Below are 72,089 nucleotides of genomic sequence, written 5' to 3' on the forward strand. Positions count from 1 at the left end.
AAAGCTCCCTCTGCACTGTCCCATCAAACACCCCCAGGGCAGGTACAGCATGGGATAGATACAGAGTAAAGTCCCCTCTGCACTGTCGCATCAAACACTCCCAGGGCAGGTACAGTGCATGGTTAGATACAGAGTAAAGCTCCCTCTACACTGTCCCATCAAATACTCCCAGGACAGGTACAGCATGGGTTAGATACAGCATTAAGCTCCCTCTAGACTGTCCCATCAAACACACCCAGGGCAGGTACAGCACGGGATTAGGTATAGAGTAAAGCTGCCTCTACACTGTCCCATCAAACACTCCCAGAGCAGATACAGCATGGGTTATGTACAGAATAAAGCTCCCTCTACACTGTCCCCATCAAACACTCCCAGGGCAGGTACAGCACAGTTTAGATACAGAGTAAAACTCCCTCTACACTGTCACATGAATTACTCCCAGGGCCGGTACAGCACGGGTTAGATACAGAGCAAAGCTCCCTTTACACTTTCCCAGCAAACACTCCCAGGGCAGGTACAGCACGGGTTAGATACAGAGTAAATCTCCCTCTACACTGTCCCATCAAACACTCCCAGGGCAGATACAGCATGGGTTAGATACAGAGTAAAATCCCTCTACACTGTCCCCATCAAACACTCCCGGGGCAGGTACAGCAAGGGTTAGATACAGAGTAAAACTCCCTCTACACTGTCCCCACCAAACACTCCCAGGGCAGGTACAGCCCGAGTTAGATACAGAGTAAAACCCTTTCTACACTGTCCCATCAAACACTCCCAGGGCAGGTACAGCCCGAGTTAGATACAGAGTAAAGCTCCCTCTGCACTGTCCCATCAAACACCCCCAGGGCAGGTACAGCGTGGGATAGATACAGAGTAAAGTCCCCTCTACACTGTCCCATCAAACAATCTCAGGGCAGGTACTGCACGGGGTTAGCTACAGTGTAAAGCTCCCTCTGCACTGTCCCATCAAACACTCCCAGGGCAGGTACAGCACGGGTTAGATACACAGTAAAGCTCCCTCTACACTGTCCCATCAAACACTCCCAGGGCAGGTACTGCATGGGATAGATACAGAGTAAAGCCCCCTCTACACTGTCTCATCAAACACTCCCAGGGCAGGGACAGCACAGGTTAGATACAGATTAAAGCTCCCTCTACACTGTCCCATCAAACACTCCCAGAGCAGATACAGCATGGGTTATGTACAGAATAAAGCTCCCTCTACACTGTGCCCATCAAACACTCCCAGGGCAGGTACAGCACAGTTTAGATACAGAGTAAAACTCCCTCTACACTGTCACATGAATTACTCCCAGGGCCGGTACAGCACGGGTTAGATACAGAGCAAAGCTCCCTTTACACTTTCCCAGCAAACACTCCCAGGGCAGGTACAGCACGGGTTAGATACAGAGTAAATCTCCCTCTACACTGTCCCATCAAACACTCCCAGGGCAGATACAGCATGGGTTAGATACAGAGTAAAATCCCTCTACACTGTCCCCATCAAACACTCCCAGGGCAGGTACAGCAAGGGTTAGATACAGAGTAAAACTCCCTCTACACTGTCCCCACCAAACACTCCCAGGGCAGGTACAGCCCGAGTTAGATACAGAGTAAAACCCTTTCTACACTGTCCCATCAAACACTCCCAGGGCAGGTACAGCCTGAGTTAGATACAGAGTAAAGCTCCCTCTGCACTGTCCCATCAAACACCCCCAGGGCAGGTACAGCATGGGATAGATACAGAGTAACGTCCCCTCTACACTGTCCCATCAAACAATCTCAGGGCAGGTACTGCACGGGGTTAGCTACAGTGTAAAGCTCCCTCTGCACTGTCCCATCAAACACTCCCAGGGCAGGTACTGCATGGGATAGATACAGAGTAAAGCCCCCTCTACACTGTCTCATCAAACACTCCCAGGGCAGGGACGGCACAGGTTAGATACAGATTAAAGCTCCCTCTACACTGTCCCATCAAACACACCCAGAGCAGGTACAGCACGGTGTTAGATACAGAGTAAATCTCCCTCTACACTGTCCCATCAAACACTCCCAGGGCAGGTGCAGCACAGGGATAGATACAGAGTAAAGCTCCCTCTACACTGTCCCATCAAACACTCCCAGGGCAGGTACAGCACGGGTTAGATACAGAGTAAAGCCCCCTCTACACTGTCCCATCAAACACTCCCAGGGCAGGTGCAGCACAGGGTTAGATACAGAGTAAAGCTCCCTCTGCACTTTCCCACCAAACACTCCCAGGGCAGATAAAGCATGGGTTAGATACAGAGTAAAGCTCCCTCTACATTTAAGGAGTTATTTTACAACTTTCAAAAAAATATATATTCCACTGAGGAAAAAAGGGTGTAAACGAAATGACAGCCATCCGTGGCTAAGTAAAGTAATTAAGGATAGTATCCGACTAAAAACAAGGGCATTTAAGGTAGCCAAATCTAGTGGGAAGATAGAAGATTGGGAAGTCTTCAAAAGACAGCAAAAAATAACAGAGATTGATTAAGAAAGGGAAGATAGATTATGAAAGTAAATGAGCAAAAAATATAAAAACAGATAGCAAGAATTTCTATAGTTATATTAAAAGAAAAATGGGTGGCTAAAGTGAATGTTGGTCCCTTAGAGGATGAGACCGGGAAATTAATGGTGGGAAATATGGAGGTGGCAAAAACGCTGAACAAATATTTTGTTTCAGTCTTTACGGTAGAGGACACTAAGAATATCCCAACAGTGGACAAACAGGGAGCTCTGGGGGGGAGGAGCTAAATACGATTAAAATCACTAAGGAATTGGTACTTGGTAAAATAATGGGACTCAAGGCGGGTAAATCCCCTGGACCTGATGGCTTACATCCTAGGTGTTATGTTCATTAATAAATAGACATTCTTATTATGAACACAGCTAGCTTTTGCTAGCTACTTTTATTGAGCACAGGTGGACTTGTACATCATCTTGTAGAGGCTTCCATCTTGACTGCTGCCTTGTGGGTAGCCTAGCCTCATGGGTAATGTAGTCTTAATATATATACAGCTGGGTAGTGTAGTCTTATACATACAGCTATATACAGCTCTACACAGCTCTACGGCTCCACCTAGTGTCCACTATAGAATGACATGCTATTGATCGTTACATCCCCCTTTCTTTGAGGTTTAACAAAATCAATATCAATCAACTTTCAAGAAAACAATAAAGATAATATCAGTAACACTTTTGTTAGTGCTCTATAAACATAAACATTTTCAAAACAGTCAACACATTTGTGGTGTATGTGCTTTTAAGAGCCCCCTGTGTATTGTAATGCCGGTAATGGCCACTCGGGCTATATAAGCCTGTATATTGTCTTGTATCTGTTAGTTCACCTCCAGACTTTGTCCAGTAAACACCTGTAAAGCAACTCCTGCATTCCGTGTCTTCATTAACACACGGATACAACAGTGGCGACGAATTGGAAACGGACTTACATAGATACATAGATACATAGAAGATAGGAGCAGGAGTAGGCCATTCGGCCCTTCGTGCCTGCTCCGCCATTCGATGAGATCATGGCTGATCCTTTAATTCAGTATCCCGTCCCCGCCTTCTCTCCGTAACCCTTAACCCCTTTTGCCCGTAGAAATAGATCTAATTCCCTCTTAAATATATTTAATGAGCTGGCGTACACTGCCCTCTGTGGCAATGAGTTCCACAGGTTCACCACTCTCTGAGTGAAGAAATTCCCCCTCATCTCTGTCCTAAATGGTTTAGCCCTTATCCTTAAATTATGTCCTCTAGTTCTGTTCTCACCCGCCAAGGGAAACATTCCTTCTGCATCCAGTCTGTCTAGACCTGTCAGAATTTTATACACTTCTATGAGGTCCCCTCTCAATCTTCTAAACTCCAGTGTGTACATCCCTAAACTACATAGTCTCTCCTCATAGGTCATTCCCGCCATTCCTGGTATCAGCCTGGTGAATCGCCGCTGCACCCCCTCCATGGCAAGAACATCCTTCCTCAGATGAGGCGACCAAAACTGTACACAGTACTCGAGGTGTGGTCTCACCAGTGCCCTGTACAGCTGCAGCAAGGTATCCCTGTTCCTGTATTCTAACCCTTTTGCTATGAAGGCCAGCATACCGTTTGCCTTCTTGACCGCCTGTTGCACCTGCATGCTCGCCTTCAGTGACTGGTGTACAAGAACACCCAGGTCTCTCTGTACTTCCCCCTCTCCCAATCTATTGCCATTTAAATAATCATTTGCCCTCCCGTTCCTGCACCCAAGGTGGATAACTTCGCACTTGTCCACATTATAGTGCATCTGCCATTTATCCGCCCAATCGCCCAGTCTGTCCAAATCGCTCTGGAGCTTCCTGGTCTCTTCCTCTGAGCCCACCCCCCCTCCTAGTTTAGTGTCGTCTGCAAATTTGGAAATGCTGCATCCGACTCCCTGATCCAGGTCATTAATGTAAATTGTGAACAGCTGGGGGCCCAGGACAGATCCCTGTGGTACCCCACTTGTTACTGCCTGCCATTCAGAAAATGAGCCGTTTATTCCAACTCTCTGTTTTCTATCTGACAGCCAGTTCCCTATCCACGCCAAAACTTTCCCCTTTATCCCATGAGCCTCAATTTTCCATGCTAATCTTTTATGTGGGACCTTATCGAAGGCCTTTTGGAAGTCCAGGTACACCACATCTACTGGCTCTCCCCCATCTATTCTACCAGTTACTCCCTCAAAAAATTCCAATAGATTAGTCAAGCACGATTTACCCTTTGTAAATCCATGTTGACTCTGTCCTATCCTGTCCCCATTTGCTAAGTGCTCCGCTATTTCATCCTTAATGATGGACTCCAGCATTTTGCCCACAACTGATGTAAGGCTTACAGGTCTGTAATTACCTGCTTTTTCCCTACCCCCCTTTTTGAATAGTGGGGTAACGTTAGCTACCCTCCAATCCATCGGCACTGTTCCCGAGTCTAATGAATTCTGAAAAATCATCCTTAGTGCATCCGCTATCTCTAGGGCCACCTCCTTCAGTACCCTAGGATGCATGTTATCAGGCCCTGGGGATTTGTCCACCTTCAATCCCTTTAGCTTCCTTAACACCATATCCTTAGAGATATTGATTTGCGTCAGTTCCTCCTTTGCCAATGTCCCTATTTTTCCCGATATCCCAGGGAGGTTTTTTGTGTCTTCCTTCGTAAAGACTGACCCAAAGTATTCATTTAGTTGATCTGCCATTTCCTTATTTCCCATTATATATTCCCCCGTATCTGACTGCAATGGACCAACTTTGGTTTTCACCAGTCTTTTCCTTTTGATATACTTATAAAAGCTTTTGGAGTTAGTTTTTATATTTTCCGCCAGCTTGTTTTCGTAAGCTATTTTGCCCCTCTTGATTATGCCCTTTGCCCTCCTTTGCTCTATCTTAAACTGTTCCCAATCTTCCGCTCTGGCGCTTTTTTTGGCTATTTTATACGCCCTATCTTTGGATTTTATGCTGTCTCTAATTTCCCCTGTTATCCACGGTTGAGTCACCTTTTTAGATTTCCTTTTATGCCAGATTGGTATAAACAATTTTTGCAATTTTGTCATTCTATCTTTAAATGTTTGCCATTGTTTATCTACCTCCAGTCCTCCCAGGAACGTTGTCCAATCAGACCTACTCAGTTCCCGTCTCATGGCATCATAATTCCCCTTGTTTAAATTCAGGACCTTAGTCTCTGAGTCAATTTCTTCGCTCTCCATTTCGAGTGAGAAATCGATCATGTTATGATCGCTCTGACCCAAGGGTCCCCGTACAACAAGATTACTGATTAGTCCCTTCTCATTGCACAGTACCCAGTCCAATATAGCCTGTTCCCGAGTTGGTTCCTCGACATATTGATCCAGATAACCATCCCTCAAACACTCAAGACTTACCTGCAATTCGGCAGCAGCTCAAGGAGATTGATTCCTCAGACGAAGGAAGAAGAAAAAAAGGAAAAAAAAAACTGTGGTTTCACCAGCTAGCCAGGCTGGTGGCAGGTACTGCAATAAGCCTTCCTGGGCGGCGGGCTGGGGCTCGATCGGCTGGCTCTACAGCGGGGCCAAGCAGTGAAGGCGCAGGCAAACAAATACGAGGGGCGGAGCACTCGGGGGATGGCCGGCTCTGCAAAGCAGGTTGGCGTTCGGACAACGCAGAGGGCGGGGAAAGTCCCAGAGAGTCCGGCGGGAGCAAGTCTCCGACTATTATAAATATTTGTATAAATAAAAACCGTGGAGAACAGCATTGTCAGCAGCAACAGCGGCGGGAAAGCAAGTGAGGCACCATTTTTTTTTCAGCAAGGAAGAAAGGAAAGCGCGGGAGGCGCCATTTTTTCTAGGATGCCTAAGACTGGCAACATTACTACTTTCGATAGTGATGTAGAGGATTGGGCCACATATGTGGAAAGAGTGGAAGTATATTGCACAGCGAATGAAATAAAGGATGATAAAAAGGCATCGGTACTTCTAAATCTAATGGGCGCAAGGACATACAGGCTGTTACGAAACTTAATCACTCCAGCCAAACCGATGGACAAGAATTTTAAGGAGATTGTTGATACCCTACACTGCCAATTCGGGGCAGGACTGGCAGATTCTCTACGAGACAAATTCGTCTGCGGTCTCCTAAGTGAAGGAACACAAAAAAGGCTACTTTCTGAGAAAGATTTGACACTGGACAAGGCTTTCAGTGCAAGAGGAGCTGCAGAGATACAGCAAAAGCCACAGGACTTCGGCACCCATGAAATGACACGGGGTTTCGAGAGATGTTATCGCTGCGGCAGATCCACCCATGACCAGAGGGAATGCTGGTTCAAGGACAAAGCATGCAGGCAATGCGGAAAGATTGGACACATTACACGTGTATGCCGATCTGGAAACAAAAAATCCACTGACAGAAAAAAAATCGATAAGGAAAAGTACAGAAAGGTACAAATGATGACGGACAGTAGCTCCGAAGACCAGAAGTGCGATAGCGACTCCGGAAACAAGAGACTAAGCTCTCTCAAATTACATAATGTAATTGCCAAAGAAGATTACCAGACCATTTGGGTTACCCTCACGATAGCGGGGTGCCCAGTTAAAATGGAGCTAGATACAGGATCAGCTCTGACCGTCATAAGTAGACGGGATTACGAACGGCTATTTCCGCATATACCTTTGAAAGACACATCCATTATCTTGAAAACATATACGGGGCAGAAAGTATACCCCAAAGGGAAAATAAAGGTGCCTGTTGTATACAACGGCAAGGAAATACAGAAGTTGTATTTATACGTTCTGCAAGATGGTGGTCCACCGCTGTTGGGACGTGAATGGATCAGGAAGATACGTTTGGACTGGCACTCCATTCAGGCACTGACGGTGACCAGTAAGAAAAAAAATGATGATGACATCATACCTGAACGATTAAAAGACATCTTGGCCAACGCCAAAGAAGTGTTCCAACAGGAACTAGGAACCTTGAAAGGCATCACCGCCTCAATAAAGGTGGAAGATGCGGCAATTCCCAAGTTTTTTAAGGCAAGGCTGGTGCCATACGCAATTCGTCCAGCAGCCGAGGCAGAGCTGGAGAATTTGGAAAAGACAGGCGTGTTATCCAAGATAGATTGGAGCGAGTGGGCAACGCCCATCATCCCGGTCATGAAGAAAACATTAAATAATGATAAATCAGAAGAACAGAGAAAAATTCGCATCTGTGGGGACTTCAAGGTGATTGTAAACCCAGTCCTTCACACGGTACAGTATCCTCTTCCGAGGATAGAAGATATTTTTGCCTCACTATCCGGAGGGAAACGTTTCACAAAAATTGACTTGGCACAGGCATATCTACAGATGGAGGTTGAGGAGGCCTCTAAAATGTATCTCACAATAAACACACACAAAGGCCTGTACCAGTACAATCGACTGGTTTTCGGAATAGCATCAGCTCCAGCTATCTGGCAAAGAGCTATGGAACAAGTCCTGCAAGGGATTCCTGGGACTCAATGCTACCTAGACGACATCCTTGTAACAGGAGAAAACGACAACGAACACCTTGCCAATTTGGAGAAGGTGCTCACTAGGCTGAGAGAATGGGGCCTACGAGCAAACCACCCCAAGTGCGAATTTTTCCAGAAACAAATATCATATTGTGGCCACATAATTAATGAAGGGTTGCATAAGTCCCCTGAGAAAATTGAAGCGGTCATAAAAGCACCAGCACCTGAAAATGTCTCACAATTAAGGTCGTTCCTGGGATTGATAAATTACTACCATAAATTTTTACCGAACTTGTCAACTGTTCTGCACCCTCTTAACGAACTGTTACAAACAGGAGTAATTTGGGAATGGAGCGAGGACTGTAAACGTGCCTTCCATAAATGTAAAGGCTTGATCACGTCCAAGGAAGTTTTGGCTCATTACAACCCATCACTGCCAATCAGACTGGCGTGTGATGCATCCCCTTACGGCGTAGGAGCGGTATTATCACATAGATTCCCTGATGGCTCAGAACGGCCGATAGCTTTTGCGTCACGCTCATTGAACTCAGCTGAGCGTAACAATGCCCAGATCGACAGGGAAGCACTCAGCCTGGTATGGGGAGTGAAGAAATTCAACCATTACCTACACGGACAAAAATTTACCTTGTTGACTGACCATCAACCCCTCGCCTCCATATTCAACCCTAAAAAGGGTGTTCCCATTATGACAGCGCAAAGGCTACAGAGGTGGTCCCTTTTCCTAGGGGCACACCAATATGACATAGAATACAAAGGATCAAAACAGCATGGGAATGCTGACTGTTTATCGCGCCTACCGTTGCCAACGGTAGAAGAGGCACCTACAGTAGACCCAGTGGAGATGTTCCACTCAACCATAGTGGAATGTCTACCAGTAACAAATTCTGCCATTGAAAAGGAAATGAGAAATGACCCGACTCTCTCACGAGTCTACGATTTAACGGTGAAGGGATGGCCAGCACATGGCGAACCACTGTTGCCAGCATTCTCGCAAAGAAGAGAACAGCTGTCAGTGTGCTGAGGAACCTTGATGTGTGGATCCAGAGTGGTGATTCCACCCAAACTCCAGGATAAAGTGCTAAAGGAGCTTCACGAGGGGCATCTGAGTGGAGTGAAAATGAAGAACCTAGCCAGAGCGTTTGTGTAGTGGCCAGGTATCGATGGAGACATCGAAGAAATGACCAAGAGCTGCCTAGGATGCCAGAAGGTCCAAAATGCCCCACCACAAGCCCCTCTACATCCATGGGAGTGGCCCTCATCTCCATGGCAAAGGGTACACATCGACTTTGCTGGTCCATTTATGGACTCAATGTTCTTAATCGCGGTTGATGCACACTCCAAGTGGCCGGAGGTAATAAAGATGTCCTCCACCACCACGGAAAAAACCATCACAGTATTAAGGACCATATTTGCCAGGAATGAGTTGCCTGAACAGATCTGTTCTGATAATGGACCGCAATTTGTGTCCGAAGAATTCAGGAAGTTCTTAAAAAACAGTGGGGTTAAGCTCTACACGTCCGCCCCATACCATCCCGCCACCAATGGATTGGCTGAAAGGTTTGTCCAGACCTTCAAGAAGGCCATAAAGGCCATGGGTAATGCAGACATAAAACTTCAGCATAAGGTAGATAACTTCTTGTTTGCATACAGGAATGCAACACATGTGGTTACAAACCAAACTCCCGCCATGATGTTCTTCAATAGAAGCCTAAGATGCCGGCTGAATTTGGTCAAGCCAAACATCAGAAGGGACGTGGAGAACCGTCAATTTCAAGGCATGAATGAAAGGCCAACTAGAACCTTCCAGATAGGTCAACAAGTTTTGGCCCGGGACTACCGTACCGAGAAATGGCAGCCTGGAACTATTTGCACACGACTAGGACCGCTGATGTATACCGTGGACATTGGAGAAAGCATAATAAGGCGCCATGCTGACCAAATCATAGAGTCATCCGAAAAGGGACAACCTGCACCACAACTCTATACGCCTAATGATGAAGTAGAGATACCCATAGTATCTACCTCCGATCCGGTGATACTGGAACCAGATGAACCCGACACTGGCATTCAAGCCGAATCAGCCTTGCCAAAAGAACCTACTACACCACCAGAAACTACTACACCACCGAGGCGTTATCCGGACCGAGTCAGGAAGCCTCCAGAGAGACTGACTTATAATTGTTTAACTGCAGCAATGTGTAGATTATTGTTCTTGTAACATGTTAATTAATGATTACTTAAAATATTATGTACTGGTTGTCTCAAAGGGGAGGAATTGTGGTGTATGTGCCTTTAAGAGCCCCCTGTGTACTGTAATGCCGGTAATGGCCACTCGGGCTATATAAGCCTGTATATTGTTTTGTATCTGTTAGTTCACCTCCAGACTTTGCCCAGTAAACACCTGTGAAACCAACTCCTGCATTCCGTGTCTTCATTAACACACGGATACAACAACATTTTCAAAGCTTTACATTGTACTCAAAGATTAAGTCTATCAGGCTTTTTTACTTCACATGTGGGTCTTCTCAACACGGGTAAGTCTGATGTGTCTTCATGAGATTGTTCTGGCGGTGAATGACAAGATGCAGTTGCGGCATTGTCATCAATCTGCTCTTGTATAGATCGAGGTCTCCTTGCGATCTTTGCTTGGAGAGGGTTTCAGTGTTTCCTTCACTCTTCATGCCATAACTCTCAATGTGGTCAATGCACTCTCGAAAAACTGCTGGCAGCTGGATCCCATCATACAGCATAGTCCTCTCAGCAGCCTCGGCTAATGGAACACCAAAGATTGGCCTGAGGGAAGAAGGAGTATCCACCGGAACTGCTTCCTGCTTTGGTGCAGACTTCTTTTTCTTTTTCTCTTTCCACTGCTTAACAACATCTGCTGCGGTTATATCTTTGGACTTTTTCTCCTTGTGTTTTTCTTCTTTGTGTTTTTCTTCCTTTGGCTTCTCTTTGACCTTGAAGTCTTTTTCTTTCTTCTTGGAGAAACTAGGCTTTTTGAAGACATGGATACCCTTTGGCCTTTTCATCCTTGATGGGCTCTCTGCTTCATCACCTGAGTCATCTGGTCTGCTTATGGCACAGTTTATACGGTAGGCTCTCTTGACCAGTTCTAAGTCTTCACAAGCTTTGTCACCTAGTATCGAATCAAGTCTTTCAGCCACAACAGAAAACATGAGATGATGCACTTTGTCTTTGACTGTCACTTTAAGTCTGCATACACCTAAGCTATCTATTTTCTGTCCATTATAGCTCTTCAGTAGTACTGACTTTTTCTGTATTTTGGGCTTTTCTTTCATATTTTTTATGTCACTCATACTGATTAAGTTTGCTTTTGCCCCAGTGTCCAGTTTCAATGTAACTAATGCTCCATTTATCTGCAGTGGGATCATCCATTTGTCCACTTTTACTGCATTGACTTTATGTTCAGCATTGTCCATTTCTGAGGGCTGCACATTTTCTGTATCTTTTTTGATATCGTCACATGACACCATTCCTACAAAAATGTCTCACTTAAATCAGTGTCCTCAGTCACATTAACTTGTTGCCCTTTCGTTGTTTTTACTTTCGAAAAGCATTGTTTGGCAAAGTGATTCTTTCCATTACACTTTGTGCACATTTTTCCAAATGCTGGGCATTGTCTTAACTGGTGTTTGTAACCACAGCGTTTACAATTAAAAATTTCATCCTCCGATTGCTTTTCATTTCTGTTCTGCCCATGTTTCTTCCCCTTATAGGACACAGCACCGACAGCAGCATTATCACTCATTACAATCGCATCATTATTGATTTCACTGAAAGTCTGCGCGTGCTTTCGAGCTAGCTCGCTGGCTTGGCATATTTTCACCGCATTTTCCAAATTTAGTTCGGTTTCTCTCAACAGACGTTCCCTGACTTTTTTATCATGAATACCAAACACAATCTGGTCACGAATCATGGATGCTTTGAGCTCAGAGAAATTACATGCCTGTGCTTTCAGTTTCAGATCAGTTATAAAGCTATCAAAAGTCTCATTTTGTTGCTGTGTCCGAGAACGGAAGATGTATCTTTCATACGTCTCATTCTTTTTGGGAGAGCAATATGCATCAAATTTTTTTAGCACATCTTCAATTTTTCTCTGTTCTCCGCTGGATTAAATACAAATGTATTAAATACCTCTATCGCCTGTGGGCCTGCAACCGTAAACAGCAACGCTATCTTCCTTGCGTCTGGCTTCGTACCGAATCCGATGGCTGCAATGTAGAGTTCGAATTGCTGTTTAAAAGTCTGCCAGTTGTAGTCGATTTTTTCTGTGAGATTCAAACGCTTTGGTGGCTTCAAATTCTCCATGTCGATTTTCACAATTTTCAGCAGATCTTCACCACCCTGGTACCATGTTATGTTCATTAATAAATAGACATTCTTATTATGAACACAGCTAGCTTTTGCTAGTTACTTTATTGAGCACATGTGGACTGGTACAGTATCTGTAGAGGCTTCCATCTTGACTGCTGCCTTGTGGGTAGCCTAGCCTCATGGGTAATGTAGTCTTAATGGCCCAGTAATTCCTGTCACAACGCGTGAGTAAGGACGGGGTACTCACGCGTGTGCCAGGAGGAATTGCTGGTTTTCAGCATGCACAGCGCATGCGCTGAAAACCGGCATTTCCTGTCCTCTGACCCAAGGGGTTAAGAGGCTGAACGCATGCGCGGTATTGGGCAGCGCGTGCGACTTGGATTTCCTGTATTTTTACAGATTTGCGCATGTGTAAAGGCCTCCGGTTTTTACGCATTGAAAAACCACACGTAAGTACTTAGTTTTACAGGTAAGTGGTCTTTTAGTACAATTTAGAATTTTTTTTTCCACAGATTTATTATTTTTAAAGAATCTACAGTAAGGTAAGTTTAGTTTTAGACCCTATTTTTTAAAAATGTATTTTTTTCAAAAATTTGATTAATTGTTTAAAATAGTTTTTTAAAGTTATTCATAGTTAATTTAATTATTGGGATGCTTTTTAAAATTTTATTTAAAGTTTAAGTAGTGTTTTGGGGTGCAGTACTTTTCATGAGTTTGACAGTCTTTACTATCAAACTTATGAATGAAGTTTCCCCTCCCCTGATTGGCTGAACAGTGCTCACCTGATCCCAGCCGGCACATTGCACTAACTACGCCGCTGGGTCAGGTTAGCACAGCGCGCCGAGATCAGAACCGGGCCACTGACAGGAAATCCACTGCGGGCCAGGTTTCAGATGTCGGCGCGCCGGGTAAGTGCACATCGGGGGCTTGCACGCGCGGCAAGCCCCCGACAGGAATTACTGGGCCAATATATATATACAGCTGGGTAGTGTCGTCTTAATACATACAGCTATATACAGCTCTACACAGCTCTACGACTCCACCTAGTGTCCACTATAGAATGACATGTTTTTGATCGTTACACTAGGGTCTTGAGGGAAGTGGCGGTAGGGATTGTGGATGCATTGGTAATAATTTTCCAAAACTCCCTGGACTCGGCAAAGGTCCCGGCAGATTGGAAAACTGCTAATGTAACACCCTTATTTAAAAAGGGCAGTAGACAGAAGGCTGGAAATTATAGACCAGTTAGCCTTACATCTGTGGTTGGTAAAATTTTGGAGTCGGTTATTAAGGAGACAGTAACGGGACACTTGGATAAACATAATTTAATAGGACAAAGTCAGCATGGTTTTATGAAGGGGAAGTCATGTTTGACAAATTTGCTTGAGTTCTTTGAGGACGTAACATACAGGGTGGATAAAGGTGAACCAGTGGACGTAGTGTATTTAGACTTCCAAAAGGCATTTGACAAGGTGCCACACAAAAGATTATTGCTCAAGATGAAAAATCACGGAATTGGGGGTAATATTCTGGCATGGATAGAGGATTGGCTATCTAACAGAAGGCAGAAAGTTGGGATAAATGGTTCATTCTCAGACTGGCAATCAGTAACTAGTGGTGTTTCGCTGGGGTCAGTGCTGGATCCCCAACTCTTTACAATCTATATTAACGATTTGGAGGAGGGGACCGAGTGTAACATATCAAAGTTTGCAGATGATACTAAGATGGGAGGGAAAGTAGTGAGTGAGGAGGACATAAAAAACCTGCAAAGGGACATAGACAGGCTAAGCAAGTGGGCAGAGATTTGGCAGATGGAATACAATACTGGAAAGTGTGAGGTTATGCACTTTGGCAGGAAAAATCATCGAGCAAGTTATTATCTTAATGGCAAGAAACTGGAAAGTACGGCAGTACAAAGGGATCTGGGGGTCCTGGTGCACGAAACTCAAAAAGTTAGTATGCAGGTGCAGCAGGTGATCAAGAAGGCCAATGGAATGTTGGCTTTTATTGCTAGGGGGATAGAATATAAAAATAGGGAGGTATTGCTGCAGTTATACAAGGTATTGGTGAGACCGCACCTGGAATACTGCATACAGTTTTGGTGTCCATATTTAAGAAAAGACATACTTGCTCTCGAGGCAGTACAAAGAAGGTTCACTCGGTTAATCCCGGGGATGAGGGGGTGGACATATGAGGAGAGGTTGAGTAGATTGGGATTCTACTCATTGGAGTTCAGAAGAATGAGAGGCGATCTTATTGAAACATATAAGATTGTGAAGGGGTTGGATCGGGTGGATGCGGTGAGGATGTTCCCAATAATGGGTGAAACTAGAACTAGGGGGCATAATCTTAGAATAAGGGGCTGCTCTTTCAAAACTGAGATGAGGAGAAACTTCTTCACTCAGAGGGTAGTAGGTCTGTGGAATTTGCTGCCCCAGAAAGCTGTGGAAGCTACAACATTAAATAAATTTAAAACAGAAATAGACAGTTTCCTAGAAGTAAAGGGAATTAGGGGTTACGGGGAGCGGGCAGGAAATCGGACATGAGTCTAGGTTCGGATCGGTCATGGCCCTGTGGGTGGCGGAGCGGGCCCAGGGGCCGTGTAGCCTGATCCTGCTCCAACTTCTTGTGTTCTAATTCTGTGTCAGATTTCAGGAGATGGTTCTATTCACAGGGATTAGTGGAGGCCTCGGGAACAGGCTGCCAGCTAGGTGTCCTTCAAGAGTAAATTGGGCCTGTTCCTGGCTGGGGTGGAGATCATCTTTTACAGACGGGAAGTACTGCAGGAAATACAGGGACAGAGTGATCTCCTGGACGAGATTCGATCGCCTAGATGGGTCGGAGAGGAATTTCCCAGATTTTTTCTTCCAAATTGGCCATTGGGTTTTTTATCTGGTTTTTCGCCTCTCCCGGGAGATCACATGGGTTCGGGTGGGATGGAGAGTGGAAGTAGATTTGAGGTTAGGTTCAGATCAGCCATGATCTTATTGAATGGCGGAGCAGGCTCGAGGGGCCGATTGGCCTACTCCTGCTCCTATATCTTATGTTCTTATGTACACTTTCCCCATCAAACACTCCCAGGACAGGTACGGCACGGGTATGAAATCACAGAAATCACAGAAACCCCACAGTGCAGATAGAGGACATTTCGGCCCATCGAGCCTGCACCGACACATATCCCACCCGATCCCCGTAACCCCTACACCAACACATATCCCACCCTATCCCTGTAACCCCACATATTTAATCCCCCTAACACTAAGGGTCAATTTATCATAGCCAATCAACCTAACCCGCACATCTTTGGACTGTGGGAGGAAACCGGAGCACCCGGAGGAAACCCACGCAAACACGGGGAGAATGTGCAAACTCCACACAGACAGTCGCCCGAGGCCGGATTCAAACCCGGGTCCCTAGTGCTGTGAGGCAACAGTGCTAACCACTATGCCACCGTGTCTGCCCGTGTATGATACAGAGTAAAGCTCCCACTACACTGTCCAACCAAACACTCCCAGGGCAGGTACAGCACAGGTTAGATACAGAGTAAATCTCCCTCTACACAGTCCCATCAAATACTCCCAGGACAGGTCCAGCATGGGTTAGATACAGAGTAAAGCTCCCTCTACACTGTCCCATCAAACACTCACAGGGCAGGTACAGCACGGGGTTAGATATAGAGTAAAGCTCCTTCTACACTGTCCCATTAAACCCTCCCAGAGCAGATACAGCATGGGTTAGGTACAGAGTAAAGCTCCCTCTACACTGTCCCCATCAAACACTCCCAGGGCAGGTACAGCACGGGGTTAGATACAGAGTTAAGCTCCCTCTACACTGTCCCATCAAACACTCCCAGGGCAGGTACAGCACGGGTTAGATACAGAGCAAAGCCTTTTCTACATTGTCCCATCAAACACTCCCAGGGCAGGTACAGCACGGGGTTAGATACAGAGTAAAGCTCCCTCTACACTGTCCCACCAAATACTCCCAGGGCAGGTACAGCACGGGTTAGATACAGAGCAAAGCCTTTTCTACATTGTCCCATCAAACACTCCCAGGGCAGGTACAGCACGGGGTTAGATACAGAGTAAAGCTCCCTCTACACTGTCCAATCAAACACTCCCAGGGCAGGTACAGCACAGGGTAGATACAGAGTAAAGCTCCCTCTCCACTGTCCCACCAACCACTCCCAGGACAGGTACAGCACGCGTTAGATACAGAGCAAAGCTCCCTCTACACTGTCCCATCAAACACTCCCAGGGCAGGTACAGCACGGGTTAGATACAGAGTAAAGCTCCCCCTACACTGTCTCATCAAACACTCCCAGGGCAGGTACAGCACGGGTTAGATACAGAGTAAAGCTCCCTCTACACTGTCCCATCAAACACTCCCAGGACAGGTACAGCACGGGTTAGATACAGAGTAAAGCTCCCTCTACACTGTCCCATCAAACACTCCCAGGGCAGGTACAGCATGGGTTAGATACAGAGTAATCCCCTTTCTAAACTGTCCCATCAAAAACTCTGAGGGCAGGTCCAGCACGGGTTCAGATACAGAGTAATTTCTCTCTACACTGTCCCATCAAACACTCCCAATGCAGGTAATGCACAGGTTAGATACAGAGTAAAGCTCCCTCTAAACTGTCCCAACAAACACTCCCAGGGCAGGCACAGCACAGGGTTAGATACAGAGTAAAGCTCCCTCTGCACTGTCCCATCAAACACTCCCAGGGCAGGTACAGCACGGGTTAGATACAGGGTAAAGCTCCCTCTACACTGTCGCATCAAACACTCCCAGGGCAGGTACAGAACGGGTTAGATACAGAGTAAAACCCCCTTTACACTGTCCCATCAAACACTCCCAGGGCAGGTACAGCATGGGATAGATACAGAGTAAAACCCCCTTTACACTGTTCCATCAAACACTCCCAGGGCAGGTACAGCACGGGTTAGATACAGATTAAAGCTCCCTCTACACTGTACCATCAAACACTCCCAGGGCAGGTACAGCACAGGCGTAGATACAGCATAAAGCTCCCTCTAGACTGCCCCATCACACACACCCAGGGCAGGTCCAGCACGGGATAGATACAGAGTAAAGCTCCCTCGGCATTGTCCCATCAGGAACACCCAGGGCAGATACAGCACAGGGTTAGATACAGAGTAAAGCTCCCTCTACACTGTCCCATGAAACACTCCCAGGGCAGGTACAACACGGGTTAGATACAGAGCAAAGCTCCCTCTACACTCTCCCATCAAACACTCCCAGGACAGGTACAACATGGGTTAGATACAGAGTAAAGCTCCCTCTACACTGTCCCATCAAACACTCCCAGGGCAGGTACAGCACGGGGTTAGATACAGAGTAAAGCTTCCAAGACACTGTCCCATCAATTACACCCAGGACAGGTACAGCATGGGTTAGATATAGAGTAAAGCTCCGTCTACACTTTCCCCATCAAACACTCCCAGAGCAGCTGCAGCACGGGTTTGATACAGAGTAAAGCTCCCTCTACACTGTCACATTAATGTCTCCCAGTGCAGGTACAGCACGGGTTAGATACAGAGTAAAGCTCCCTCTTCACTGTTCTGTCAAACACTCCCAGGGTGGGTACAGCACAGGTCAGGCCCAGAGAAAAGCTCCATCTACACTGTCACTTCAAACTCTCCCTGGGCAGGTACAGCACCGGGTTAGATACAGAGTAAAGCCCCTTATACACTGTCCCATCAAACACTCCTAGGGCAGGTACAGCACGGGGTTAGATACAGAATAAAGCTCCCTCTACACTGTCCCATCAAATACTCTGAGGGCAGGTAAAGCACATGGTTAGATACAGAGTAAAGCTCCCTCTACACTGTCCCATCAAACACTCCCAGGGCAGGTACAGCACGGGGTTAGATACAGAATAAAGCTCCCACTGCACTGTCCCATCAAACACTCCCAGGGCAGGTACAGCGTGGGGTTAGATGCAGCGTAAAGCTCCCTCTACACTCTCCTATCAAACACTCCCAGGGCAGGTACAGCACGGGTTAGATACAGAGTAAAGCTCCCTCTACACTGTCCCATCAAACACTCCCAGGGCAGGTACAGCACGGGTAAGATACAGAGTATAGCTCCCTCTACACTGTCCCATCAAACACTCCCAGGGCAGGTACAGCACAGGGTTAGATATAGAGTAAAGCTCCCTCTACACTGTCCCATCAAACACTCCCAGGGCAGGTACAGCATGGGGTTAGATATAGAGTAAAGCTCCCTCTACACTGTCCCATCAAACACTCCCAGGGCAGGTACAGCACGGGTTAGATACAGAGTAAAGCTCCCCCTACACTGTCCCATCAAACACTCCCAGGGCAGGTACAGTACGGGTTAGATACAGAGTAAAGCTCCCTCTACACTGTCCCATCAAACACTCCCAGGGCAGGTACAGCATGGGTTAGATACAGGGTAAAGCTCCCTCTACACTGTCCCATCAAACACTCCCAGGGCAGGTACAGCACGGGTTAGATACAGAGTAAAGCTCCCCTTACACTGTCCCATCAAACACTCCCAGGGCAGGTACAGTACGGGTTAGATACAGAGTAAAGCTCCCTCTACACTGTCCCATCAAACACTCCCAGGGCAGGTACAGCACGGGTTAGATACAGAGTAAAGCTCCCTCTACACTGTCCCATCAAACACTCCCAGGGCAGGTACAGCACGGGGTTAGATACAGAGTAAAGCTCCCTCTACACTGTCCCATCAAACACTCCCAGGGCAGGTACAGCACGGGTAAGATACAGAGTATAGCTCCCTCTACACTGTCCCATCAAACACTCCCAGGGCAGGTACAGCACAGGGTTAGATATAGAGTAAAGCTCCCTCTACACTGTCCCATCAAACACTCCCAGGGCAGGTACAGCATGGGGTTAGATATAGAGTAAAGCTCCCTCTACACTGTCCCATCAAACACTCCCAGGGCAGGTACAGCACGGGTTAGATACAGAGTAAAGCTCCCCCTACACTGTCCCATCAAACACTCCCAGGGCAGGTACAGTACGGGTTAGATACAGAGTAAAGCTCCCTCTACACTGTCCCATCAAACACTCCCAGGGCAGGTACAGCATGGGTTAGATACAGGGTAAAGCTCCCTCTACACTGTCCCATCAAACACTCCCAGGGCAGGTACAGCACGGGTTAGATACAGAGTAAAGCTCCCCCTACACTGTCCCATCAAACACTCCCAGGGCAGGTACAGTACGGGTTAGATACAGAGTAAAGCTCCCTCTACACTGTCCCATCAAACACTCCCAGGGCAGGTACAGCACGGGTTAGATACAGAGTAAAGCTCCCTCTACACTGTCCCATCAAACACTCCCAGGGCAGGTACAGCACGGGGTTAGATACAGAGTAAAGCTCCCTCTACACTGTCCCATCAAACACTCCCAGGGCAGGTACAGCACGGGTTAGATACAGAGTAAAGCTCCCTCTACACTGGCCCATCAAACACTCCCAGGGCAGGTACCGCACGGGTTAGATACAGAGTAAAGCTCCCTCTACACTGTCCCGTCAAACACTCCCAGTGTTAAGTCTGTGTGTTATAGTGATAATTACTACACAGACTACAAGAGTAAATTCAACAGGTCTTTACTGGTTGGAGGTAGGGACTATACTGAATACAATATTACTACACAGTGCTTATATACCGGTGTGGTCACCACCGGTATTACGTATACATCAGCCAGAGAAAGTAGTACATCTCTTAAGGTGGAACAGGCTTAAGTTCTCTTAAGGCGGAACAGGTTACATACACCACACCATGGGTAGGTACAGCACGGGTTAGATACAGAGTAAAGCTCCCACTACACTGTCCCAGCAAACACTCCCAGTGCAGGTACAGCACGGGGTGAGATACAGAGTAAAACTCCCTCTACACTGTCCCATCAAACACTCACAGGGCAGGTACAGCACATGAAAGATACAGAGTAAAGCTCCCTGTACACTGTCCCATCAAACACTCCCAGGGCAGGTACAGCACAGGTTAGATACAGAGTAAAGCTCCCTCTACACTGTCCCATCAAACACTCCCAGGGCAGGCACAGCACGGGTTAGATACAGAGCAAAGCTTCGTGTACACTGTCCCATCAAACACACCCAGGGCAGGTACAGCGCGGTGTTAGATACAGAGTAAAGCTCCCACTACACTGTCCCATCAAACACTCCCAGGGCAGGTACAGCATGGGTTAGATACAGAGTAAAGCTCCCTCTACACTGTCCCATCAAACACTCCCAGGGCAGGTACAGCATGGATTAGATACAGAGTAAAGCTCCCTCTACACTTTCCCATCAAACACTCCCAGGGCAGGTAGAACGCGGGGATAGATACAGAGTAAAGCTCCCTCTACACTCTCCTATCAAACACTCCCAGGGCAGGTACAGCACAGGTTAGATACAGAGTAAAGCTCCCTCTACACTGTGCCATCAAACACTCCCAGGGTAGTTACAGCACGGGTTAGATACAGAGTAAAGCTCCCACTACACTGTCCCATCAAACACTCCCAGGGCAGGCACAGCACGGGGTTAGATAGAGAATAAAGCTCCCTCTACACTGTCCCATCAAACACTCGCAGGGCTGGTGGATCACGGGTTAGATACAGAGTAAAGCTCCCTCTACACTGTCCCATCAAACACTCCCAGGGCAGGTACAGCACGGATTAGATACAGAGTAAAGCTCCCTCTACACTGTCCCATCAAACACTCCCAGGGCAGGTACAGCACGGATTAGATACAGAGTAAAGCTCCCTCTACACTGTCCCATCAAACACTCCCAGGGCAGGTACAGCACGGGGTTAGATACAGAGTAAATCTCCCTCTACACTATCCCATCAAACATCCCCAGGGCAGGTACAGCACGTGTTATAGACAGAGGAAAGCTGCCTCTACACTGTCCCATCAAACACACCCAGGGCAGTGCAGCACAGTGTTATATACAGAGTAAAGCTCCTTGTACACTCTCCCATCAAACACTCCCAGGGCAGGTACAGCACGGGTTAGATACAGAGTAAAGCTTCCTGTACACTGTCCCATCAAACACACCCAGGGCATGTACAGCGCGGGGTTAGATACAGAGTAAAGCTCCCTCTACACTCTCCTATCAAACAATCCCAGGGCAGGTACAGCACGGGTTAGATACAGAGTAAAGCTCCCTCTACACTGTCCCATCCAACACTCTCAGGGCAGGTCCAGCACGGGTTAGATACAGAGTAAAGCTCACTCTACACTGTCCCATCAAACACTTCCAGGGCAGGTACAGCACGGGTTAGAACCAGAGTAAAGCTCACTCTACACTGTCCCATCAAACATTCCCAGGGCAGGTACAGCACGGGTTAGATACAGAGTAAAGCTCCCTCGACACTGTCCCCATCAAACACTCCCAGGGCAGGTACTGCACGGGTTAGATACAGAGTAATGCTCCCTCTACACTGTCCCATCAAACACTCCCAGGGCAGGTACAGCACGGGGTTAGATACAGAGTAAAGCTCCCTCTACACTATCCCCATCAAACACTCCCAGGGCAGGTACATCACGGGTTAAATACAGAGTAAAGCTCCCTCTACACTGTCCCATCAAACACTCCCAGGGCAGGTACAGCACGGGTTAGATACAGAGTAAATCTCCCTCTATACTGTCCAATCAAACACTCCCAGGGCAGGTACTGCACGGGTTAAATACAGAGTAAAGCTCCCTCTGCATTGTCCCATCAAACACTCCCAGGGCAGGTACAGCACAGGTTCGTTACAGAGTACAGCTTCCTGTACACTGTCCCCATCAAACACTCCCAGGGCAGGTACAGCACAGGTTAGATGCAGAGTAAAGCTCCCTCTACACTGTCCCATCAAACACTCCCAGGGCAGGTACAGCACGGGGTTCGATACAGAGTAAAGGTCCCTCTACACTGTCCCCATCAAACACTCCCAGGGCAGGTACAGCATGGGTTAGATACAGAGTAAAGCTCCCTCTACACTGTCCCATCAAACACTCCCAGAGCAGGTACAGTACGGGTTAGATACAGAGTTAAGCTCTCTCTGCATTTTCCCATCAAACACTCCCAGGGCAGGTACAGCACAGGTTAGATACAGAATAAAGCTGTCTCTGCACTGTCCTATCAAGGAGTTGGTGCGGTTAGTGAGTGAGTCCTGATCTGGTCCTCCTTCAGCGTAGCATGCCCGGGCAGCAAGGGAGCTGCTCACCAATTTTCGTCGTATTCGTAGTCATATCCCAAGGTCCTGGCGCTTCGCATCATTTCCCAGTTTTCCACCACAGGGATGAATGGAACCATCTTGTCAGTCGCCCGGTGCCCGTAAGGAATGTCGTTGTCCATGGGATAGGCGGAGTCCGGGTTTCTCCTCAACCACATCTCGAAGATCCTGCAAAAAGAAATAAGATAGGCGGACGAACGTCAAAGGTACCAGCGGGAAAATGGACAACTAACCCGCGTTCCACCCGTGCACACAGCTGCTGATTGGCTGATTGCCCCTGGATGGAGAGTCTCGAACTAGAACAACGCCTTATCTGAGGAAGGATGTTCTTGCCTTGGAGGGAGTGCAGCGAAGATTCACCAGGCTGATACCCTTGCTCTTGTCCAACAGGTTTGAGGCTCTTACTCCCTGTGAGGATGGGAACAGGGACTGCGGGGAGGATGAGCAACCTGGCCACAGCACCGTGGAGCGGGGGGCCATTCAAGTGGGGGGAGTTTAAAGAAATGTTGTAGTGGTAGGGGATAGTATCGTTAGGGGGATAGATAGAGTTCTTTGCAGCCGAGAGCGAGAGTCCCGAAGGCTGTGTTGCCTGCCCGGTGCCAGGGTTAAGGACATCTCCTCTGGGCTGGAGAGAAACTTGGAGTGGGAGGGGGAGGATCCATTTGTCGTGGTCCATGTTGGTACCAACAACATAGATAGGACAAGGAAGGAGGTTCTGCTGAGGGAGTTTGAGCAGCTAAAATGCAGAACCACAAGGGTAATAATCTCTGGATTACTACCTGAGCCACGTACAAATTTGGCTCGGGTAAATAAAATTAGAGAGTTAAATGCGTGGCTCAAAGACTGGTGAGAGAGAAATGGGTTTTGCTTCCTGGGACACTGGCATCAGTACTGGGATGGGAGAGAGCTGTTCCATTGGGACGGACTTCACTTGGCCAGTGCTGGGACTAGAATCCTGGCGAATCGAATAACTAGGGCTGTAGAGAGGGCTTTAAACTAATTAGTGGAGGGGAGGTTTTAAGAGAGCGAAAAATAAAAATGACAGCGGAGAAGGCAATAGAGCAAGGTAGCAGTGGGGGAATTAAAAACCAGAGCGTGTCAGGAAGGGACAGAATGAATAATGATAAAGGTAAAGTAGTAAAAGGGGTAAAAGCAGGAATAAATTGTCAGAAAACATATTTGAAAGTTCTTTATCTGAATGCACGCAGCATTCGTAACAAAATTGACGAGTTGACGGTGCAAATAACTACACATGGGTATGATCTGGTGGCCATTACGGAAATATGGCTGCAAGATAATCATGACTGGGAACTAAACATACAAGGTTATTTGACAATTAGGAAGGACAGACAGGAAGGAAAGGGAGGTGGGGTTGCTATGTTAATCAAGGATGGAATCACTGCAATAGTCAGAAATGATATTGGGTCAAAGGATCAGGATAGTGAAACAGTTTGGGTGGAGATAAGGAATAATAAGGGGAAAAAGTTACTAGTGGGCATAGTCTATAGGCCTCCTAACAGTTGCAACTCTGTTGGTCGGAGTATAGATCAGGAAATAGTTGGGGCTTGTAATAAGGGAACAGCTATAATCATGGGGAATTTTAACTTTCATATTGACTGGACTAATCAAATTGGGCATGGCAGCATTGAGGAAGAATTCATAGAGTGTATTAGGGATGGGTTCCTTGAGCAGTATGTAACTGAACCAACCAGGGGGCAGGCAATCTTAGATCTGGTCCTGTGTAATGAGACAGGATTAATAAAAAATGTCCTAGTAAAGGATCCCCTTGGAATGAGTGACCATAATATGGTTGAATTCCAAATTCAGTTTGAGGGTGAGAGAGTTGGATCTCAAACCAGCGTACTAAGCTTAAATAAAGGAGACTATGAAGGTATGAGAGTAGAATTGATTAAAGTGGACTGGGAAAACAGATTAAAGTGTAAGACGGTACAAGAGCAGTGGTCTACATTCAAGGAGATATTTCACATCTTTCAAGATAAATATATTCCACTGAGGAAAAAGGGGAGTAAAAGAAAAGACAGCCATCCGTGGCTTAGTAAAGTAATAAAGGATAGTATTCGACTGAAAACAAGGGCATATAAATTAGCCAAATCTAGTGGGAGGATAGAAGATTGGGAAGCATTTAAAAGCCAGCAAACAATAACTAAAATATTAATGAAGAAAGGGAAGGTAGATTATGAAAGTAAATTAGCAAAAAATATAAAAACAGATAGCAAGAGTTTCTACAGCTATATAAAAAGAAAAAGGGTGGCTAAAGTGAACGTTGGTCCCTTAGAGGATGGGACTGGGAAACTAGTGGTGGGGAACATGGCGATGGCAAAGACGCTGAACAAATATTTTGTATCAGTCTTTACAGTAGAGGACACTAAAAATATCCCAACACTGGACAAACAGGGGGCAATGGGGGGGGGGGAGGAGCTAAACACGATTAAAATCACTAAGGAGATGGTACTCAGTAAAATAATGGGACTTACAGCGGATAAATCCCCCGGACCTGATGGCCTACATCCTAGGGTCTTGAGAGAAGTGGCGGTAGGGATTGTGGATGCATTGGTGATCATTTTCCAGAACTCCCTGGACTCAGGAAAGGTCCCGGCAGATTGGAAAACTGCTAATGTAACACCCTTATTTAAGAAGGGAAGTAGACCAAAAGCTGGAAACTATAGGCCAGTTAGCCTAACATCTGTGGTTGGCAAAATGTTGGAGTCCATTATTAAGGAAACAGTAACAGAGCATTTGGATAAACATAATTTAATAGTGAAAGTGTAGCGGTTCGCGTAGATCGCCACTAAATAAGAGAGTTTGACTTCGACAAACTATAAATAAGTTGTTTATTTACAGGAACAGAATAATTACATCAGGTAAGATGGCAGGTAAGATGGCTGACTGTAGGAGCACCGTGGTGTAGGTCTTGTCCCAGCGGGGACTCCACGAGGACTGAGTTCGCAGTCCTGTGGGGAGCGTGATGACGTCATCACGCTCTGCTGTGTGTTCCCGCGCTTTTGGCGTCACGTGATCGCGTCGTGACGTCAGTGCATCTCCCCGGCATAGAGGCTGGCCGTTGAGGCCGAGGTCGCGAGGCCGGGCTGTGCCGGTGCTTGCCGTGGGAGCGGGAGATTGCGTCGCTCCCGTCGGCCGGCCGTTGAGGCCGAAGTCGCGGTAGGCCGGGCTGTGCTGGCGGCCATCATGGAAGGCTGAGTCGGGCCGGCGGCTGCCGCACGCACGTCACGTCGTACGTGACGTGACGTCAACACGTTAGGGTGCATCTTAAAGGGGCAACGGCCCCAACAGGTAAGTTAAAGGGGCAACGGCCCCAACAGGTAAGTTATACATACAGTAAGGTAAGTTAAAGGGAATTATGTATCTCTTTATGTAAGGTACAACCGATGGTACCGCCACAAAAGGGTTAAAAGCAAATCCTTTCAGTGTTTAAAATCAGAACAAAGGAGTGCGGTCATGTGAAAGTGACTAAAAGAAACCAGGTTGAGATAAGAAATATCACAATAAAAATTGACTTACGTAAAAAGGCAAAACTAAACAAAGAACAATGTGAGAAGCTTCGAAAAACCAAGATAAGACGCAGTTGTGGAACCAGACAGAATATGTGCGTTTTGCGTAACCGATAAGGAATATGCTGCTTTAGCTAAAAATTGTAGACAGAGCAGAATATAGGGGTCATGGGAATTTGACCTGTGACCCAAGGCATAGTAAGATGTAACTAACCTTTACTAATACTGAAAAGAATAAATAATCCATATGTGATCAGGTGATTATTGTAATACAATGTGATCAGGTGATTATTGTAATACAATGTGATTGGATGAAAATAGAATAAAAAGCTGTACCAACCAAGAGAGAACGAGAAGGTGCTCGCACAGACCGCGGGGTCTGAGACTCTTCTCCCAGAGCTCTGATAATAAGCTGCATCTTTTTACTTTTACACGGTTTAGATGTGAATTTATTTTCACCACAACAATAGGACAGAGTCAGCATGGTTTTATAAAGGGGGAGTCATGTTTGACAAATTTGCTCGAATTCTTTGAGGATGTAACATACAGGGCGGATAAAGGGGAACCAGTGGATGTAGTGTATTTGGACTTCCAAAAGGCATTTGACAAGGTTCCACACAAAAGATTACTGATCAAGATAAAAAATCACGGGATTGGGGGAAATATACTGGCATGGGTGGAAGATTGGCTATCTAACAGAAAACAGAGTTGGGATAAATGATTCATTCTCGGGCTGGCAATCAGTAACTAGTGGTGTTCCGCAGGGGTCAGTGCTGAGACCCCAACTCTTTACAATCTATACTAACGATTTGGAGGAAGGGACCGAGTGCGACATATCCAAGTTTGCCGACGATACAAAGATGGGAGGGAAAGCAGTGAGTGAGGAGGACATAAAAAACCTGCAAAAGGACATAGACAGGCTAAGTGAGTGGGCAGAGATTTGGCAGATGCAATATAATGTTGGAAAGTGTGAGGTTATGCACTTTGGCAGAAAAAATCAAAGAGCAAGTTATTATCTAAATGGAGAGAAACTGCGAAGTGCTACAGTACAAAGGGATCTGGGGGTCCTGGTGCATGAAACACAAAAAGTTAGTATGCAGGTGCAGCAGGTGATCAGGAAGGCCGATGGAATCTTGGCTTTTATTGCAAGGGGGATGGAGTATAAAAACAGGGAAGTCTTGCTGCAGTTATACAGGGTACAGGTGAGGCCACACCTAGAATACTGCGTGCAGTTTTGGTTTCCATATTTAAGAAAAGATATACTTGCTCTCGAGGCGGTTCAGAGAAGGTTCACTCGGTTGATTCCAGAGATGAGGGGGTTGACGTATGAGGAAAGGTTGAGTAGGTTGGGACTCTACTCATTGGAGTTCAGAAGAATGTTATCGAAACATATAAGATTGTGAGGGGGCTTGATCGGGTGGATGCGGTGAGGATGTTTCCACTGATGGGTGAGACTAGAACTAGGGGGCATAATCTTAGAATAAGGGGCTGCCGTTTCAAAACTGAGATGAGGAGAAACTTCTTCACTCAGAGGGTAGTAAATCTATGGAATTTGCTACCCCAGAGAGCTGTGGAAGCTGCAACATTAAATAAATTTAAAACAGAGATAGACAGTTTCCTAGCAGACAAGGGAATTAGGGGTTACGGGGAGAGGGCAGGGAAGTGGACGTGAGTCTGGGTTCAGATCAGCCATGATCCTATTGAATGGCAGAGCAGGCCCGAGGGGCCGTATGGCCTACTCCTGCTCCTACTTCTTATGTTCTTATGTTCTTATGAATGACGTATGAGGAGAGATTGGGTCGATTGGGCTTATACTCGCTAGAGTTTAGAAGAATGAGAGGGGATCTCATTGAAACTTATAAAATTCTAACAGGACTGGACAGATTAGATGCAGGAAGGATGTTCCCGATGGTCGGGGAGTCCAGAACCAGGGGTCACAGTCTAAGGATAAGGGGTAAGCCATTTAGGACTGAGATGAGGAGGAATTTCTTCACCCAGAGAGTGGTGAACCTGTGGAATTCTCTACCACAGAAGGCAGTAGAGGCCAATTCATTAAATATATTCAAGAAGGAGTTAGATATATTTCTTAAGGCTAAAGAGATCAAGGGATATGGGGAGAAAGCAAGGACAGGGTCGTCATCGTACGTGTCTTCACACTGTTCCCTTTGGGGAACTGTATGAAGTGGTGGAAGGATTTCTGGCCGCGATTAACGCTCCTTCCGTGACCGTAACCATCTTCGTACCAGCCATTAGGGTGGTTAGAAGGACAGGGTGACATAAGAATACTACTAGGCACTTGGTCTAAGCGTTAAACAAAGCTTTAATCAACTGTTTTACAACATGGAGGTCTAGTTGTGTCCTTCACTAGTTCCTGTTAAAGAATGTCCTGAGCAAGCTGGGCCCGTACCCGAGTATTTATACTCTCCCTGGACAGCGCCACCAGCAGGCCGCCCAGTATTATTTCATAAGTCATTTCCACATGAATGACAAGATTCATGTCACAGGTGTACTGAATTTGGATGATCAGCCATGATCTCATGAAATGGCGGAGCGGGCTTGAGGGGCCGAATGGCCTTCTCCGGCTCCTGTCTTCCATGAAAAACAACTGGCATTTATATAGCGCCTTTAACGTAGTAAAACTGTCCCAAGGCTCTGCACAGGAGTATCTTAAGATGAAAAATTTGACACCGATCCACATAAGGAGAAATTAGGGCAGGTGACCAAAACCTTGGTCAAAGAGGTAGGTTCTAAGGAGCGTCTTAAAGGAGGGAAGAGATCTAGAGAGGCGGAGAGGTTTAGGGAGGGAATTCCAGAGCTTAGGGCCGAGGCAACAGAAGGCACGGCCACCAATGGTTGAGCGATTATAATCAGGGATGCGCAAGAGGGCAGAATTAGAGGAGCGCAGATATCTCGGGGTGGGGGGCGGTTGTGGGGCTGGAGGAGATTACAGAGATAGGGAAGGGGCGAGGAGGGCCATGGAGGGATTTGAAAACAAGGATGAGAATTTTGAAATCGAGGCGCTGCTTAACCGGGAGCCAACTTAGGGGTCACAGTCGCAGGATAAGGGGTCGGCCATTTCAGACTGAGATGTGGAGAAATTTCTTCACTCAGAGGGTGGCGAATCGAACATACGAACATACGAATTAGGAGCAGGATTCGGCCACTCGGCCCCTCGAGCCTGCTCCGCCATTCAATAAGATCATGGCTGATCCGATTACTCCACATTCCCGCCTACCCCCGATCACCTTTCACCCTCTTACTTACCAAGAATCTATCTACCTCTGCCTTAAAAATATCCACAGACTCTGCTTCCACTGCCCTCTGAGGAAGAGAGTTCCAAAGACTCACGACCCTCTGAGAAATCATTTCTCCTCATCTCTGTCTTAAATGGGCGACCCCTTATTTTTAATTAATTACATAGATATGGGTGAACAGGTGATGTGTCACTGTTGCGAAATGTGGGAGCTGGTGGACCCCATTGAGGTTCACGGTGATTACATTTGCGATAAGTGTTTGCTGCTAGAGGAACTCAAGCTCCATGTTAAAGAGCTTGAGACCGAGCTTCAGACACTGCGACACATCAGGGAGGGGGAGAAGTTCCTGGACTCTATGTTTCAGGAGGTGGTCACACCTATGGAATTCATTAATGCAGATGTAGTCCGTGGTCAGGGACAGGAAGGTGTGACTACGAGTGAGGCAGGTACAGAGATCCAGGAGGTAGTGTTGAAGGAGCCGCAGCCCTTGCTCTTGTCAAGCAGGATCGAGGTTCTTACTCCCTGTGAGGGCGGGAGCGAGGACTGCAGGGAGGATGAGCAATCTGGCCACAGCACCATGGTACAGGGGGCCATTCAAGTGAAGGGAGTAAAAAGAAATGTTGTAGTGGTAGGGGATAGTATCATTAGGGGGATAGATAGGGTTCTCTGCAGTCAAGAGCGAGAGTCCCGAAGGCTGTGTTGCCTGCCCGGTGCCAGGGTTAAGGACATCTCTTCTGGGCTGGAAAGAAACTTGGAGTGGGAGGGGGAGGATCCAGTTATCGTGGTCCATGTTGGTACAAATGACGTAGATAGGACAAGGAAGATGGTTCTGCTAAAGGAGTATGAGCAGCTAGGGGTCAAATTAAAAAACAGAACCTCAAGGGTAATAATCTCTGGGTTATTACATGAGCCACGAGTGAATTTGGCTAGGATAAATAAAATTAAAGAGTTAAATGCGTGGCTCAAAGACTGGTGTGGGAGAAATGGGTTTTGCTTCTTGGGACACTGGCACCAGTACTGGGACAGGAGGGAGCTGTTCTGTTGGGACGGACTCCACTTGGCCAGTGCTGGGACTGGAGTCCTGGTGAATCATATAACTAGGGCTGTAGAGAGGGCTTTAAACTAATTAGTGGGGGGGAGGTTTCTAGAGTGCAAATAATAGAAATGACAACGGAGAAGGTCATAGACTTAGGTAGCAGTGGGGGAATTAAAAAACAGAACGTGTCAGGAAGGGACAGAAGGTATGGAGTAAAAGGTAAAGTACTAAAAGGGGAAAAAACAGGAACTAAGTGTCACAAAACATATTTGAAAGTTCTTTATCTGAATGCACGTAGCATTCGTAACAAAATGAATGAGTTAAGGCCCCAAATAACTACATATGGGTATGATCTTGTGGCCATTGCAGAAACATGGCTGCAGGGTGACCATGACTGGGAATTAAACATACCAGGTTATTTAACAATCAGGAAGGACAGGCAGGAAGGGAGGGGAGGTGGGGTGGCTATGTTAATAAAGGAAGGAATCACGATAATACAGAGAAATGATATTGGGTCAAAGGAGCAGGATAGTGAAACAGTTTGGGTGGAGATAAGGAATAATAAGGGGAAAAAAACACTAGTGGGCGTAGTCTATAGGCCTCCGAACAGTTGCAACTCTGTTGGACGGAGTATTAATCAGGAAATAGTTGAGGCTTGTAATAAGGGAACAGCTATAATTATGGGGGATTTTAACTATCATATTAACTGGACAAATCAAATTGGGCAGAGCAGCCTTGAGGATGAGCTCATTGAGTGTATTAGGGATGGGTTTCTTGAGCAGTATGTAACTGAACCGACCAGGGGGCAAGCAACCTTAGATTTGGTCCTGTGTAATGAGACAGGATTAATTAAAAATGTCCTAGTAAAGGATCCCCTTGGAATGAGTGACCATAACATGGTTGAATTCCATATTCAATTAGAGGGTGAGAAGGTTGGATCTCAAACAAGCATGCTGAGCTTGAATAAAGGAGACTATGAAGGTATGAGAGCAGAATTGATTAGAGTGGACTGGGAAAATAGATTAAAGGGTAAGATGGTACATGATCAGTGGTGTACATTTAAGGAGTTATTTTACAACTTCCAAAAAATATATATTCCACTGAGGAAAAAAGGGTGTAAAAGAAAAGATAGCCATCCGTGGCTAAGTAAAGTAATTAAGGATAGTATCCGACTAAAAACAAGGGCATATAAGGTAACCAAATCTAGTGGGAGGATAGAAGATTGGGAAGTCTTTAAAAGACAGCAAAAAATAACTAAAAGATTGATTAAGAAAGGGAAGATAGATTATGAAAGTAAATTAGCAAAAAATATAAAAACAGATAGCAAAAGTTTCTATAGTTATATAAAAAGAAAAAGGGTGGCTAAAGTAAATGTTGGTCCCTTAGAGGATGAGACCGGGAAATTAATGGTGGGAAACATGGAGATGGCAAAAACACTGAACAAATATTTTGTATCAATCTTTACGGTAGAGGATACTAAGAATATCCCAACACTGGACAAACAGTGGGCTCTAGGGGGGGAGGAGCTAAATACGATTAAAATCACTAAGGAAGTGGTACGTGGTAAAATATGGGATCAAGGCGGATAAATCCCCGGGACCTGATGGCTTACATCCTAGGGTCTTGAGGGAAGTGGCGTTAGGGATTGTGGATGCATTGGTAATAATTTTCCAAAACTCCCTGGACTCAGCAAAGGTCCCGGCAGATAGGAAAACTGCTAATGTAACACCCTTATTTAAAAAGGGTAATAGGCAGAAGGCTGGAAACTATAGACCTGTTAGCCTAACATCTGTGGTTGGTAAAATGTTAGAGTCCATTATTAAGGAGACAGTAACGGGACATTTGGATAAACATAATTTATTAGGACAAACTCAGCATGGTTTCATGAAGGGGAAGTCATGTTTGACAAATTTGCTTGAGTTCTTTGAGGAAGTAACATACAGGGTGGATAAAGGGGAACCAGTGGACGTAGTGTATTTAGACTTCCAAAAGGCATTTGGCAAGGTGCCACACAAAAGATTATTGCTCAAGATAAAAAATCACGGGATTGGGGGTAATATTCTGGTGTGGGTGGAGGATTGGCTCTCGAACAGAAAGCAGAGAGTTGGGATAAATGGTTCGTTCTCAGACTCGCAATCAGTAACTAGTGGTGTTCCGCAGGGGTCAGTGCTGGGCCCCCAACTCTTTACAATCTATATTAACGATTTGGAGGAGGGGACCGAGTGTAACATATCAAAGTTTGCAGATGATACAAAGATGGGAGGGAAAGTAGTGAGTGAGGAGGACATAAAAAATCTGCAAAGGGACATAGACAGGCAGAGTGGGCAGAGATTTGGCAGATAGAATACAATACTGGAAAGTGTGAGGTTATGCACTTTGGCAGGAAAAACCATAGAGCAAGTTATTATCTTAATGGCAAGAAACTGGAAAGTACTGAAGTACAAAGGGATCTGGGGGTCCTGGTGCATGAAACTCAAAAGGTTAGTATGCAGGTGCAGCAAGTGATCAAGAAGGCCAATGGAATGTTGGCTTTTATTGCTAGGGGGATAGAATATAAAAATAGGGAGGTATTGCTGCAGTTGTACAAGGTATTGGTGAGACCGCACCTGGAATACTGCATACAGTTTTGGTGTCCATACTGAAGAAAAGACATACTTGCTCTCGAGTCAGTACAAAGAAGGTTCACTCGGTTAATCCCAGGGATATGGGGATGGTCATATGAGGAGAGGTTGAGTAGATTGGGACTCTACTCATTGGAGTTCAGAAGAATGAGAGGCGATCTTATTGAAACATATAAGATTGTGAAGGGGCTTGATCGGGTGGATGCGGTGAGGATGTTCCCAATGATGGGTGAAACTAGAACTAGGGGGCATAATTTTAGAATAAGGGGCTGCTCTTTCAAAACTGAGATGAGGAGAAACTTCTTCACTCAGAGGGTGGTAGGTTTGTGGAATTTGCTGCCCCAGAAAGCTGTGGAAGCTACATCATTAAATAAATTTAAAACAGAAATAGAAAGTTTCCTAGAAGTAAAGGGAATTAAGGGTTACGGGGAGCGGGCAGGAAATTGGACATGAGTCTGGGTTCGGAATGGTCATGGCCCTGTGGGTAGTGGAGCGGGCCCAGGGGCCGTGTAGCCTGGTTCTGCTGCTACTTCTTGTGTTCTAATTCTGTGTTAGATTTCAGGAGATGGTTTTATTCCTGTTCCTGGCTGGGGTGGAGATCGCCTTTACAGAAGGTAAGTACTGTAGAAAATATAGGGACAGAGTGATCTCCTGGAAGAGTTTCGATCGCCTAGATGGGTCGGAGAGGAATTTCCCAGATTTTTTTCTCCCAAATTGGCCACTGGGTCTTTTATCTGGTTTTTCGCCTCTCCCGGGAGATCACATGGGTTCGGGTGGATGCAGAGTGATAGAAGATCTGAGGTTAGGATCAGATCAGCCATGGTCTTATTGAATGGTGGAGCAGGCTCGAGGGGCCGATTGGCCTACTCCTGCTCCTATTTCTTATGTTCTTATGTTAAACAGTGACCCCTACTTCTAGATCCTCCCACAAGATGAAACATCCTCTCCACATTCACCCTGTTCAGGCCCCTCAGGATCTTAGATGTTTCAAGCTTTGGAATTCTCTACCCCAGAGAGCTGTGGAGGCTCAGTCGTTGAGTATATTCAAGACAGAGGTCGATAGATTTTTGGATATTAAGAGGATCGAGGGATATGGGGATCGGGCAGGAAAGTGGAGTTGAGGTCGATGATCAGCCATGATCTTATTGAATGGAAGAGCAGGCTCGAAGGGGCTGTTGAAACAAAAAACTTCGGCAACAATGAAAAAAAACAAAGCGAGAATTTATAGAAACATAGAGGATAGGAGCAGGAGTAGGCCATTCGGCCCCTCGAGCCTGCTCCGCCATTCAATGAGATCATGGCTGATCATCCAAATTCAGTACCATGTCCCTGCCTTCTCCCCATATCCCTTGATCCCTTTAGCCTCAAGAAATATATCCAATCCTTCTTGAATATATTTAATGAATTGGCCTCAACTGCCTTCTGGGGTAGAGAATTCCAAAGATTCGCCACCCTCTGGGTGAAGAAATTTCTTCTCATCTCAGTCCTGAATGGCCGACCCTTTACCCTGAGGCTGTGGCCCCTGGTTCTAGACTCCCCAGCCAAGGGAAACATTCTCCCAGCATCCACCCTATCAAGCCCTGCAATAATTTTGTATGCTTCAGTGAGATCCCCTCTCATTCTTCTGAATTCAAGCGAATACAGGCCTAGTTTACTCAATCTCTTCTCATACGACAGTCCTGCCATCCCAGGAATCAATCTCGTGAACCTTTGTTGCACTCCCTCTACGGCAAGTATATCCTTCCTTAGGTAAGGAGACCAAAATTGTACGCAGTCTTATATTGATGGCCCCTTCTGGTCTCCCCCGCAAATGGATACATCTTCTCTATGTCTACTCTATTGAAAACCTTTCATAATCTTAAAGACCTCAATCAGGTCAGCCCTCAGCCTTCTCTTTTCGACAGAGAAGAGCCCCAGTCTGTTGAGTCTTATCCTGATAGTTATACATAGAAACATAGAAGATAGGAGCAGGAGTAGGCCATTCGGCCCCTCGAGCCTGCTCCGCCATTCAATGAGATCATGGCTGATCATCCAAATTCAGTACCCGGTCCCTGCCTTCTCCCCATATCCCTTGATCCCTTTAGCCTTAAGAAATATATTCAACGCCTTCTTGAATATATTTAATGAATTGGCCTCCACTGCCTTCTGTGGTAGAGAATTCCACAGGTTCACCACTCTCTGGGTGAAGAAATTCCTCCTCATCTCTGTCCTAAATGGCTTACCCCTTATCCTTAGACTGTGACCCCTGGTTCTGGACTCCCCGACCATCGGGAACATCCTTCCTGCATCTAGTCTGTCCAGTCCTGTTAGAATTTTATAAGTTTCAATGAGATCCCCTCTCATTCTTCTAAACTCCAGCGAGTACAAGCCCAATCGACGCAATCTCTCCTCATACGTCATTCCTGCCATCCCAGGTATCAGTTCCGGTGTCATCCTGGCAGATCTTTACTGCACATTCTCCTGTGCCTCTGCTTCCTTTTCCTAATGTAGTCTTCTTCTCTTCTTCTTCTTAGGCAGTCCCTCGGGAACCGAGGATGACTTGCTCCCACATTAAAAATGAGTTCTCAGGAGACTGATGAGTCCAATGCGGGACCTACAGTCTCTGTCACAGGTGGGGCAGACGGTGGTTGAAGGGGTGGGTGGGTGGGGTGCTTGGGTTGACGTGCGCTCCTTGCGCTGCCTGCGTTTGGCTTCCGCCTGCTCCCGGCGAAGGGACTCGAGGTGTTCGGCGCCTTCCCGGATTCTCCTCCTCCACTTTGTGCGGTCTTGGGCCAGGGATTCCCAGGTGTCGGTGGGGATGTTGCACGTTTTCAAGGAGGCTTTGAGGGTGTCCTTGAAGCATTTCTTCTGCCCACCTGGGGCTCTCTTGCCGTGTCGGAGCTCCGAGTAGAGCGCTTGTTTTGGGAGTCTCGTATCGGGCATGCGGATAATGTGACCCGTCCATCGGAGCTGATCGAGCGTGGTCAAAGCTTCGATGCTGGGGATGTTGGCCTGAGCGAGAACACTGACGTTGGTGCGCCTATCCTGCCATTGGATTTGCAGGATCTTGCGGAGGCAGCGTTGGTGGTACCTCTCCAGTGCTTTGAGGTGCCTGCTGTACATGGTCCATGTTTCTGAGGCATACAGCAGGGCGGGTATCACTGCTGCTCTGTAGACCATGAGTTTAGTGCTTAAACATTCACTCCCTCCACCACCGGCGCACCGTGGTTGCAGTGTGTACCATCTACAAGATGCACTGCAGCAACTCACCAAGGCTTCTTCGGCAGCACCTCCCAAACCCGCGACTGTAATGTATGTACCTTTAAGGGGAGAACTACTTTTTACAGCTCCTGTATACTGTAGTACCGGCAGTGACCACACCTGTATATAAACCCTGAGTAGTGATCTGTAGAGTTAGTTCTAGAGTAACCCTCATTCAGTAAACACCTGTTGTACCGTTTCTCCTGCAGTCTGTGTCTTATTATACACAGACACAACATTGGCGATGATGCAGATTCGAACCTACCTGCAACTCTGCATCACCTCCCAGGGATTCGCTCCTGGAGAACAGTGGAAGGAGGTCGAGTCCAGAAGCACGGGCGTCGACCACGGGCAACCGCCCAGTCATCCAGCGGAGATTTGAGCATCGCAGGGGAGGCTGTTGAGAGCCAGGCTTGGCTTTCCAGTCATGGTGGTCCAGCGAAACGGGCTGGCAACAGGTACTGCGCAGACCCTTCCCGGACAGCGGCGGCTAGAGCCGATCGAGCGGCACAGAAAAAGGCCGAGCAGCGTCGACGGGGGAGAGAGAGAGGGCAGAGCGCACAGGGCGCAGCCGGTGTTCAGGACTGAGCGGCGTCAACGGGGGAGAGAGGCGAGAGAGAGCAGAGCGCAGCCGGTGTTCAAGGGCCGAGCAGCGTCAACGAGGGAGAGAGGCGCGCAGGAAAACGCGAGGCGCTGCCATTGCCACGAGGACAGTCGAGAGCGCCGTTGGCAGCAGCGCGGGAGACGCCATTTTAAGCCGCAGCGGGGAAGAAAGGAAAGTGCGGGAGACGCCATTTTAAGCCAGTCTAGCCACACCCAAAAATGCCGAAGAGTGGCAGTATCACAGCGTTCGACAATGAAGTCGAAGATTGGACGACATATGTCGAACGCATAGACGTATACTGCAAGGCGAATGAAGTGCCAGATGACAAGAAAGCGCTGGTATTGTTGAATTCAATGGGTGCAAAACCGTATGGCTTACTACGAAACCTAGTAACCCCAGAGAAGCCAGTAGAAAAGGATTTTGAAAACATAGTGTCAATCCTACAGGACCACTTAAACCCCACACCGCTGCTGATAGCAGAAAGATTTAAGTTTCACAAAAGGAACCAGCATAAAGATGAAAGTAATGCTGAGTATTTAACGGAACTGCGCAAGCTATCAAAACACTGCCAGTTTGGAACGGGACTAGCAGATACTTTAAGGGACAAGTTTGTGTGTGGGCTTCAAAGTGAAGGAACCCAGAAACGGCTTCTATCAGAAAAGGATCTTACGCTGGACAAGGCTTTCAGCATTGCAGTATCACACGAAGCAGCAGCACGGGGCGCTGCAGAGATACAACGGAGACCGCAAGAATATGGCACAAATGAAATGTCATACGGAACAGTGAAGTGCTATCGCTGCGGCAGAACAACACACGACCATAATGATTGCTGCTTCAAGGACAAAGTGTGCAGACAGTGTGGAAAAGTAGGACACACAGCAAGAGTCTGCAGGTCGGGAAAGAAAACCAGCAGCAAGAAATCTCCACAGGAGAAGTACAAGAAGGTACATAAGGTGACGGAGAGTAGTTCAGATGAACAGAAGAGTGATACAGACTCCGGAAGCAAGGAGCTGGGTTGTCTGAAACTACATAATGTGATCAAAACGGAGGATCACCAAACTATCTGGGTCACGCTCAAGATAGCAGGAGTCCAAGTAAAAATGGAATTGGACACAGGATCAGCCCTAACAGTCATAAACCGAAGGGACTACAAGCGGCTATTCTCACATATACCCTTGAGAGATACAAAGATTGTCTTGAAGACGTACACGGGGCAAAAAGTCTACCCCAAAGGAAAAATAAGGGTGAACGTTATATATAACGGCAAGGAAACACCAAAAATGGACCTATATGTATTGCCAGATGGAGGACCACCACTACTAGGACGTGAATGGATCCGGAAGATACAGCTAGATTGGCATTCCATACAAGCACTCTGTAGATGCCAAAAAGGATGACGACGTCACACCTGGACGACTGTCAAAAATGCTAACTGACGCACAAGAAGTGTTCCAGCAGGGACTCGGAACACTAAAAGGCATAACAGCGATGATCAAAATAGAGGAAAATGCAAGCCCAAAGTTTTTTAAGGCCAGACCAGTACCTTATGCGATCCGCCCAGCCGTCGAAGCAGAGCTGGAAGGTTTGGAACGTTCAGGAGTACTGTCCAACGTGGACTGAAGCGAGTGGGCTACACCCATCGTTCCTGTAATGAAGAGGTCGTTGAGTAATATGCTTGGGGAACCAAAGAAGGTTCGCATCTGTGGGGACTTTAAGGTGACAGTGAACCCAGTCCTTCACACTGTACAATATCCGCTTCCGCGGATTGAAGATATTTTCGCCTCGCTATCTGGAGGGAAACACTTCACTAAGATTGATCTGGCCCAGGCGTACCTGCAAATGGAGGTAGAAGAAGCCTCGAAACAGTACCTCACGATCAACACTCATACCAATACAACCGACTGGTGTTCGGGGTAGCATCAGCTCCGGCTATTTGGCAAAGGGCAATGGAACAAGTCCTGCAAGGGATTCCAGGGACCCAGTGTTACCTGGACGACATCCTGGTCACGGGTGAAAATGACAGTGATGACCTCGCCAACCTGGAGCAGGTGCTCACTAGATTGAAGGAATATGGGCTCCGAGCTAATCGCCACAAATGCAAGTTTTTCCAGAAGCAGATCTCGTATTGTGGCCACGTTATTGATAAAGAGGGGTTACATAAGTCCCCTGAAAAGATTGAGGCAGTAGTCAAGGCTCCAGCACCGGAAAATGTGTCACAACTGAGGTCGTTCCTCGGGCTGGTGAACTACTACCATAAGTTCTTGCCGAATTTGTCTACAGTACTACACCCACTGAACACCCGACTGCAAACGGGGGTACCATGGAAGTGGAGTGACGAATGTAAACGAGCTTTCCAGAAGAGCAAAGCATTGATCACATCAAAAGAGGTGTTGGCTCATTTCAACCCAGCACTACCAATTCGGTTGGCGTGTGATGCATCACCCTATGGCATTGGAGCGGTGCTGTCGCACAAATTCCCGGACGGCTCGGAGAGGCCAGTAGCCTTTGCGTCTCGGTCACTAACCTCAGCCGAGCGTAACTACGCCCAGATTGACAGGGAGGCCCTCAGCCTAGTGTGGGGAGTGAAAAAGTTCAATCACTATCTGCACGGGCAGAAGTTCACTTTGCTGACTGACCACCAACCACTTGTCTCCATCTTTAATCCAAAGAAGGGCGTTCCGGTGATGACTGCGCAACGGCTACAAAGATGGTCCCTTTTTCTAGGGGCGCACCAATATGAAATCGAGTATAAGGGCACGAAACAGCATGGAAACGCTGATGGACTATCACGCCTGCCACTGCCTACTGCGGAGGAAGCACCAGCAGTGGATCCTGTCGAAATATTTCATTCGACTATAATTGAATGCTTGCCAGTAACTAACGCTGGTATAGAGAAGGAGACCCGAAATGACCCGACACTGTCTCGGGTATATGATTTGACGGTGAAGGGATGGCCAGCACATGGCGACTCACTGTTGCCAGCATTCTCATCCAGAAGAGAACAGCTGTCAGTATGCCAGGGGACCTTGATGTGTGGATCCCGAGTGGTAATTCCACCCAAGTTAAGGGAGAGAGTGCTCAATTGGCTCCACGAAGGTCATCTGGGAGGGGTGAAAATGAAAAGCCTTGCTAGGGCTTATGTGTGGTGGCCGGGGATCGATCAGCAAATCGAGGACCTGACAAAGAGCTGCTCAGGATGCCAGAAGGCCCAAAATGCACCACCACATGCCCCTCTACACCCATGGGAGTGGCCCTCATCTCCATGGCTACGGGTGCATATTGATTTTGCTGGTCCATTCATGGACTCAATGTTTTTAATAGCCGTGGATGCGCACTCGAAATGGCCTGAGGTGATCAAAATGTCCTCCACCACCACGGAGAAAACTATTGCAGTCCTATGGACCATTTTTCCCAGGAACGGCTTGCCAGAGCAGATTTGCTCTGATAACCGACCACAGTTTGTGTCCGAAGAGTTTCGAAGATTTATGAAAAGGAATGGGGTAAGGCATTACACATCCACCCCGTATCATCCAGCCACAAATGGATTGGCTGAGAGGTTCGTACAAACCTTTAAAAAAGCAGTAAAGGCCATGTGCGATGACGACATTCCACTGCAGCATAAGGTGGACAATTTCCTGTTAGCCTACAGAAATGCGACACATGCAGTCACCAACCAGGCCCCGGCCATGATGTTCTTTAACCGAAGGTTGAGATCTTGTCTGGATTTGCTCAGACCAAATGTACGAAGAGATGTTGAAAGTAAACAATTCCAGCACATCAATGAGAAGCCGACAAGGAGCTTCAATGTAGGGCAACCAGTCTTGGCCCGCGAATACCGAACAGAGAAATGGCAACCAGGAACGATATGCACACGGCAGGGGCCACTAATGTACACAGTGGATGTTGGGGAGAACATTGTGAGATGCCATGCTGACCAGATCCTAGAGCCACAGGAACGAGTCAACCCCATGTCTCGGCCATACGTACCTGGTGAGGAACCCGACGTACAGGCCGCATCTCCCTCAGAAACAATAGCACTGGAAGCTGATGAATCAACTGATGACAGGGTGTTAGAATCGCCTCCGCACCAAAGCGAGACACTCGGGAAAGGCGTTACCTAGAAAGAATCAGGAAGCCTCCCCAAAGACTGAATTTATAAATAGACTATTTTCAGCTAATGTTGCATGTTAAAAGTGTTAATTGTAATTAGTTTGATATTTAATTGTTAAATGAGTGTTATGGTACTGTTAATCTAACAGGGGAGGAATTGAAATGTATGTACCTTTAAGGGGAGAACTACTTTTTACATCTCCTGTATACTGTAGTACCAGCAGTGACCACACCTGTATATAAACCCTGAGTAGTGATCTGTACAGTTAGTTCTAGAGTAAACCTCATTCAGTAAACACCTGTTGTACCGTTTCTCCTGCAGTCTGTGTCTTATTATACACAGACACAACAGCGACCTCTTCCACCTAGAAGGACAAGGGCAGCAGGCGCACGGGAACACCACCAGCTCCAAGTTTCACCTCCAAGTTACACAGAAAGACTTATGAAATAATACTGAGCGGCCTGCGGGTGGGGCTGTCCAGGGAGAGTATAAATACTCGGGCACGGGCCCAGCTTGCGCAGGACATTCTTTAACGGGAACTAGTGAAGGACACAGCTAGACCTCCATGTTGTAAAACAGTTGATTAAAGCTTTGTTTAACGCTTAGACCAAGTGCCTCGTATTCTTCTTACATCAGGGATGTTGCGCTTTTTCAAGGAGGCTTTGAGGGTGTCCTTGAAGCATTTCCTCTGCCCACCTGGGGCTCTCTTGCCGTGCCGGAGCTCCGAGTAGAGCGCTTGTTTTGGGGGAGTCTCGTATCGGGTGCGTGGATGACGTAGCCCGTCCATCGGAGCTGATCGAGCGCGGTCAGAGCCTTGATGCCGGGGATGTTGGTCTGAGCGAGGACACTGACGTTGGTGCGCCTAATGCAGTCATGAGTCGGCTGTGGGTGGGAGCTGGGGTTTAATTAGAACATAGAAACATAGAGGATAGGAGCAGGAGTAGGCCATTCGGCCCCTTGAGCCTGCTCCGCCATTTAATGAGATCATGGCTGATCATCAAAATTCAATACCCTGTCCCTGCTTTCTCCCCATATCCCTTGATCCCTTTCGCCTTATGAAATATATCCAACTCCTTCTTGAATATATTTAATGAATTGGCCTCTACTGCCTTCTGTGGTAGAGAATTCCACAGGTTCACCACTCTCTGGGTGAAGAAATTCCTCCTCATCTCTGTCCTAAATGGCTTACCTCTTATCCTTAGACTGTGACCCCTGATTCTGGACTCCCCCGCCATCGGGAACATCCTTCCTGCATCTAGTCTCTCTAGTCCTGTTAGAATTTTATAAGTTTCAATGAGATCCCTTCTCATTCTTCTAAACTCCAGTGAGTACAAGCCCAATCGACCCAATCTCTCCTCATACGTCATTCCTGCCATCCCAGGTATCAGTCTGGTGAATCTTCGCTGCGCTCCCTCCATGGCAAGAACATCCTTCCTCAGATAAGGCGACCAAAACTGCACACAATACTCAAGATGTGGTCTCACCAAGGCCCTGAACAACTGCAGCAAGACATCCTTGTTCCTGTACCCGAATCCTCTCGCTACGAAGGCCAACATACCATTTGCCTTCTCAACCGCCTGCTGCACCTGCATGCTTACCTTCAGCGACTGGTGCACAAGGACACCCAGGTCTCGTTGCACTTCCCCTTCTCCCAATCTATTGCCATTCAGATAATAATCTGCCTTCCTGTTTTTGCCACCAAAGTGGATAACCTCGCATTTATCCACATTATACTGCATCTGCCATGCATCTGCCCAATCACCCAACCTGTCCAAATCATCCTGGAGTTCCCGCTGGGACGTTCCCGCTGGCCTTTGACCGTCGAGTAGATGATGTCTCGGAGAGGGCGGCTGCAGGCTCGAGGGAAAGCCCGGTCACTTACTTGTCGACAAAGGCATGCAAGCACGGGAAGAGTGGGTCGTTGGTGGCCTCGAAGATACTTTCCATGGTCCCGCCGCAGAAGACGTGGACCAAGTTGTGCATGCTGATCATGATGATGTCCGGGTCATGAGGGTTTGAGAATCCTGCAAGAGAGAGAGAGAGAGAGAGAGCGGTAAGAAACGAGAGACAGCACTCAGGAGATCAGCGTCACCACGGCCCAAAGAAACCAGCAACTCCAACTAACGGCAATAGATTGGGAGAAGGGGAAGTGCAACGAGACCTGGGTGTCCTTGTGCACCAGTCGCTGAAGGTAAGCATGCAGGTGCAGCAGGCGGTTAAGAAGGCAAATGGTATGCTGGCCTTCGTAACGAGAGGATTCAAGTACAGGAGCAAGGATGTCTTGCTGCAGGTGTACAGGGCCTTGGTGAGACCACACCTTGAGTATTGTGTGCAGCTTTGGTCGCCTTCACAGAATCACAGAATCACAGAAATCACACAGTGCAGATAGAGGCCATTTAGGCCCATCGAGCCTGCACCAACACATACCCCACCCTATCCCCGTAACCCCACGTATTTAATCCCCCTAACACTAAGGGTCAATTTATCATAGCCAATCAACCTAACCCGCACATCTTTGGACTGTGGGAGGAAACCGGAGCACCCGGAGAAAATCCACGCAAACACGGGGAGAATGTGCAAACTCCACACAGACACTCGCCCGAGGCCGGATTCGAACCTGGGTCCCTGGCGCTGTGAGGCAACAGTGCTAACCACTATGCCACCGTGCTGCCTTATCTGAGGAAGGATGTTCTTGCCATGGAGGGAGTGCAGCGAAGATTCACCAGGCTGATACCTGGGATGGCAGGAATGACATATGAGGAGAGATTGGGTCGATTGGGCTTGTACTCGCTGGAGTTTAGAAGAATGAGAGGGAATCTCATTGAAACTTATAAAATTCTAACAGGACTAGACAGATTAGATGCAGGAAGGATGTTCCCGATGGTCGGGGAGTCCAGAACCAGGGGTCACAGTCTAAGGATAAGGGGTAAGCCATTTAGGACTGAGATGAGGAGGAATTTCTTCACCCAGAGAGTGGTGAACCTGTGGAATTCTCTACCACAGAAGGCAGTAGAGGCCAATTCATTAAATATATTCAAGAAGGAGTTGGATATATTTCTTAAGGCTAAGGGGATCAAGGGATATGGGGAGAAGGCAGGGACAGGGTACTGAATTTGGATGATCAGCCATGATCTCACTGAATGGCGGAGCAGGCTCGAGGGGCCGAATGGCCGACTCCTGTTCCTATCTTCTATGTTTCTATGTTTTTTATGTCGCACTGCTTGTCCAAAATCCAGTTCTGGATGAGCAGAGATTTTCTCCAATTAAATATCGGGAAGACCAAAGCCATTGTCTTCGTTCCCCGCCACAAACTCCGTTCCGTAGAAACATAGAAGATCGGAGCAGGTGTAGGCCATTCGGCCCCTCGAGCCTGCTCCGCCATTCAATGAGATCATGGCTGATCATCCAAATTCAGTACCCGGTCCCTGCTTTCTCCCCATATCCCTTGATCCCTTTAGCCTTAAGAAATATATCCAACTCCTTCTTGAATATATTTAATGAATTGGCCTCAACTGCCTTCTGTGGTAGAGAATTCCACAGGTTCACCACTCTCTGGGTGAAGAAATTCCTCCTCATCTCTGTCCTAAATGTCTTACCCCTTATCCTTAGACTGTGACCCCTGGTTCTGGACTCCCCCGCCATCGGGAACATCCTTCCTGCATCTAGTCTGTCCAGTCCTGTCAGAATTTTATAAGTTTCAATGAGATCCCCTCTCATTCTTCTAAACTCCAGCGAGTATAAGCCCAATCGACCCAATCTCTCCTCATACATCATTCCTGCCATCCCAGGTATCAGTCTGGTGAATCTTCGCTGCACTCCCTCCATGGCAAGAACATCCTTCCTCAGATAAGGCGACCAAAACTGTACACAATACTCAAGGTGTGGTCTCACCAAGGCCCTGTACAACTGCAGCAAGACATCCTTGCTCCTGTACTCGAATCCTCTCGCTACGAAGACCAACATACCATTTGCCTTCTTAACCGCCTGCTGCACCTGCATGCTTACCTTCAGCGACAGGTGCACAAGGAAACCCAGGTCTCGTTGCACTTCCCCTTCTCCCAATCTATTGCCGTTCAGATAATAATCTGCCTTCCTGTTTTTGCCACCAAAGTGGAAAACCTCGCATTTATCCACATTATATTGCATCTGCCATGCATCTGCCCAATCACCCAACCTGTCCAAATCATACTGGAGTTTCTCTGCATCCTCCTCACAGCACACACATTCCCCAGCCACTGACTCCATCCCTCTCCCGAACATCTGCCTGAGGCTGAACCACACTCTTCGCAAACTTGGTGTCATATTAGACCCTGAAATGAGCTTCCACCCACATATCCGCGGCATCGCTAAGACCGCCCATTTCCACCTCTGTAACATTGAACGTCTCCGCCCCTGCCTCAGCTGATCTGCTGCTGAAACCCTCATCCATGCCTCTGTTACCTCTCGACTTGACCGTTCCAACGCGCACCTGGCCGGCCTCGCATGTTCTACCGAACGTAAACTTGAGGTCTTCCAAAACTCGGCCGCCCCGTGGCCTAACTCACCCCGAGTCCCGTTCGCCCATCACCCCCCCACCGTGCCCGCCGCCCTACAATGGCTCCCGGTTAAGCAACGCCTCGATTTCAAAATTCTCACCCATGGGATGCTCTAACCTGCAGGGCAACCGACCAAGAGCTGGGAAGTGGGATTAGGCTGGATAGCACTTTGTTGGCCGGCGCGGACGCGATGGGCCAAAATGGCCTCCTTCCGTGCTGTAACTTTCTATGCTTCTATGAGTCTATGATTCTCTGATTATAGCTATTGGCGGAGCGAGTAAAAATGGTCCCCAGGACATCTGGGGCGAGAAGGCCCCTCCCTTTGCTGAATCGCCCGCCGCAGTACCTATATTCCGAATTCACAGCACGGAAGGAGGCCATTTCGGCGAATATAAGCCCAATCGACCCAATCTCTCCTCATACGTCATTCCTGCCATCCCAGGTATCAGTCTGGTGAATCTTCGCTGCACTCCCTCCATGGCAAGAACATCCTTCCTCAGAAAAGGCGACCAAAACTGCACACAATACTCAAGGTGCGGTCTCACCCAGGCCCTGAACAACTCTAAATGCGGCGCGAGGCCGGGGACGGCGGGATACACCGGAGCGCCCTCCCCCCAACCCCGCCAAACCCGCCCGAGAAAGCCCTACCTTCCAGGGCGTTGCGGAAGGAGTTGCGCGAACTCGTGTCGTAGGGCGGGGTGTCGAAGTGGCGGATGCGGAGACAGGCCAGCACGTCGTCGAAGGTGGGCAGGCCGCCGAACTGCTCGTCGAGATGGTTGGTGCGAATGAGCGGGCCACCAGGCGCCGGCGGGCACACCAGGCCGAAGTCATACAGGTTGTCCCCGTCAGCTGCCTCCGTGCAATGGATCTAAGGGAAAGAGAGACAGTCCCGTCAAAACACTCCCCGGGCATGTACAGCACGGGGATAAATACAGAGTAAAGCTCCCTCTACACTGTCCCATTAAACACTCCCAGGGCAGGTACAGCACAGTGTCAGATACAGAGTAAAGCTCCCTCTACACTGTCCCATTAAACACTCCCAATGCAGGTACAGCATGGGTTAGATACAGAGTAAAGCTCCCCCTACACTGTCCCATCAAACACTCCCAGGGCAGGTACAGCACGGGTTAGATACAGAGTAAAGCTCCCTCTACACTGTCCCATCAAACACTCCCAGGGCAGGTGCAGCACAGTGTCAGATACAGAGTATAGCTCCCTCTACACTGTCGCATCAAACACTCCCAGGGCAGGTACAGCATGGGTTAGATACAGAGTAAAGCTCCCTCTACACTGTCCCATTAAACACTCCCAGGGCAGGTACAGCACAGTGTCAGATACAAAGTAAATCTCCCTCTACACTGTCCCATCAAACACTCCCAGGGCAGGTAGAGCACAGGGTTAGATACAGAGTAAAGCTCCCTCTACACTGTCCCATCAAACACTCCCAGGGCAGGTAGAGCACGGGGTTAGATACAGAGCAAAGCTCCCTCTACACTGTCCCATCAAACACTTCCAGGACAGGTACAGCACGGGTTAGATGCAGAGTAAAGCTCCCTCTACACTGTCCCGTCAAACACTCCCAAGGCAGGTACAGCACGGGGTTAGATACAGAGTAAAGCTCCCTCTACACTGTCCCATCAAAACACTCCCAGGGCAGGTACAGCACGGGTTAGATACAGAGTAAAGCTCCCTCTACACTGTCCCATCAAATGCTCCCAGGGCAGGTACAGCACGGGTTAGATACAGAGTAAAGCTCCCTCTACACTGTCCCTTCAAACACTCCCAGGGCAGGTCCAGCACGGAGTTAGATACAGAGTAAAGCTCCCTCTACACTGTCCCATCAAACACTTCCAGGGCAGGTACAGCACGGGGTTAGATACAGAGTAAAGCTTCCTCTACACTGTCCCATCAAACACTTCCAGGGCAGGTACAGCACGGGTTAGATACAGAGTAAAGCTCCCTCTACAGATATGTAGGCAAATCTCAGAGAAGTGTAGAAATAATAGGGTAATAATAGTAGGGATTTCAACTTCCCCAATATTAACTGGGATAGTCAGATTGTGAAAGGCTTAGAGGGTGCAGAATTCTTAACGTGCATTCAGGAGAGCTTTTTGAGCCAGCATGTAGAAAGTCCTACAAGAGAGGGGGCAGCACTGGACCTAATTCTAGGGAATGTAGCCGGGCACGTGGTAGAAGTGTCAGTAGGAGAGCATTTTGGTGACTGTGATCATAACTCGGTGAGATTTAAGGTAGTCATGGAAAAAGACCTAGATGTACCGGAAATAAATGTTCTAAATTGGCGGAAGGACGATTTTAATATGATAAGGCAGGATCTGGTCAAAGTTGACTGGGATCAGCTACTTGTAGGAAAATCCATATCAGTGCAGTGGGAGTCTTTCAGAAAGGAAATAGAGAGAGTACAACACCAACATGTTCCCGTAAAGGTCAAGGGTGGGACCAACAAGCCCAGGGAACCCTGGATGTCAAGGGATATACAAGAATAGATTACGAAAGTAAGGGAGGCTTTTGACAGATACAAAGGACTAAAAACAGTGGAAGCCCTAGAGGAGTATAGAAAATGCAGGAGGGTACTTAAAAAAGAAATTAGGAGAGCGAAGAGGGGCCATGAAAAAGCACTGGCGGGCAAAATAAAGGAAAATCCCAAGGTGTTTTATAAGTATAGTAAGGGCAAGAGGATAACTAGGGAAAGAGTAGGGCCCATTAGGGACCAAAGTGGCAATCTGTGTGTAGAGCCGGAAGATGTGGGTGAGGTTTTAAATGAATATTTTGCATCTGTGTTCACTATGGAGAAGGACGATGTAGGCATAGAAATCAGGCAGGGGGATTGTGATATACTTGAACAAATTAGTATTGAGAGGGAGGAGGTACTAGCGGTTTTAGCGGGCTTAAAAGTGGATAAATCCCCAGGCCCAGATGAGATGTATCCCAGGTTGCTGTGTGAGGCAAGGGAGGAGATTGCAGGGGCTCTGACACAAATTTTCAGATCCTCTCTGGCCACAGGGGAGGTGCCAGAGGACTGGAGGACAGCTAACGTAGTACCATTATTCAAGAAGGGTAGTAGGGATAAACCAAGGAATTACAGGCCAGTGAGCCTAACAACAGTGGTAGGGAAATTATTGGAAAACATTCTGAGGGACAAAATTAGTCTCCACTTGGAGAAGCAAGGATTAATCAAGGACAGTCAGCATGGCTTTGTCAGGGGGAGATCATGTCTAACCAATTTGATTGAATTTTTCGAGGGGATGACTAGGTGTGTGGATGATGTAGTCTACATGGACTTCAGTAAGGCTTTTGACAAAGTCCCGCATGGGAGACTGGTCAAGAAGGTAAGAGCCCATGGGATCCAGGGCAATTTGGCACATTGGATCCAAAATTGGCTTAGTGGCAGGAGGCAGAGGATGATGGTCGAAGGTTGTTTTTGTGACTGGAAGCCTGTGTCCAGTGGTGTACCGCAGGGATCAGTGCTGGGTCCTTTGCTGTTTGTAGTGTACATTAATGATTTAGATATGAATGTAGGAGGTATGATCAGTAAGTTCGCAGATGACACGAAAATTGGTGGAGTGGTAAATAGCGAGGAGGGAAGCCTCAGGCTACAGGACGATATACATGGGTTGGTCAGATGGGCAGGACAGTGGCAAATGGAATGTAACCCTGAAAAGTGTGAGGTGGTGCATTTTGGGAGGACTAACAAGGCAAGGGAATACACAATGAGTGGTAGGACCCTAGGAAGGACAGAGGATCAGAGGGACCTTGGTGTGCATGTACATAGATCCCTGAAGGCAGCAGGACAGGTAGATAAGGTGGTTAAAAAGGCATATGGGACACTTCCCTTCATTAGCCGAGGCATAGAATATAAGAGCAGGGAGGTTATGATGGAGCTGTACAAAATGCTAGTTAGGCCACAGCTGGAATATTGTGTGCAGTTCTGGTCGCCACACTATAGGAGGGATGTGATTGCTTTGGAGAGGGTGCAAAGGAGATTCATCAGGATGTTACCTGGGCTGGAGCGCTTCAGCTATGAAGAGAGACTGGACAGGCTGGGGTTGTTTTCCTTAGAGCAGAGAAGGCTGAGGGGGGACCTGATTGAGGTGTACAAAATTATGAGGGGCATAGATAGGGTAGATAGAAAGGAACTTTTCCCCTTAGTAGAGGGGTCAATAACCAGGGGGCATAGTTTCAAAGTAAGGGGCAGGAGGTTTAGAGGGGATTTGAGGAAAAACTTTTTCACCCAGAGGGTGGTTGGAATCTGGAACTCACTGCCTGAAAGGGTGGTAGAGGCAGGAACCCTCAACATTCAAGAAGCATTTGGATGAGCACTTGAAACGCCATAGCATACAAGGCTACGGACCAAGTGCTGGAAAATGGGCTTAGAATAGACAGGGCTTGATGGCTGGCGCGGACACGACGGGCCGAAGGGCCTCTTTCTGTGCTGTATAACTCTATGACTCTATGGGGGAAAAATTCAGCATCGCCCCATTTGGGCCGCCATTATCGGCCGTGCGCAAAGTTTAGCGCCTGGCGCTAATTATCGCCTCCGACGGCAAACTTGGCTTTTATCGCCCCTGGAGGTGATTGGAGCGCTAAATCAGGCGCTTCACACCTGTCTTAAGGCGCAAAGGCCGAGGAGCGAGGCGCTACCTCAGAGCGCGGGTGAAGCAAGGAAGGGCAAATCAAAATTAACCTGCAAAGTGCTGCTCAGTACCCAAAACTCCTTCACACAGCGTTGAATCTCTCCAGAAGTCTCTCTCTCTCTCTCTCTCAGAATGCGTGGTGCAATAATGTCACCAACAAAAAAAGGCAGAAACATAGAAGATAGGAGCAGGAGTAGGCCATTCGGCCCTTCGAGCCTGCTCCGCCATTCAATGAGATCATGGCTGATCATCAAAACTCAGTACCCTGTCCCTGCTTTCTCCCCATATCCCTTGATCCCTTTAGCCTTAAGAAATATATCTAACTCCTTCTTGAATACATTTAATGAATTGGCCTCTACTGCCTTCTGTGGTAGAGAATTCCACAGTTTCACCACTCTCTGGGTGAAGAAATTCCTCCTCACCTCAGTCCTAAAGGCTTACTCCTTATCTTTAGACTGTGACCCCTGGTTCTGGACTCCCCCGCCATCGGGAACATCCTTCCTGCATCTAGTCTGTCTAGTCCTGTTAGAATTTTATAGGTTTCAATGAGATCCCCTCTCAATCTTCAAAACTCCAGTGAGTATAAGCCCAATCGACCCAATCTCTCCTCATACGTCATTTCTGCCATCCCACGTATCAGCCTGGTGAATCTTCGCTGCACTCCTTCCATGGCAAGAACATCCTTCCTCAGGTAAGGCGACCAAAACTGCACACAATACTCAACGTGCAGTCTCACCAAGGCCCTGTTCCTGTACTGCTTGTTCCTGTACCCGAATCCTCTCGCTATGAAGGCCAACATACCATTTGCCTTCTTAACCGCCTGCTGCACCTTCATGCTTACCTTCAGCGACTGGTGCACAAGAACACCCAGGTCTCTTTGCACTTCCCCTTCTCCCAATCTATTGCCATTCAAATAATAATCTGCCTTCCTGTTTTTGCCACCAAAGTGGATAACCTCACATTTATCCACATTATACAGGTAGACTATCCTTTATCCGAAAACCTCGGGACCAGCCGTGTTTCGGTTTTCGGAAAATTTCGGATTTCGGAAGGTGGGTCGGCGGGGGTCCGCGGGGGGGTTGGCGGGGGTCCGCAGGGGGGTCGGCGGGGGTCGGGGCCGGCGGGGGTCCCCGGGGGGGTCCGCAGTCGTGGCTTGTCCGTCGCTGCTAGCCTGGAATGCAATGAAGTTCCGCATTTCCACCAACAGGTTGTCGTGCTCGGTCGGAACAGGGGCCGGCACCGCCGCGGGCTCAGAGCTCTCGTTGCTTTCGAGCCTTTGGAAGAGAGTCAGGTGGTTCCGCGGGGGGTCGGCGGGGGGGTCGTGCACACGACTTACGCTGACCCTCTGCTCAGCGTAAGTCGGCGGGGGTCGGGGTCGGCGGGGGTCCACGAGGGGGTCGGGGTCGGCGGGGGACCGCGGGGGGGGTCCGCGGGGGGGGCCGGCGCGGGTCGGGGTCGGCGGGGGTCGGGGTCGGCGGGGGTCCGCGGGGGGGGTCGGGGTCGGCGGGGGTCCGCGGGTGGGTCGGCGGGGGTCGGAGTCGGCGGCGGTCCGCGGGGGGGGTCCGCGGGGGGTCGTGCGCACGACTTACGCTGACCCTCTGCTCAGCGTAAGTCGTGCGCCACTCTGGTCATGTCGTGCGCATGACTTACGCTGACCGAAAAAACCTTCGGTTTTTAGAGGGTTTCGGTTTTCGGAAGTTCGGATAAAGGGTAGTCTACCTGTAGTGCATTTGCCATGTTTCTGCCCAATCACTCAACCTGTCCAAATCGTACTGGAGTTTCACGACATCCTCCTCACAGCTTACCCTCCCACCCAGCTTTGTGTCGTCTGCAAATTTGGAGATACTACATCCAATTCCCTCGTCCAGATCATTAATATATATTGTGAACAGCTGGGGTCCAAGGACCGATCCTTGCGGTACCCCACTAGTCACTGCCTGCCACTCGGAAAACGACCCGTTTATTCCAACTCTTTGCTTTCTGTCCGCCAACCAGTTCTCTATCCAAGTCAATACCTTGCCCCCAATCCCATGTGCCTTAATTCTGCACGCTAATCTCTTATTTGGGACCTTATCGAAAGCCTTCTGAAAGTCCAAATACACCACATCCACTGGTTCTCCCTTATCTATTTTACCAGTTACATCCTCACAAAATTCCAGTAGATTAGTCAAGCACGATTTACCTTTTGTAAATCCGTGTTGACTTTGTCCGATCCTGTCACTGCTTTCCAAGTGCTCTGCTATTACATCTTTTATAATGGACTCTAGCATTTTCCCCACTGCCGATGTCAGGCTTACCGGTCTATAATTCCCCGCTATTTCTCTACCACCTTTTTTGAATAGTGGGGTAACATTAGCTACCCGCCAATCCATGGGTACTGTTCCAGAGTCTATCGAGTTCTGGAAGATGACCAGCAATGCATCTACTGTTTCTAGGGCCACTTCCTTAAGTACCCTGGGACGTAGATTATCAGGCCCTGGGGATTTATCGGCCTTCAGTCCCATCAATTTCCCTAACACCATTTCCCTACAAATACTGATTTCTTTCAGTTCCACCCTTTCATCAGACCCTATGTTCCCCGACATCTCTGGGAGGTTAGTTGTGTCCTTCTTTGTGAAGACAGAACCAAAATATGTATTTAGTTGGTCTGCCATTTCTTTGTTCCCCATTATAAATTCCCCCGATTCTGACTGCAAGGGACCTACGCTTGACTTCACCAATCTTTTTCTCTTCACGTATCTATAAAAGCTTTTACAGTCAGTTTTTATGTTCCTTGCGAGCTTACTCTCATATTCTATTTTCCCTTTCTTAATTAATCCCTTTGTCCTCCTTTGTTGAATCCTAAACTGCTCCCAATCCTCAGGATTATTGCTTTTTCTGGCCAATTCATATGTCCTCTCTTTGGATCTTATGCAATCCCTAATTTCCCTTGTTAGCCACAGTTGAGTCACCTTTTTTGTTTTATTTTTAAGCCAAACTGGGATGAACAAATTCTGTAGCTGATCCATTCGGTCTTTGAATGTTTGCCATTGCCTATCCACCGTCAACCCTTTGAGTGCCATTCCCCAATCAATCCTACCCAACTCGCTCCTCAGACCATCGTAGTTTCCTTTATTTAAATTGAGGACCCTAGTCTCTGAGTCAACTACTTCATTCTCCATCTTAATGAAGAATTCGATCATATTATGATCGCTCCGACCCAAGGGGCCTCGTACAACAAGGAAGCGGCCGCCTTTAAATAGCGCTCCCCCAGTCCCTTCCCGACTGCAAAACGCTCCCCTCAACCTGTCATTGCTAGCGGCAGGCGGTAAGGCAGGGGGGCGCCACTGAATATCCGGTCCGGGGCGCTACCGGGGCGTTGCGCGCGGCGCAAACATCGCTGCGCCCGGGCGCTAGTCGCTTTGCGCCCCATTAGCGCCCTCTTAAGGCGCTAACGGGAGGCGCGAACCAACTGAATTTTCCCCCCGTGACACTATGGGCTGGATTTTCATTCCGAAGTCGGGAAGGAGGCGGGACTACAACTTTCGTGTTTTAGTCCCGCCTCCATCGAGATGCGGCCAATCCACGCGATTTTCCCTTGATTGACCTTGTTGAGCCCGCCCAGCGGGCTCAGCAGGCCAATTAAGGGCCACCCGGCAACAGGTGACGTCACAGAGTGAAATTTCATCTGTCAAGAGTTTTTGACAGATGAAATATCAGCGTTTCACAGCTGTTTGAAGCTGTCAAACACTGACAGTCTGACTTCTAACCTGAGTCCTTCTACACAGACTCAGTTAGAAATCTCACCGGCACAGAAAGCTGAAGGCTCTCACTTTTGACAGATCACAGCCATTCAGCTTTCTGTGCCGGCTGAGTGATGGACTCCCGACGCCTAGAGGAAGAAAGGCTGTTAAGATAAGTACAGGTAATTTAAACTTCTTTACACACTTTAGACACACCAAACACACTTACCTTTGCACTCATGCACCCATCACTCACCTGAACACTGACATCACGACCCCTCCAAGTCCTTCAACCCGACGGCCGCCCTCCTCTAACCTGGCGTGGTTTGGAGCCGTCGGGAATCTCAAACGACACCCCTCAAAATAGGGATTAGGCTGAAAACTGCCGGTTAACTACCTGTTAACAGGCAGTTAATTGGCACTAATCCCCTTCCCGCCTCGGGGAGGGGGGTCCCAGTGCGGGCGGGTACCCGCCTCCTCTGAAACTTACGTGGGGTGGGGTTTTGGGCGGGATGGGGTCGGGACCCCCGAATTCGGGATTTTTGCTCCCCCCCCCGGCCGCCAAAAAGCCCGCCCCACGGCTGCCCGATAATCTAGGCCGATGGACCCTTACCTTCCACGAGCTGAATCTGGAGTTCCGTGAGAGCCGCCCATTGGGGCCACTGCTGCCGAAGAGATCGTCGGTGCAGACGTCGCAGCCAGCCTTCCCGGCCCAGGTCCAGACGGGGATGAAGAAGGAGTCGTCGCCGGTCATGTTGCGGATCTCGTTCTCGATGAAGATGAGGTACATCTTGTGCCAGGCGGGGAAGGAGGTGGAGCGATGGGCGTAGATGTGGCCGGCGCCCAGAGGCTTTAACAGCACGTAGTGCATCCAGGAGGCCACGTCGTAGACCGAGGCCCGGCGGAACCCCAGCGGCGACCAGGGGACGGCGCTGCGGCTGGCGTAGAGCACGAACCGGCGGCTGGGGGTGAGCTTGGACTGCGCCAGCCGCTCGACGAAGAGCCGCTGCTCACCCCGTGACATGCCGGCCAGCTCGCGCCGCACCACCAGGTGGGGCTCCTGGCACCTCGGCCCCCGCCAGCCCCGCCGGCACTCGCCGCAGTCCGCCCCGGCGAAGTGGCCGGTGCAGGCGCACAGCCGGCGGAAGAAGTAGGCGGGCCACCGCAGGCGGAAGTCCCGGCCGCCGCGCGGCTCGCTCGACCGCTCCCGGCGCCCGGCCGCCGCGTCCCGGCACCGCCCGCGGCCCGAGGCCACGCCGCAGGGGGAGCCGTCCAGCCAGAAGGGCGGGCAGCACTTGCCCGCCCACATGAGCTGGGCGCTGGCGCACTGGATGGGGATCTGTGCCCGGGCGGTGCCCAGGAGGATCAGCGAGCCCACCAGCCCAAACATCTGGGTCACCAAATTCAAAAGCCGAGGCAACTGTGCGTCCCGGGTGGGGGAACGCGCCGTGCTCCACCTAGCAATGGGCTGGGGCTTTATATAGGCTGCGTCTCGCTGCCGACTCCCGCTGTTCTCAGGCTGCTCTCAGATTGTGATCTGACTGGCACCGGAGATTAGGATCAAGGACATGGCAGGGCCTCGGCTAGGTTTTTTTCCCCTCCCTTGGCATTGGCCAGCAACATCCTGCTTGGCTGCTCGACAGAATCACCTACCTTCTCGCCTCCCCCTCTTTCTTCCATAGAAACACAGAAGATAGGAGCAGGAGTGGGCCATTCGGCCCCTCGAGCCCGCTCCGCCGTTCATGGAAACATAGAAGATAGGAGCAGGAGTAGGCCATTCGGCCCCTCGAGCCCGCTCCGCCGTTCATGGAAACATAGAAGATAGGAGCAGGAGTGGGCCATTCGGCCCCTCGAGCCTGCTCCGCCATTCAATGAGATCATGGCTGATCATCCAAACTCAGTACCCTGTCCCTGCCTTCTCCCCATATCCCTTGATCCCTTTAGCCTTAAGAAATATATCTAACTCCTTCTTGAATATAGTTAATGAATTGGCCTCAACCGCCTTCTGTGGTAGAGAATTCCACAGGTTCACCACTCTCTGGGTGAAGAAATTCCTCCTCATCTCTGTCCTAAATGACTTACCCCTTATCCTTAGACTGTGACCCCTGGTTCTGGACTCCCCCACCATCGGGAACATCCTTCCTGCATCTAGTCTGCCTAGTCCTGTTAGAATTTTATAAGTTTCAATGAGATCCCCTCTCATTCTTCTAAACTCTAGCGAATATAAGCCCAATCGACCCAATCTCTCCTCATACGTCATTCCTGCCATCCCAGGTATCAGCCTGGTGAATCTTCGCTAAACTCCTTCCATGGCAAGAACATCCTTCCTCAGATAAGGCGACCAAAACTGCACACACTACTCAAGGTGTGGACTCACCAAGGTCCTGTACAACTGCGGCAAGACATCCTTGCTCCTGTACTCGAATCCTCTCACTATGAAGGCCAGCATACCATTTGCCTTCTTAACCGCCTAATCGACCCAATCTCTCCCCCCCCCCCCCCTCCCTGCCCTCCTCCCCCCCTCCCAAGTCCCTCTCCCCGGTGAGCAGGTTATCAGTGAGTAGGTGCCACTTGATAGCACTGTCGACGACACCTACCATCACTTTGCTGGTGATTGAGAGCAGACTGACGGGACTGTAATTGGCCAGAATCCCTTTTCTCTCCAGTTTTGAAGAAGGGTCAAACCCGAAACGTCAACTCAAATTTCTCTCCACGGATGTTGCCTGACTTGCTGAGTTTTTCCAGCATTTTCTGTTGTTATTTCTGTAATTGGCCAGGTTTGATTTGTCCTGCTTTTTTTTGTGAACAGGCCACAGCTGGGCAGTATTTCCGCATTGCTGGGTAGAAGCCAGTGCGGTAGCTGTACTGGAACAGCTTGGCTGGAGGCGCGGCTAGTTCTGGAGCACAAGTCAGCAGCAGGATGTTGTCGGGGGCCCGTAGCCTTTGCTGCGTCCAGTGCGCTCAGCCGTTTCCTCGGTATCACGTGGGGTGAATCGAATTGGCTGAAGACTGGCATTGGTGATGGTGGGGACCTCGGGAGGAGGCCGAGATGGATCATCCACTGGGCACTTCTGGCTGAAGATGGTTGCAAACGCTTCAGCCTTGTCTTTTGCACTCACGTGCTGGGCTCCACCACCATTGAGGATGGGGATATTCATGGAGCTGTAAGATTCACAAAATTCCACAGATTCCCCAAAACCAAGAAGATTACCCTAAAGAAGGGATTTTTGGGCTGTTAATAAACCATGTCAGAATGAGATAAGAATATTGGGCCTAAAGGGAGATTTTAAAAATCAAGGACCCCAGGATTTTGGGGTTTTATTTTAAAAGCATGTTCGAGCACGTGGAAGAAAAGGGGGCTGCAACAAAGGAATTGGGATTGGCCTCTGTAAAAGGACAGTTTTGGGTATTGGCATTAGCCAAGCTGTCTGAGGACTATCTGGACTGTCTCAGTCATTTTACATAACGACAATAGACCAACGGAAGAGAAGTTCCCGCCCAAAATCACAGAACCATCCAAAGTATACATAATGCAGGACATGCCACCAACCAACAAAGGAACCTTGGGCCCCACAGAAAAAGACAAATGTTACTGCAATTAAACAAGAGGTTAAACAATCGCTTAAAACCACGCTGGCTTGGCACATTTTCACCGCATTTTCCAAATTTAGTTCGGTTTCTCTCAACAGACGTTCCCTGACTTTTTTATCATGGATACCAAACACAATCTGGTCACGAATCATGGATGCTTTGAGCTCAGAGAAATTACATGTCTGTGCTTTCAGTTTCAGATCAGTTATAAAGCTATCAAAAGTCTCATTTTGCTGCTGTGTCCGAGAACGGAAGATGTATCTTTCATAGGTCTCATTCTTTTTGGGAGAGCAATGTGCATCAAATTTTTTTAGCACATCTTCTAATTTTTCTCTGTTCTCCACTGGATTAAATACAAATGTATTAAATACCTCTATCGCCTGTGGGCCTGCAACCGTAAGCAGCAATGCTATTTTTCTTGCGTCTGGCTTCATACTGAATCCGATGGCAGCAATGTAGAGTTCGAATTGTTGTTTAAAAATCCGCCAATTGTAGTCGACATTTCCCTCGAGATTCAAACGCTCTGGTGGCTTCAAATTCTCCATGTCGCTTTTCACAATTTTCAGCAGATCTTCACCACTCCTGGTACCATGTTATGTTCATTAATGAATAGACATTCTTATTATGAACACAGCTAGCTTTTGCTAGACACTTTTATTGAGCACATGTGGACTAGGTACAGTATCTGTAGAGGCTTCCATCTTGACTGTTGCCTTGTGGGTAGCCTAGTGCCTCATGGGTAATGTAGTCTTAATATATATACAGCTGGGTAGTGTAGTCTTATATATACAGCTATATACAGCTCTACGGCTCCACCTAGTGTCCACTATAGAATGACATGTTATTGATCGTTACACAATTTTTAACCCATCAATGTTAACGAGCCCGCCAAAACTAACAATGAGCCAGAGCTGATTTGCCGGGCAGATTAGCAAGCCTCAAACAGCATAATTGAGGGCCTGCTTTTACAACAGCAGTTCAGTTCGAGTCAACAGTTCAAGTTCAAAGGAATCAGAAGGAAGTTCATCGACCCAGAAGAGATCCACCAACATCGGGATCAAGAAGTTCATCTCGAAGCAGTTCTCCCTCTCGAAGAAGTAACACACCATCGGAGACCTCGCGGCAGACCAGGGCCCCACAAAACAAACAACCAAATATTACCAGCAACCGGGTAATAATTGGGCCACCGCGACCAACAAAACCCAACTCGGAAGAAAACCGAAGATCCACAAGTTTTTCCACTCTACAATCTATCCTGACTTACCCCTGGGTAAGATTTTACTGACAAAGACTCTAAACCCTACTTCTAACCAAAAGAAATTGGGTACTCACCTGATAGATCCAATACGCACCCTACTGCATCAGCGGACTCGCGAAGACTGAGCAGCCACGCAGGTGAAGTCCTCTACCGCGTCCGGGGTATGGCAGGCCCCAACCGGCACATCTAGAGAACCCCGAAGTCGCGAACCTCTACAACTGTCAAAAGAAGTTGTTTTGGTGAGCATTATCCCTGGTCCTCTGCAGCCCAACTTAGCTAGTGAAGTGGGATTGGGAGGGGTGTAGTATTCTGTCTATTGTTATTTTCCTTCGTATATTCCGAAGTGTTCCCCCAATTTAGAGTGTTAAGATTATTGTGTTGTATATTTTCTTTCTCAAATAAAGATCTTGGCCTAGAAATTCGCTATCGCCGCGCCAGGTCTTTAGCGCCCGAAATTTAGCGCTCGCCCGGATTCCCGTAGCGCCCGCCTGAAATTCAGTTGCAACACCCCAAGACGGAGGCGGGCGCTATTGCAGGGTTTGGCCGCCTCGCTTGGGGCGATGAAAGTCAATTTCAGGCGTCCAGCTGCCGCTGCGCCACCCGATGCGGTGCGGCAGGCTGGGGTACTGCAGGCCTCCTCCTTCTCTTAAGGAGGAGCTGCCTGCAGCCGTGAGATCGCCGCTGGATTCCCCCGGCAAATGAGCCCGGCACCATGGAGAAGTGCCGGGCTCGCGGGAGTCAGACACCAATGCCGCGGGGGGGGTGGTGCAGGAGTCCGGGGAGGGAGGTGCGGCCAGGCGGCCGCCGGGAAAGCGGCCGGCCGCCCCTCCACCTTTATGCACTGGCCTCTCGGAGCTGCAAGGCCCCGTTTTTCAAACGCTGTTTGCGGCCGCTACGGGCGAGGCGGCCGCAACTGAATTTGGCCGTCGGCACGGAATCGCATTGGAACCGGGGCGCTGCGCACACCGATGACGTCATCGGTGCCGGCGCAGCGCTACCGGCTAACGCCGATGTCAGGGACCAACTGAATTTCGGGCACTAAAAAACTTCCGGCGCAAACCACTCTTTAGGCAATAAGTGGGCGCAAACGCGACTGAATTTCTAGGCCCTTATTCCTTTCACCAAAATTCAGTTGTCTGCTGCACTTTTCATCACAACCCCTGAATAAGTCCCAGGTCTAGAACCAAGGGAGTGGGAGCGACTCGAACAGCTCATAAGTCTCATAAGAGGTGAAGCTGACCCCACACACCACCTCCTACAGGGCCTCCTCCTCCCGTTAGTTGTTTAATAGTCCATCACCTAAATGGAAAAGGAGGGAGTGGGGTGGCCCTGATAATAAAGGTTGGGATAAAGCCAGCAGAGCAAAGGATCTTAGCTCTGAAGATCAAGAAGGAGAATCAGTTTGGGTGGAGCTAATTAACAACAAGGGGCAGAATACACTGGTGGGAGTTGTTTATAGGCCCTCTAACAGTAGTTGTAATGTAGGACAGAGTATAAATCAGGAAATTAAAGGCGCATGTAATAAGGATGATATCGTAATCATGATGGGCTTTAATCTTCCTATAGACTGGGCAAACCAAATTTGCAGTAATAGTGCAGAGGATGAGTTCATGGAATGCATTCAAGATAGTTTTCTAGATCAGAAGGTCGAGGAACCAACTGGGGAACAGGCAATTTTAGATCTGGTATTGTGCAATGAGAGAGGGTTAATTAATAACCTTGTGGTGAAGGGGCCCTTAGGGAAGAGTGATCATAATATGATGGAATTTTATATTGAGTTTGAGAGTGATTTAGTTAAGTACGAAACTAGGGTCTTAAATCTGAACAAAGCAAACGATGTAGGTATGAGGGGCGAGTTGACTGATGTAGATTGGGAAACTAATTAAAAGATATGACGGTAGAAAAGCAATGGCAAACATTTAAAGAACTAATTCATAAATCACAACAAATATACATTCCCCGAAGGAATAAAAACCCTATGGGAAAAGTGGCCCAACTGTGGCTAACAAGAGAAGTTAAAAGTAGTAATAGGTTAAAGGAAGAGGCTTATATTGTTGCCATAAAGAGCAGTAAGCACTAGATTGATACCTGGGATGAGAGGGCTGTCCTATGGGGAGAGATTGTGTACATTGGGCCGATACTCTCTGGAGTTTAGAAGAATGAGAGGTGATCTCATTGAAACATACAAGCCCCGGATCCCGTAAGCTTTTTTTAACCGCTTTCTCAACCTGCCCTGCCACCTTCAATGATTTGTGCACACATACCCCCAGGTCTCCCTGTTCATGCACCCCCTTTAGATTTGTACCCATCAGTTTATATTGCCTCTCCTCATTCTTCCTACCAAGATGTAGCACTTTCACAAATGGACTTTAAAAAGGATCGAACAGGGTACTTTCTAAATGGTGAAAGGCTAAAAACAGCGGATGTCCAAAGAGACTTGGGGTATCAGGTACATCGATCATTAAAATGTCATGAACCGATACAGAAAATAATCAAAAAGGCCAATGGAATGCTGCCCTTTATATCTAGAGGACTAGAATACAAGGAGGCAGAAGTTATGCTGCAGCTGTACAAAACCCTGGTTAGACCACACCTGGAGCACTGTGAACAGTTCTGGGCCCCACACCTTAGGAAGGATATATTGGCCTTGGAGGGAGTGCAGCGTAGGTTTACCAGAATGGTAACCGGACTCCAAGGGTTAAGTTACGAGGAGAGATTACACAGACTAGGGTTGTATTCCCTAGAGTTTAGAAGGTTAAGGGGTGATCTGATCGAAGTTTTCAAGATATTAAGGGGAACAGATAGGGTAGATAGAGAGAAACTATTTCCGCTGGTTGGGGAGTCTAGGACTAGGGGGCAGAGTCTAAAAATTAGAGCCAGACCTTTCAGGAGTGGAGTTAGGAAACACTTCTACACACAAAGGGTCGGAGAAGTTTGGAACTCTCTTCCGCAAATGGCAGTCGATGCTGGGGATCAATTGTTAATTTTAAATCTTGATAGCTTTCTGTTAACCCAAGGTATTAAGGGATATGGGGCAAAGGCGGGTATATGGAGTGAGGTCGCAGATTGGCCATGATCTCATTGAATGGCAGAACAGGTTCGAGGGGCTGAATGGCCTCCTCCTGTTCCTATGTTCCTCACCTACTTCCTTCAATCCCCTGGGGTGGAAGCCATCAGGTTCTGGAGAATTGTCTATCTTGAGTCTCATTATTTTCTCCATTACCATTGTTTTAAACTTTTATATCTAGTAAGTTCCTCCTCGGATTTATTTGAAGGCCTCCTCATATCATAGAGTGATAGGGCACAGAAGGAGGTCTTTTGGCCCACCGTCCCTGTGCCGGCTCTTTGAAAGAGCTCTCCAGTCAGTCGCAGTGATGTAGCTGTGTTGAAACAGCTTAATAGAGGCGCTGGAGTAAAGGAATTCAATCATGTTGGGGTCACTGTTAGCTAAGTGTTCTCTTCCCCTAAGATCGCTGACTAATTCTGGCTCCTTACACAACACTAAATCTAGTATCCTGCGGCGAGTGTCTCACCTCCTTGAAGGGATAATTACTAGTCCTAGCACCTTTAGGGCTACCCCGGATCAGGCGTATTCCTCAGACGTTCACTTTCAACTAAAGTTTGAGGTAGCCAAATCCTAAAGATGCTTAATTGGGTCTAAAGGTCCGGACTATCTTTCCCTAAAGGAAAGGAACAACCTGAAAATGTTACCGTCCTCCAGATAGCACTTTTAATAAGTTTAGCTAGACTGTAACGTTCCGGATATCATGAGGGTCCGGAAAACTCCCCCAGAATTCTGCAACTCCTCTCCAAAGAGTGTACAGAGATTGAGTTTGCGAGTTTGATACAGAAGTATTACGTGAGACAATTCTAAAAATATATAGATTTATTAAAGAACCGACATATAATTTACAGTTGGTGAGTCAATCGCAACATTAACAGTTACAAAAAAAGAAAGCTTACAATTCTATTATCAGAGAACCTACTCTCAAATCTTAACTTCGCTACAGTTTTACAGTTCTTAGTTTTATTCAGGATATCCACCAAAATCAAATACAGAACCTTTGATCCCCGAGGTACAAAGAGTTGGAGACTTACAGAGCTGGTTCTGAAGCCGAGAATTGCTTTGCCCCTTTAAGCGAGTCTATTATCCCATTTGAGAGTTCAATATTTATATCCTTTTCCAGTGGTATTTCCTTTAAGGTTTTCTGCTGATGTAAGCTAATTATCTCTCGTCATTTTTCTGTTGACCCCTGCAATTCTTAGTCACCTCGGCTGGTAGCACTACAGAACCATGTCTCTCCTCTAGGTGTTCAAAGTTTATCGTAAAAAACGGTGTAACAGCAGGTGAGCTTTACTTGGTATCATTTTTATGAAGGCAGATGTTTGTTACTTTTATGTGCTTCTTTACGAGGTGTAAATTAGAACATCTTATACAGGGTAAACTAATGTCTTGTTCCCAAAGGTTCTGACTGTCAGGAGCCTTTAACCTTCTGTTTCAATAAGGTTATTGATTCAGCGTCAACAACTCATCTTATCTCAATAGCCAGAATGCTATCACCGCTTTTTCATAGTTAAGTTTCTAGATTTCCAGACCCAGTTTGTCATGTTTTAATAAGGCCAAAATTCTTTCATAGAATGGTATATTTTTCTGAATAGGTAATATGGCTTATTCCTTCATATCCTGACTCCCCAAAGCCTTTCCACCATCTACAAGGCAGAAGTAAGGAGTGTGATGGAATACGCTCCACTTGCCTGGAGGAGTGCAGCTCCAACAACAGGACAAAGCAGCCCACTTGATCGGCACCCCATCCACCACCTTAATGTTGGCCTTTATTTCAAAGGGGCTGGAGTATACTTAAGAAAGGACATACTTGCTCTCGAGTCAGTACAAAGAAGGTTCACTCGGTTAATCCCGGGGATGAGGGGATGGACATATGAGGAGAGGTTGAGTAGATTGGGACTCTACTCATTGGAGTTCAGAAGAATGAGAGGCGATCTTATTGAAACATATAAGATTGTGAAGGGGTTGGATCGGGTGGATGCGGGGAGGATGTTCCCGATGATGGGTGAAACTAGAACTAGGGGGCATAGTCTTAGAATAAGCGGCTGCTCTTTCAAAACTGAGATGAGGAGGAACTACTTCACTCAGAGGGTGGTAGGTCCATGGAATATGCTGCCCCAAAAAGCTGTAGAAGCTACATCATTACATAAATTTAAAACAGAAATAGACAGTTTCCTAGAAGTAAAGGGAATTAAGGGTTACGGGGAGCGGGCAGGAATTTGGACATGAGTCTAGGTTCGGATCGGTCATGGCCCTGTGGGTAGCGGAGCGGGCCCAGGGGCCGTGTAGCCTGATCCTGCTCCTATTTCGTTTGTCTAATTCTGCTAGATTCAGGAGATGGTTCTGTGATAGTGGATTGGCGGTCAGGATCAGATCAGCCATGATCTTATTGAATGGTGGAGCAGGCTCGAGGGGCCGATTGGCCTACTCCTGCTCCTATTTCTTATGTTCTTATGTTCTTATGTAAAAGCAGGGAAGTCCTGCTACAACTGTACAGGGTATTGGTGAGACCACACCGTGAGTACTGCGTACAGTTTTGGTCTCCTTATTTAAGGAAGGATATACTTGCATTGGAGGCAGTTCAGAGACGATTCACACGGTTAATTCCAGAGATGAGGGGGTTGACTTATGAGGAAAGGTTGAGCAGGCTGGGCCTATACTCATTGGAGTTTAGAAGACTGAGAGGTGATCTTATTGAAACATATAGGATACTGAGGGGGCTCGACAAGGTAGATGCAGAGAGGATGTTTCCCCTCGTGGGGAAATCTAGAACTCAGGGGCATAGTTTCAGAATAAAGGGTCACCCTTTTAGAACTGAGATGAGGAGGAATTTCTTCTCTCAGAGGGTCGTAAATCTGTGGAATTCTCTGCCCCAGAGAGCCGTGGAGGCTGGGTCATTAAATACATTTAAGCTGGAGAAAGACAGATTTTTGCAAGATAAGGGAGTGAAGGGTTATTGGGAGCGGGCAGTGAAGTGGCTTTGAGCCCAAGATCAGCCATGTTCTTATTGAATGGCGGAGCAGGCTCGAGGGGCCAAGTGGCCTATTCCTGCTATTTCTTATTTTCTTATCACAGAATCACAGAATCACAGAATCACAACAGTGCAGATAGAGGCCATTTCGGCCCATCGAGCCTGCACCGACACATATCCCACCCGATCCCCGTAACCCCTACACCAACACATATCCCACCCTATCCCCGTAACCCCACGTATTTAATCCCCCTAACACTAAGGGTCAATTTATCATAGCCAATCAACCTAACCCGCACATCTTTGGACTGTGGGAGGAAACCGGAGCACCCGGAGGAAACCCACGCAAACACGGGGAGAATGTCCAAACTCCACACAGACAGTCACCCGAGGCTGGATTCGAACCCGGGTTCCTGGCGCTGTGAGGCAACAGTGCTAACCACTATGCCACCGTGCTGCCCTATGTTCTTAAACATTCACTCCCTCCACCACCGGCGCACCGTGGCTGCAGTGTGTACCGTCTACAAGATGCACTGCAGCAACTCGCCAAGGCTTCTTCGGCAGCACCCCCCAAACCCGCGACCTCTTCCACCTAGAAGGACAAGGGCAGCAGGCGCGTGGGAACACCACCACCTCCAAGTTCCACCTCCAAGTCACACACCATCCTGACTTGGAAATATATCGGCCGTTCCTTCATCGTCGCTGGGTCAAAATCCTGGAACTCCCTCCCTAACAGCGCTGTGGGAGCACCTTCACCACACGGACTGCAGCGGTTCAAGAAGGCGGCGCAACACCACCTTCTCAAGGGCAACTAGGGATGGGCAATGAATGCTGGGCCTTGCCAGCGATGGCCTGATCCCATAAACGAACTTCTTAAAAAAGACAGCAATGTTCTGACGATAGGTCACCAACCTGAAACGTTAACTCTGTTTCTCTCTCCACAGATGCTGCCTGACCTGTTGAGTATTTTCCAGCATTTTCTGTTTCTATAGGAGAGAGAGCAGGTTTGGAGTACAGAGCAGCAGTGATACCTGCCCTGCTGTCTGCCTCAGAGACATGGACCATGTACAGCAGGCACCTCAAAGCACTGGACAGGTACCACCAACGCTGCCTCCGCAAGATCCTGCAAATCCATTGGCAGGATAGGCGCACCAACGTCAGTGTTCTCGCTCAGGCCAACATTCCCAGCATCGAAGCTTTGACCGCGCTCAATCAGCTCCGATGGACGGGTCACATTGTCCGCATGCCTGGTACGAGACTCCCGAAAGAAGCGCTCTACTCGGAGCTCAGGCACAGCAAGACAGCCCCAGGTGGGCAGAGGAAACGCTTCAAGGACACCCTCAAAGCCTCCTTGAAAAAGTGTAACATCCCCCACCGACACCTGGGAATCCCTGGCCCAAGACTGCACAAAGTGGAGGAGAAGCATCCGGGAAGGCGCCGAACACCTCGAGTCTCTTCGCCGGGAGCAAGCGGAAGCCAAGCGCAGGCAGCGCAAGGAGCGCACGTCAACCCAAGCCTCCCACCCACCCACCCCTTCAACCACCGTCTGCCCCACCTGTGACAGAGACTGCAGGTCCCGCATTGGACTCATCAGTCACCTGCGAACTCATTTTTAATGTGGAAACAAGTCATCCTCGGTTCCGAGGGGCTGCCTAAGAAGAAGAAGTACAAGCAGAACTTAATTCCCAGGGAGCTGGTGCCAAACACTTAGATAATAATCCTTGGGATTAGATCGCAACTCTTTGTCCGGTCCAATGGGACATGGATGAGTTGCGTCACACATAGGAGGTCATATATCGAGGTTGACACAGCCGCCTACTCCCTTGACAGCCAACTCAATGCTTGAGTGAGTACAGCAGTCAGGTGAAAACGACAATCAGCTATCGAGCTTTGCCCTTCTCCTCCTCCGCCACTCTCTGCTGACCCAACTCTCCCAGTGCAGCACCCATCTCATAGAAACATAGAAGATAGGAGCAGGAGTCGGCCATTCAGCCCCTCGAGCCTGCTCCGCCATTTAATGAGATCATGGCTGATCATCCAAATTCAGTACCCTGTCCCTGCCTTCTCCCCATATCCCTTGATCCCCTTAGCCTCAAGAAATATATCTAACTCCTTCTTGAATATATTTAATGAATTGGCCTCAACTGCCTTCTGTGGTACAGAATTCCATAGATTCACCACTCTCTGGGTGAAGAAATTTCTCCTCATCTCTGTCCTAAATGGCTTACCCCTTATCCTTAGACTGTGACCCCTGGTTCTGGACTCCCCGCCATCGGGAACATCCTTCCAGCATCTAGTCTGTCCAGTCCTGTTAGAATTTTATAAGTTTCAATGAGATCCCCTCTCATTCTTCTAAACTCTAGCGAATATAAGCCCAATCGACCCAATCTCTCCTCATACGTCATTCCTGCCATCCCAGGTATCAGCCTGGTGAATCTTCGCTAAACTCCTTCCATGGCAAGAACATCCTTCCTCAGGTAAGGCGACCAAAACTGCACACAATACTCAAGGTGTGGACTCACCAAGGTCCTGTACAACTGCGGCAAGACATCCTTGCTCCTGTACTCGAATCCTCTCACTATGGAGGCCAGCATACCATTTGCCTTCTTAACCGCCTAATCGACCCAATCTCTCCCCCCCCCCCCTCCCTGCCCTCCTCCCCCCCTCCCAAGTCCCTCTCCCCGGTGAGCAGGTTATCAGTGAGTAGGTGCCACTTGATAGCACTGTCGACGACACCTACCATCTCACCAAGGCCCTGTACAACTGCAGCAAGACATCCTTGCTCCTGTACTCGAACCCTCTCGCTATGAAAGCCAACATACCATTTGCCTCCATTCTGAATGCCCCCTGCTTCACCCGACATCGCAGATCTTCTCACCGGATGGGGGGTGGGCGGTGGGGTGCGACGGAAGCCTTGGTCGAGTAGAGAAACGTAATGGTTCGGTCACCTGTCCGGTAATCAATATGTCAACCATTATTGATATTCACGCTGACTATCATTGCAAGCTCAACAGATATCTACGGTGTGCACGCAAAGATTTAGGAGGAAAATTCGGTTGGTTTGCACCTCCCGTTAGTGCCTTAAGAGGACGCTAATGGGGCGCAAAGCAACTAGCGCCCGGGCGTGACGATGTTTGCGGCGCTCACGAAATTAACTGGACATTTTGCGGCGGCACTAAACACTACCGCCACGATCTCCTGCGCCGGCAGATCGTGACGTCAGTCGAGTGTGCAATGCCCCGGTAGCGCCCCAGGCCGGATATTGAGTGGCGCCCCCTGCCTTACCGCCTGCCGATAGCAACGACAGGTTGAGGGGAGTGTTTTGCAGTCGGGAAGGGACTGGGGGAGCGCTATTTAAAGGCGGCCGCTTCCTGCCTTTATTTGTTGGTGACATTTTTGCACCACGCAGTCTGAGAGAGAGAGAGAGAGACTTCTGGAGAGATTCAACGCTGTGTGAAGGAGTTTTGAGTACTGAGCAGCACTTTGCAGGTTCATTTTGATTTGCCCTTCCTTGTATCGCCAGCGCTCTGAGGTATCGCCTCGCTCCTCGGCCTTTGCGCCTTAAGACAGGTGTGAAGCGCCTGCTTTAGCGCTCCAATCACCTCCAGGGGCGATAAAAGCCAAGTCTCACTGTTGTAATGTGGGAAACGCAGCCAATTTGCGCACAGCAAGCTCCCACTAACATCAATGTGACAATGACCAGATAATCTCTTATGGTTATGTTGGTTGAGGGAGAGGCATTGGGCCAGGACACCGGGGAGAACTCCCACTGCTCTTCTTCGAAATAGTGCAATGGGATCTTTTACATCCACCTGAGAGAGCAGATGGGGTCTCGGTTTAACGTCTCATCTGAAAGACGGCACCTCCGACAGTGCAGCGCTCCCTCAGCACTGCACTGGGAGTGTCAGCCTAGCTTTATGTGCTCAAGTCCCTGGAGTGGGACTCGAACCCACAACCACAGAGTTTGTGATGGAGAGAGAACATAAGAACATAAGAAATAGGAGCAGGAGTCGGCCACATGGCCCCTCGAGCCTGCTCCGCCATTCAATAAGATCATGGCTGATCATCGACCTCAACTCCACTTTCCCGCCCGATCCCCATATCCCTCGATTCCCCTAGAGTCCAAAAATCTATCGCTCTCAGCCTTGAATATACTCAACGACTGTGTAATGTATGTAATGTGTATATATACCTTAAGGGAGAGAACTACTTTTTACAGCTCCTGTATCCTGTAGTACCGGCAGTGACCACACCTGTATATAAACCCTGAGTAGTGATCTGTACAGTTAGTTGCAGTTTGAAGCCTCATTCAGTAAACACCTGTTGATCGTTCCCTGCAGTCTGTTGTCTGATTATTGAAGGACACAACATTAAGATACACGAACTTAACATTGGCGACGAGCAGATTCGAACCTACCTGCAACTCTGCATCACCACCCAGGGATTCGCTCCTGGAGAACAGTGGAAGGAGGCCGAGTCCACAAGCACGGGCGTCGACCACGGGCAACCGCCCAGTCATCCAGCGGAGATTTGAGCATCGCAGGGGAGGCTGTCGAGAGCCAGGCTTGGCTTTCCAGTCACGGTGGTCCAGCGAAACGGGCTGGCAACAGGTACTGCGCAGACCCTTCCCGGACAGCGACGGGCTAGAGCCCGACCGAGCGGCACAGAAAAAGGCCGAACAGCGTCGACGGGGGAGAGAGAGAGGGCAGAGCGCACAGGGCGCAGCCGGTGTTCAGGACCGAGCGGCGTCAACGGGGGAGAGAGGCGAGAGAGAGCAGAGCACAGCTGGTGTTCAAGGGCCGAGCAGCGTCAACGGGGGAGAGAGGCGCACAGGAAAATGCGCAGAGCGCAGCCGGTGTTCAAGGGCCGAGCAGCATCAACGGGGGAGAGAGGCGCACAGGAAAACGCGAGGTGCTGCCATTGCCACGAGGACCACAGAGAGCGGCGTTGGCAGCAGCGCAGGAGCAGCGCACGAAACCCACAGGGCGTCACCATTTGCCACGAGTACCGCCGAGAGCGGCATTGGCAGCAGCACGGGAGACGCCATTTTAAGCCGCAGCGGGGAAGAAATGAAAGCGCGGGAGACGCCATTTTAAGCCAGTCTAACCACACCCAAAAATGCCGAAGAGTGGCAGTATCACAGCGTTCGACAATGAAGTCGAAGATTGGACGACATATGTCGAACGCATAGAAGTATACTGCAAGGCGAATGAAGTGCCAGATGACAAGAAAGCACTGGTATTGTTGAATTCAATGGGTGCAAAAACGTATGGCTTACTACGAAACCTAGTAACCCCAGAGAAGCCAGTAGAAAAGGATTTTGAAAACATCGTGTCAATCCTACAGGACCACTTAAACCCCACACTGCTGCTGATAGCAGAAAGATTTAAGTTTCACAAAAGGAACCAGCATAAAGATGAAAGTAAGCTGAGTATTTAACGGAACTGCGCAAGCTATCGAAACACTGCCAGTTTGGAACGGGACTAGCAGATACTTTAAGGGACAAGTTTGTGTGTGGGCTTCAAAGTGAAGGAACCCAGAAACGGCTTCTATCAGAAAAGGATCTTACGCTGGATAAGGCTTTCAGCATTGCAGTATCACACGAAGCAGCAGCACGGGGCGCTGCAGAGATACAACGGAGACCGCAAGAATATGGCACAAATGAAATGTCATACAGAACAGTGAAGTGCTATCGCTGCGGCAGAACAACACACGACCATAATGATTGCTGGTTCAAGTGTGCAGACAGTGTGGAAAAGTAGGACACATAGCAAGAGTCTGCAGGTCGGGAAAGAAAACCAGCAGCAAGAAATCTCCACAGGAGAAGTACAAGAAGGTACATAAGGTGACGGAGAGTAGTTCAGACGAACAGAAGAGTGATACAGACTCTGGAAGCAAGGAGCTGGGTTGTCTGAAACTACATAATGTGATCAAAACGGAGGATCACCAAACTATCTGGGTCACGCTCAAGATAGCAGGAGTCCAAGTGAAAATGGAATTGGACACAGGATCAGCCCTAACAGTCATAAACGAAGGGACTACAAGCGGCTATTCTCACATATACCCTTGAGAGATACAAAGATTGTCTTGAAGATGTACACGGGGCAAAAAGTCTACCCCAAAGGAAAAATAAGGGTGAACGTTATATATAACGGCAAGGAAACACCAAAAATGGACCTTTATGTATTGCCAGATGGAGGGCCACCACTACTAGGACGTGAATGGATCCGGAAGATACAGCTAGATTGGCATTCCATACAAGCACTGACTGTAGATGCCAAAAAGGATGACGACGTCACACCTGGACGACTGTCAAAAATGCTAACTGACGCACAAGAAGTGTTCCAGGAGGAACTCGGAACACTGAAAGGCATAACAGCGACGATCAAAATAGAGGAAAATGCAAGCTCAAAGTTTTTTAAGGCCAGACCGGTACCTTATGCGATCCGTCCAGCCGTCGAAGCAGAGCTGGAAGGTTTGGAATGTTCAGGAGTACTGTCCAAAGTGGATTGGAGCGAGTGGGCTACACCCATCGTTCCTGTAATGAAGAGGTCGTTGAGTAATACGCCTGGGGAACCAAAGAAGGTTCGCATCTGTGGGGATTTTAAGGTAAGAGTGAACCCAGTCCTTCACACGGTACAATATCCGCTTCCGCGGATTGAAGATATTTTCGCCTCGCTATCTGGAGGGAAACGCTTCACTAAGATTGATCTGGCCCAGGCGTACCTGCAAATGGAGGTAGAAGAAGCCTCGAAACAGTACCTCATGATCAACACTCATAAAGGTCTCTACCAATACAACCAGCTGGTGTTCGGGGTAGCATCAACTCCGGCTATTTGGCAAAGGGCAATGGAACAAGTCCTGCAAGGGATTCCAGGGACCCAGTGTTATTTGGACGACATCCTGGTCACGGGCGAAAATGACAGTGATCACCTCGCCAACCTGGAGCAGGTGCTCACTAGATTGAAGGAATATGGGCTCCGAGCTAATCGCCACAAATGCGAGTTTTTCCAGAAGCAGATCTCATATTGTGGCCACATTATTGATAAAGAGGGGTTACATAAGTCCCCTGAAAAGATTGAGGTAGTAGTCAAGGCTCCAGCACCGGAAAATGTGTCACAACTGAGGTCGTTCCTCGGGCTGGCGAACTACTACCATAAGTTCTTGCCGAATTTGTCTACCGTACTACACCCACTGAACACCCTACTGCAAACGGGGGTACCATGGAAGTGGAGTGACGAATGTAAATGAGCTTTCCAGAAGAGCAAAGCATTGATCACATCAAAAGAGGTGTTGGCTCATTTCAACCCAGCACTA

The 72,089-nt window shown here is 48.3% G+C and overlaps 1 protein-coding gene across 1 annotated transcript; it reads right to left on the minus strand.

Moving 5' to 3' along the window:
* Window positions 1-22,570: 22,570 nt before the first annotated feature.
* LOC147094600 (5,6-dihydroxyindole-2-carboxylic acid oxidase-like) lies at window positions 22,571-55,278 on the minus strand. Its single transcript, XM_085974229.1, has 4 exons — window positions 54,502-55,278; window positions 46,163-46,382; window positions 42,862-43,003; window positions 22,571-22,751 (listed from the first exon to the last, which is right to left on the minus strand). The coding sequence occupies exons 1-4, from the start codon at window positions 55,276-55,278 to the stop codon at window positions 22,571-22,573; spliced, it is 1,320 nt and encodes a 439-aa protein (XP_085830355.1).
* Between the last annotated feature and the right edge of the window lie 16,811 nt (window positions 55,279-72,089).

The sequence above is a fragment of the Somniosus microcephalus genome, unplaced genomic scaffold (assembly GCF_052327205.1).
Source record: "Somniosus microcephalus isolate GS21.2 unplaced genomic scaffold, FLI_Smic_1.0 unresolved_chr1, whole genome shotgun sequence".
Taxonomy (NCBI): domain Eukaryota; kingdom Metazoa; phylum Chordata; class Chondrichthyes; order Squaliformes; family Somniosidae; genus Somniosus; species Somniosus microcephalus.

What these genes read in the sequence shown, in the direction of transcription:
- LOC147094600 (XM_085974229.1), bottom strand. Translation starts at nt 55,278, where the DNA reads ATGTTTGGGCTGGTGGGCTCGCTGATCCTCCTGGGCACCGCCCGGGCA. An exon ending in CCAGATTCAGCTCGTGGAAG is followed by an intron (nt 46,383 to 54,501) that starts GTAAGGGTCCAT and finishes TCTTTCCCTTAG; the next exon opens with ATCCATTGCACGGAGGCAGC. An exon ending in TTGCATGCCTTTGTCGACAA is followed by an intron (nt 22,752 to 42,861) that starts GTAAGTGACCGG and finishes TTCTTTTTGCAG; the next exon opens with GATCTTCGAGATGTGGTTGA.